Raw genomic sequence first — 70839 nt, forward strand, 5'->3', positions numbered from 1 at the left:
CTGGAGAGCCCCTTGATGTTTTTCAGCAACCAGGAGTCTGCCCCCGTGCGAACACGCCGCTCCAGACCCCGCGAGACCTGACTGCCGACCGCTGAAACCGCCAAGAGACGCCTCCCCTGCCCTCCTGCGCTCACCAACCACACCCCCCGCACCCCAGGAGCCCCAGATGCCACGAGATGACCCCCCTGTTCTCCTGCGATGGCCGGACACGCCTCCTGCACCCCAGCAACCCCCACTGCTGAGGGACAACCACCCTGACCCCCTACAGGACACCCACACCTCCCAGGAACCCCAGCCACCGGGAGGAACCCCAAGTACTCCCGAGACACAGCCACTGCTGAAGGACGCCCCCCCCACCACCAGCCGTGCGACGGAAGACGACCAGGAGGGCCCTAACGCTCCACAAAATGGCTGCTCCGCCCCGGACACCGTCTACCTCCAATACCCCCTCACCACAGACGCGCTCATCTGCCCCATCTGCCTGCCGCCTCGACGCTTCCATCTCCTCGGAGGGGTCACCAGACATCTGAGGAGATACCACAACCAGTCCACCGCCTTCAGCTGCGCCCTTTGCAGCCTGCCCTTCGAGTCCCAGAAGAAATGCAAGGCACATCAGGCCAGCTGCAAGAAAGCCCGCACAACAACAGCTCCAGTTCCGGTCCCCCGCCATCCTGTGTCCCAGCCCGCTGCTCCTGCGCTGCAAAGAGCCAGAGCGACCCTGCCAACCGCTGCCCAGAAACCCACTCCAGCCCCTGCGCTGGTGGACCAGGGCACTGCGGCCAAAACGACGACTACCACAGCGAGAAACGTCGACCGAGCCCCTACCAACTGGAGTCCCTTCACACCCACCCAAGTCTCCCGGAAGCTCTCTGAACTAAGGCGTCTCAGTGCCCCCTCCAACCAATGCGACCCCGCCCCGAGAAGGGTCAGCGCTCCGCCATGCATGGCCGCCCGAGACCCTGCTGCTGGAGGCACCAAGGCTGGCTCTCGGTCTACCCTGCGAGCACCAGCCACAAGGGGTGCCAACGCAACTCCTCAGCCCGCCTTGCGAACCCCACCCGTCAGGGGAACGAGGATCACCCCCCAGACCGCCCCGCACACTGCTACCATCAGCGGAGCCAACGCCACGAACAGACCACAGCACCCGACCCCCGCTGTCAGACGGGTCGACACAGACCCAAAAGACACCAGGCCGATTCCTGCCACCAGAAGGTCATGCGCTCCTACAGCAACCCCCGAGACGACAGCTGCACACGTAAGACCGGGCGTCACCTCCGCACCCACCGTCCCAAACCTGATCCCACCAACAACCAGTAACGATGCTACCCCACTGGTGGCTATGCCTCAGGAACCACCCGGAAGGTCCCCTGAGCTGCAAGCGAGACAACCCGTTGACCACGTGGCAAATTCGCTGCCCACGCCGACCGAGGAACCGGAGGTCCGACTGCCGATGGTTAGGCCAGCCACGCCCTGGCAGGCCGCCTGGATCGAGGAGCTCCAAGTGGCAGGCTCCTTTGAGGAATTCGACCCACTCATCGACAGACTCACCCACGAGCTGTCGGCAGAGATTACTTCCAAGAGGACACCAAACCAGATGGTCACCTGGCCTGCCTTCAGACGACCCGTCCCAAATCGCGACACCTCCACCAGAGGAACTGGGAGAAGGAATGCCAGCCACCGCTACGACCCGGCAGCAGCTTCAAGGATCCAGAAGCTGTACAGAACAAACCGCCCCAAGGCCGTAAGAGAGGTCCTCGACGGTCCCCCGTCATACTGCACGATCCCGCCCGAGCGCCTCTACAACTACTTCCTCGGAGTGTTCGGTGACGTGCCCAGGAACGACGCGCAGCGTCCGGAGTGTCTCCGCCCCCTGCCCCGCGTTACCGATGCAGACTACCTAGAGGCCAACTTCACGCCTAAAGAGGTGACGGTGAGACTCTCCAGAACCAAGAACACCGCACCCGGAAAAGACGGCATCCCCTACAGCCTCCTCAAGAAACGGGACCCCGGCTGCCTCGTGCTCTCCAACATCTCCAACTTGTGCAGGCGCTTCGGCCGGTCTCCCACCTCCTGGAAGAAGGCCATGACTGTCCTCATCCACAAGAAGGGCGAGCGAGACGACCCCAGCAACTGGAGACCCATCTCTCTCTGCTCCACGATGTACAAACTGTACGCCAGCTGCCTGGCAGCCAGGATCACGGAGTGGGCGACAACCGGGGGAGCCATCAGCCCAGCCCAGAAGGGCTTCATGACGTCGGAGGGGTGCTACAACCACAACTTCCTGCTCCAGACCGTCCTCCAGGCGACCAGGAGGGAGCGGAGCAGTGCACGGTAGCATGGCTCGACCTGGCCAACACCTTCAGGTCCATCCCCCACCACCACATCTTCAACACGCTACGGGAGTTCGGGATGCCGGAGACCTTCCTTCGCCTGATCCGGGAACTCTGAGGGCTGCAGCACCACCATCCGCTCGGTGGAAGGAGAGACCACCGAGATTCCTATCCGCAGCGGCGTGAAGCAGGGCTGCCCCCTCAGCCCCATCGTCTTCAACCTCGCCATGGAGCCGCTCCTGCGGGCGATCTCCGACGGCTTCGACCTGCACGGCGAGAGGGTGAGCATCCTGGCCTACGCGGATGACCTGTTCCTGACCGCGGACGACCCCGAGAGGCTCCAGGGCATCCTCGACACCATCGGGAGAGCCGCGGACTGGACAGGACTCTGCTTCAACGCCAAGAAGTGCGCGTCCCTCCACGTCGATGGGAGCAAGAGGGACTCGGTGCTGACTATGGAATTCCTAATCCAGGGCGAGTCCGTCGTTCCCCTGGCGGAGGGGCAGGCATACCAACACCTCGGCACGCCGACGGGCTTCCGCGTCCGGCAGACCCCCGAGGACACCATCCAGGAGATCCTGCAGGACGCTGCCAAGATCGACACATCCCTGCTGGCGCCATGGCAGAAAATCAACGCCCTCAACACCTTCCTGATCCCCTGCATCGCCTTCGTCCTGAGAGGATCCACCATGGCGAAGGTGCCCCTCAACAAGGCGGACAACACCATCCGGCAGCTGGTGAAGAAGTGGCAGTCCCTACCCCAGAGAGCCAGCAACGAGCTCGTATACATCGCCCACCGACACGGGGGCGCCAACGTCCCCCGCATGGGAGACCTCTGCGACATCGCGGTCGTCACGCATGCCTTCCGCCTCCTGACGTGCCCGGACGCCGTGGTAAAGAACATCGCGACGGCCGCCCTGCGCGCTGCCACCGCGAAGCGAATCGGCAGAGCTCCCTCTGACCAAGATGTGGCCACCTTCCTGAGCGGCTCCCTGGACGGTGAGTTCGCCTGGGACAGGAGCGACATCGCCTCGCTGTGGACCCGCGCCTGCAACGCCACACGCCGACTGGGAAAGCAACTGGGCTGCCGATGGATGTGGAGCGAGGAATGGCAGGAGCTAGGAGTCCTGGTGCCACATATCGGGACGGAGGGCAACACCGTCGTCAGCCCTGGAGCCAGAGGCATGCTGGAGAGGTCGCTGAAGGCCGCCACCTGCACGCTCTACGTGGACACCCTGAAGAAAAAGCCGGACCAGGGCAAGGCTTTTGAGGTCACCAGCAAGTGGGACTCCAGCAACCACTTCCTCCCCTCAGGCAGCTTCATCCGTTTCGCCGACTGGCGGTTCATACACCGCGCCCGGCTGAACTGTGTCCCCCTCAACGGAGCCATCCGCCACGGGAACCCGGACAAACGCTGCCGGAGGTGCGGGTACGCCATGGAGACCTTGCCCCACGTCCTGTGCAGCTGCAGACCCCATGGCAGAGCCTGGCAGCTGCGCCACAATGCCGTCCAGGACCGCCTGGTGAAGGCCATCGCCCTGCACCTGGGAGAGATCGCTGTCAATCGCGCCATCCCCGGCACCGACAGCCCGCTGTGCCCGGACATCGTCGTCATGGATGAGGACCGGAAAAAGATCATCCTCGTCGACGTGACGGTCTCATTCGAAAACAGAACCCCGGCCTTCCGCCAAGCCCGAGCCCGCAAACTCGAAAAGTACGCTCCCCTGGCTGACACCCTGTGAGCAAAGGGCTACGAGGTCTACACCGACGCTCTGATCGTTGGGGCCTTGGGTGCCTGGGACCCCCTTAATGAGTGCGTGCTGCGGACCTGTGGGGTGGGCCGTCGCTACGCGCGGCTCATGAGATGCCTAATGGTCTCGGACGCTATTCGGTGGTCCAGAGACATTTACACAGAGCACGTCACCGGCCACCGTCAATACCAAGAGTGAGCCGGCGTGACTCCACGCACCCACAAGGGGGAAGAGACCTGTAAACTTCCCCTGTTGGACTTTATCCCCTGAGCCCTGAACCAACCAAACTGAACTCTGCCCTGTGAGGGTCATCCTATCATCATTACCCAGTCTGCTCATTTATTCATGCCCACGACTATCCATTACCTGTTTGTATGAGTGATGTGCCCTCACTGCTTGCCGGCTGTACCTTGAACTCTCCCACCGTATACCCCGCACTGGGGACATGACAGACTGTGTATATGTAAATGCTAACCAAAATGCTAACATCCCCCCACAACCTGTATGTTACCCCCAATGACACAATAACTGATGCCTCAAACACGTTGTATCGTTTATTTTTAAATATTCTCTAATAAACTTTAAATCTGCTACCTCCATGGGGGCTGGCTCAGGCCCTGAGGTGCCCCCATGAATGTTCCTCTGTGTCCCCCTAGGAGTCATGCCCCACATTTTGGGGAGCACTGAACCCTACTGGCTAAGCAGGGGCTAGTGATGCCAAAGCCCAGGGAAAGGGAGAACAAGTGCAGGGGCCCCAGAACCGGATCCATGACCCCACCACTTTTGTCTGTGGCTCCGCCCCCTTCCACTCACGGCCCCATCCACTGTCACCTCTGTTCCACCCCTTCCCCCACTGGCCCCACCCTGTCACTCCTTTACCCAGCCCCGCTGCGGCCCAGAGACCAGAGAAGCTCTAATGCCCTGCTGCAGTACCCGGGCCGTAGCAGGGAGTGGGAGCTCCTCCAGCCCTGGGGCCACCGTGGGGGAGACTTTTGCAGGGGGGCCTAATTTGGCCAGGGCCCCTAGTCATGGGCCCACTGCCCCCTTGGTGACACAAGGTTTGGGGAGGCTGAGCCCCCCCGAGCCTCCATTACGAGCCGCCCAGGCTACCACTGCTCAGTGGGTGGCCAGTCTCCCTGTGTCTCTGCTGTTCGTGCTGGGGAGCCTGGCCGGCCTTAGGGGTGGGCCCCCCCGGCAGCCGCCCAGGGCTCCAGGGGGTCAAAGGGCACCGTGTGCCGGTGCAAAGGTGCTCACTGCTCTCCCCTGCCCCCAATGCTCGTCCATGGCCCCATAGAGGGTTGTGGGGAGCGAGGAGCAACACTATGTGCTCCATGCGTCCTGGTCACTGTCCCCACCTGGGCTGGGCTGTGAGGGGAGCATCAGAAGCTGCTGCTCTCTGCCCTCCCCGATACAGCCCAGCTGAGGAAAGTGACCTGGATGCAGGGAGCTCGGATGATGTCGCTTCTCGCCCTGCCCCTGCAGCCCCTTGGGGTGCCCGGAGGAGCAGCATCCCAGGGAGGAGCAGGCAGCAATGCCAGCTGTGTCATGCACACAGGTCAGTGTCCCCACGTGGGTGCAGGAGGGGGTGCAGGGGTTAGGGGTGAAGGGGATGCAGGAGAGGGGCAGTGGCTGGTGGCACAGGAGGGGAGTGCAGGAGTTAAGGGCAAAGGGGACACAGCGTAGCGGTTAGGGCACAGGAGGGGGCAGGAGTGAGGGGTGAAGGAGGCACAAGGGTTGGGAGTGCAGGAGCTAGCACTAAAGGGGAGGGGATTGCCCAGGGGTGATGGGGAAGTGCCAAAGTACAAGTTTTGCCCAGGCACCAGTTCTCTAACGCTGGTCCTGGTAACATTTCTTGCTGGGAGAGGGAGGAGAGAGAAGAGGCGTTTTCTCTGTTTCTTTCCTCTCCATTTTCTGCTCCTTCCTTCAATTCCAGAAACCTCCCTTGTGTTTCAGACTGTGCAGTGACGCCTCCACATGCCAGGACTCTGGTGCCTTTGGAGCAGAAAGATCCCAGGAGCTGAGGGTGAATCCAGGGGTGAGTAGCTGGCAGGAAGGAGCCCTAGCAGCTCTTCTGGGAGCGCAGGGGAGGAATGACTCCCCTTTCTCTAGATTCTCCCCGTGGGGCTCTGGGGAGCAGGGAGGGTTGTGTGATAAATTCCATCCAACTCCCTTTGATCCAAGCCGAGGGACGTCTCAGCTCTGCACGATCCCCTTGGCAGCACCAAACAAGGGATGTTTTCCACTGGCGAGGAGACCCCAGCCAGGGACTAAAGGCAGCCCCAGACTTTCCCTTTCTCCCTTCTGGGAAATCAAGTTCAAGTTTTTACAAGGAGCTAAGGAAGCCTCAACCCCGCATCTGAATTAATGTCACATTTCTCACTACCTGACAGAAACAAATGTCATTTCAATCCCACGTGAGTCCACTTCAGTCATTCCTCAGCTCTAGTCCTTCCCCCTCCTGCCTTAGCTTAGGACATTGCGCCATCCGGTGGGCATTTCATTTCCTCTCCTCAGTTTCACACAGAGACACAATTTCCTTTGCACAGATCCATGAACAGCAAACCTCCCTGTATCTCTTGTCTGAGCCAGGGCATCTGAATCCATTGAAACCTTCTCTCCTGCAGTGGCGATGGTCAGACAGAGAGGACGTGACCACCTTCAGCCCTGACAGTGAGATATTCACTCTTCTCTTTCTTCAAGCTGCTGCTGTTATTCCATAAAACATGAACCACAGAATAAAAAGCTGAGTTTACTCCAGGGTGAGGAAAGAAAGGAGCCACCAACTCCCTGAAAAATCTCAGTGCCCCAGAGAAAACCTGCCCGTTATTGGAATTACTGATGTGCTGGAGATATGTTGGGAAAAGGGACTGTCTGAATTGCCAAGGCAGGAAATGAACAATCTACAGCAACGTCATTAGCCACAGACACACTCTAGCCATGCTCCAGCCACTGGGGAAATGGGCAGGAATTCTTGCTGCTCAGCCATGGCCACACGTACAGAGCTGCACAGCAGTGAGTGTGCTGGGGAAGCTGGTCTGAGCAAACTATTGGAAATGACCCTTCAGTGAGAACAGAACCAGAGTGTAGAAAAGCCCCTGTGTTAAGTGGTTGTGGCTGAGGGCTTAGGGAGCTGGGCTAGGAAACCAGAGATGTCTTTCTGTGGCAGTTTGATTCTTGCCAGCTAGGCTGTGTGGTGTCTCCATGGCTGTACTTTCAGTGTCTGATCACCCAGGGTGCCACAGGGAGCCAAGTCTAGACGTGTTCAGAGGCTAAAGACAAGTCAACATTTCAAACTCCCCCGCAACATTGCTGCTGCAGCTCAGTAATGGAGATGCTCTATGCCAGGTTTTCTCAAACTTCTTTTCACTGCAACCACCTTCTGCCAAAAAAACTTACTGCATGGCCCTGGAAAGAGGGACCAAGCCCCTCCCACACAGGGCAGGGGGGAGCCAAAGCCTGAGCTCCGCCCAAGTGGGGGAAGGGCAAAACCAGAGCTTGAGGGATTCAGCCCTGGGTGGTGGGGCTCAGACTTTGACTTCAGCCTCAGGCCCCAACAAGTCTAACACCAGCCGGTTTCCCTACCCCATTGCTCAATGGGCATCCTACTAGATTGCCAGTTGCCTTTCAACTGCAGTGTGGAGACTGTGTGTGTGTGGGGGGGAGAGATAACGTGTATGTTGGGGAAGAGTGAGTGTGTTGAGGTAGGTAGGAGTGGATCATTATTATCCCTATTTGAAAGAGGGAGAAGCTAAGGCTGAGAAAGGAGAATTCACTTGTTTTAGGTCACACAGGCAGGCAGTGGCAGAGTTGGGAATAGGACCCAAGAGCCCTGATTTTCAAACTAACCATCGGATCTTGAATTTCCTACATTGAATGACCTGAGTAAAGTGCTCTCAGATGAGCTCCAGACCAGCAACAGTGCACAGTAATTATTCAGCAAGTATTTGAGAACTGCAATGTTAGAGAGAATCATGAACTGCTCAGAGACCATTAATTCAGAGAAGCAGCAAAATTCATCAAACATAGAACTGGTTCTGACTTATTTCCTTGGTCTTCAAAGAGAACAACAAGGACCTGAGTCTCCTCCCTGTCAATAACCCCCTGCTCAGCCAATCAGGGTAGAGACTGAGGACGAGAAGCTGAGGGTTCTCACCAGAGAGCCCAAAGGATGGCCCAGGTCACCGGTGAGAATCACTGCCCGAGCACTATTTTAGCCCCACATTTTTGGGTGGACCTCCCAGAGTGGGAGCTGCCGAGCACTCCCCTGCAACACACACACACACACACACCTCTCTCCTGGTGTTGGGAGGGGAACAGGAGGATGGACAAAAGAAGCAAGAGAGGAAGAGAAAGGAGGGAGGGATGGAGGAAAAAGTGAAACAAAAAGGACAAACTCAAATGTCCCCAGTGATTCTAAGGGACAAAATCCCAGGTGCAGAATAAAATTCTGCCTCCTTAAGCTCGTGTTTTCCTTGCCTAGAATTCAACTGTCACCAGATGGATCAGACTGAACAGGTTTCAAACCTCAAGGAGGCTCTTACCTTCTAAACAGGGACGGCTCGTCTCTAGTAAAATCACTAAAAGGGAAGGAGAAAACTCGAAAAAGGTTCCTCCTGGCGCTCACTTACGTGAACCCGAATACTCTCTCAGTCTTCAAAGAGAGACCTGGAGAAGGAGACTTGCTGAAGCAAAGCCACAGGGGTCTGTGAGGTTTCCCTGGCCCCTCGCCCCTGTCCTGCCATGCTGATGTCAGCATCTCTCTGTGAGGTAACCACCTCCCCACCATCTTTGACCAATAGTCTGAGGTCCTGCAAAAAGCCTTTGTGATGTCACTGCCACACCCCTCCCTTGCTGTGCTAATGTCCTGCCCCTGCCCAGGCACTTTGGAGGTTGAGCTACTCCCTGTGGATCACCCCACTCAAGGAGTTGCTGTTCTAGGAAGCAAGCAGGCTAGACAGTAAAACATCAGCCGCTGCTCCCAATACTACACTCAGTTTTTCAGAAATTTGTTGACTTTATGGCCAGAAGAGACCATTAGAGCATCTAATCTGACCCCCTGCATATCACAGGCCTCCTGTATGACACAATAGCTACTTTTTGGGTAAACACATTCCAGAAAGGCATTCATTAAATGACATCAGAAGATTGTGAATCCACCACTTTCCTTGGTAGCTTGTTCCTGTGGTGAATCATCTTTGCTGTTGAATATTTGTGCCTTAGTTGTAATATGAATTTGTCTCTTTTCACCATCCAGCCATTGGGGCTTGTTATGCTTTTCTCTGCTACATTAAAGAGCCCTTTAATAGCCAATCTTTTCTCTCCAGTAAGGCCCTTCAACACTTCAATGAAGTCACCTTTCAATCTTCTTTTGATAAGCTAAACAGGTTGAGCTTGTTCAATAGCTCCCTAGAAGGCATTTTTCTCCAGCCCTCACAACATTTGGTGGCTCTTTGCTGACCCAGCTCCAATTTCACAACATCCTTTTCAAATGAGGACACCAAAACTGGAGGCAGTATTCCAGTATCAGTCTCACTGATGCCGTGCCATCTCCTGTGACGTTATTGACATAATCTGTAACTGTATAGCTCACCGTTGCGACCACTGTTCTATATTTGCAGCCAATATTATAGAAAGGTTGTCGTGTAATGGGTCTATGGAGAGGTTATGATTGGCTGATTAGAATTATGCTATCTCTGGATGTGTATCATTTTTGTAGTTGACGTTATGAATATTGGCTCTATGCTGCCCGTATTTCAAACTTGTGCTCTGCTTCCGGGGAATACTCCAGCCAGACAAATTGGTGTCAATTCTGCCTAGCCTGCTTGATGGCTCATTAAGGACCATCAGCTATACAACTGACCCATTGAGAGAAGTCAGATATGCCTTGTGACTCAGCAAGGTATGCAGGGATCTGCCCTATGGACAGAACTTTAAAGTTTTTCTATGCCATGTGCTGGATAGAGTGTCCTTGGGACAAAGAAAGCAAAAACCACATGGCAAGAGACTATAAAAGGCTGATGCCTCATCTCCATCTTGTCTTCAATCCTGCTTAATACCCCTGGAGGGACTTTGCTACAAAGTGAAGCTCTGTACAAAGGACTGAATGACCCATCCCAGGTGTGGATGTACTCCAGAGACTTGATTTCAACCTGCAATTTATTCCATCACTGCTACAAGCCGGAACCAAGGACTTTGCCATTACTGGATGTGAAGGGTTCAAATCCATGTGCAGATTATATAACAACCTGATCTATTGATTGTGCCAGCTCTTTTCCAGAGCCAAAGTCCAGAGTATGGTCATGGACCAGAGGCCTAGCAACAGTGATCAGCTAAGAGAAAGCTAGGGTAAACAGAAAGCCTTGCTTGCTAAGATAGGCCTGGTCAGCAAATTGCCAGGTGTTGGAGCTAAGTAAATAATTGTGTCTTATTCAGAGTTGCAAATTGAGCAAAGAATCCCTTTTCCTTTTCTGTTAATCTCTTCTGTAGAGAGACGTTCTTCCCACAGATCCAATCTTGAGTTTGAGAAGTAGGCACATGTCAGTATAAGATATGGCATCTTTCCACTTCCCTCCCAAGAGACCAATGCCTTGCCTTTAGACACACAGAAAACAATCTTTATTGCCATATGCTTTCACTGGTTCTTTGCTTTAACCCCTAGGAATGTACCTGTTGGACAATCAAAAGAGTTGCTCCTTTCCTATGGACCTCAAATCAGAATTCAACATAGATATTTTATACTACTCACATTTTATCAAATTATTCATTAAATGTTAACTTGCTAACTTGAGACCATGGGTGGAGACATTATGTAACCTGTTAGCCATTGGCTACTGTGCTATCTTGTCTTGGTGCAGAACCTATCCTGGGGTGTTGAACTGCCTACCCCGTCACTTTACCCTGCCCATGGAAAATCTATATATTCTATTGTAATCAATTGACTGACAGTGTCTCTGAGCCTAATATGCAAGGTGACACTCCGCCAGCGCTGTGTGTAATAAACTCCTATTCTTGACCTCTACACTGTGTAGATTATGTCCTTCACAGACATCTGCTGAATAAAGAGGAGATTCAGCATGCAGCACCCAGTGGTGCCTGGCTGAATGCGTCTCCTCTCCCCGCAGCTTGGTGATCTTTTGAGGAAATGAAGAAGAATGCCTCTGCCTAGCTGTACATTGCTTGCAAAAGAAACAGGTCTTTTTGGTGACAAGTGTTGAAAGGAGCCATTAGACAAATGTGGAGACAAGAAAACATCCCCTAACTGAACTTGCATCTGTGGATGCTGAAGCCACAACACAGAGTGCTAAATGCTATATGACCATGGCTGGTGTCAGAAGAGTCTCTACCAAAGCCTTTTCCACCAGCAGGGGCCTCTGTGCACATAACTCCTGGTAGTGTGATGGCTGCAGGCAGTGGAGAACTCTATTTTGGCATCTCTTTGTCGATGAACATCTGCAGTGGCTGTTAAAAGGCCTCTGGATAGTGGTCTTTGGGAAGAGCTGGCTGAAGAGCCTTCCTAGTAACCAGGAAATCCTGGCTTGGCCTGCCAGTTCTTCCTGCTGAACCTAATGTCTCTGTTGGCTCCTTTTTGTATCTCTTTCATAAAAAGAAAAGACCTGTCAGCAGAATCCTTCTAAGTAGTAGTTCAAGACAGAGAAAGCCTTCCTTGCGGCTAAGTCTTGGTGCCATGGGGCATGCCTCACTGCAGTGCCTTCTGTTGGCCGTCCTGGCAATTAGCTCTGGTCCCCTGGTGCGCCTTCATCTAGTGGCGTCTGGCTGCCATCTGTTCTATCATTAGGACCCATGTCGCCTCAGGACTTCAAAGTCCTCTTATGGACACAGCCCTCTGGCTGTGCCCCACTCAGTTGTCTCCCTCCTTCCAGGGGGCAGCTGTCCTCTGCCCAGACACTTGCCTCAGTGGCCAGCTGCAGTCCAGGGTGTAGCCACCTGTGTCAGCAGCGACTGAGGCAAAAGGGGTGCACCTCCAACCCTGCCATCTGTTTCTGGACCACTTCCCCACAGACCTAGCACCTTCCTCCGCCTTTGTATCAGGGCCTCAGTCTGGCAGTAGTCGGCCAGGAGGTCACCATGCCCCCTTACCCACCCAGCACTACTCTGATCATGGTGCCCTTCCTTCAGGGCAGCCAATCCTCCTTCCTCAATTTCCAAGGAGTGACTGACTCTTCCTGTGCTGAGCAGCCCTTTATATATGGGCTGCTCCAGCAAGCCTTCTCCTGATTGGCTCTCCCAATAAGCCCTTTCCTGATAGGTTGGTTCTGCACAGCCTCTGCAAGGCTGCCTTAATCTTTCTTCTGCTTGTTTGGGGCAGCCACCCCACCACACTTGGAAAGCAGCAAATGAGAAATCTAGAGCTGAAGGAAAGGTTACCATGACTCAGAACTGAGCCGAGGTTGCTGCGACTGAAACACAGATCACTAATCCCTATATGATCACAGTGGCTGGTGGGAGAAGCACATGTTAGAAGCCCTCTGTCAACTCAGCTGTGGCTTGCTGTGCACGGAGAGCCAGACACCTCAAGGTCTGCAAGTCTTGAGGGAAATGGGGAACGTCTGTACTTTGGAATTTGCAGGTGTTATCCTGAACCATCAAATGGAACAGTTGTAAACCCTTTGCAAGGCAGGCACCATGGCTTAGCTGGCTAAAGCACCTGTCTAGTAAACAGGAGATCCTGGGTTCAACTCCCAGTGGTGCCTTGTTGCATGGCTTTTGTCTCCTCTACTCACATTAGTCTTTCTAGGAAACAGAAGAGACCTCCCTTGGTATCCAAGTAATTGCTTGTTAAGGAAAAGGCTTCTTTGGAGAGAAGCATTGGAAAGAATCAAATCACAAGCCTGGAGTTGATGAAAAGGCTGCTGTGACTGGCATTGGCATGGCGGTTGCTTGACTGCAATTGCTGCAACACAAGAGCCTGTGCCACACGTCATTGTGGATTTGCTGGGGATGTCCACACACAGAGGTCATGTCACCTTCCTTTTGATTGTCAGTGATGAGAAATGGAGCAGCTGGGAGAAAAGTCCCAGAGAGCAGCACTGTGGCTAAGCTGGGCCAGGCACCTGCCAGGTAAAGTGGAGGTTAGGGATGCAGCACCCAGTGGTGCCTTGCCAAATGTGTCTGCTCTTCCCACCTTTGGTCAATCTTTGAGGAAGCAGAGAAGATGCCTTGCCTTGCAGTGCAGATGCTTCCAAAAGAAACCAGTCATTTTTTCTGAAAGTGTTGGAAGGAGGCACCTAAGAAACATGGAGACAAGGAAAAGGTCATCGTAACTCAACTTGCATCCATGGCTCTTGAGGCCACAATGCAGAGCACTGAGCACTGTACGACCACAGCTGGTGACAGAAGGGGCTTTTCCAAAGGCATTTTCCACTAGCAGGGTCCTCTCTGTGTGCAGAATTCCTCATTGTTTGATGTCTGCAGGCCCTGGAGATCACCCAGGCTTCAGTGTGAACACAAATATCTGCACCACAGTTTTTAGCCCCTCAGCTTTAGCTCCATGAGCCCAAGTCAGATGACCCAGGCCAGCCTTGCTGCCACATTTATCCCAGGAGAGATGGACTCTAAGGGTACGTCTCCATTGCAATGGAAGCCCAGGTGTGGCACACTCTACTCAAAGCAGCGCCTTGGAAGCCCCATATTCACCACTCTCATATAATGATGACACGGTTTGTACAAAGTCTGCCTTGTGAGGTATCATTTCAAAAATCTTGATCTGTTGAACATTAATATCTTGTTGGATTGTGTGTGCTCGGATTGGTTGGGAAGTTATGAAGTTTTGCTTGGTGTGTGTTACTGAGATATGTTATGAGGTGGGAAATGCCCCACCAGACTTTCAGGTGCGACAAGGAGGAGCCGGACTTGCTGCTGGCCCATTGAAGGGATCCACACTCCCAAGGACCATCCCAGGAACCGTGTACAATGCAGACTTCTCTGAGATAGCACAGCGACAATGGACACTGCTTGACCTACATCACAGCAAAGGAGCTTCCTAGCAAGTTGGAAGACACTATGAAAGGGGGGTAGAGACATTATGAATTGGCCTCTCTCCCCCACAACTCAATATCTGTAAACACATCCGGAGGACAAACACTGAACTGAGATAAATCAGAAGAGAATAATAATAATAATATAATAATACATTCATATCAAAGTCCCCAACCAGACTAGTATTGGTGTTTCAGCAGAAAATTTTCAGTCTGGGGGATTTTGTTTTCTCAGTCAGACCTTGCCAAGGGAAGCAGGGAGAAAATGTTGGAGTTGCCTCCTTCAGAACAGCTTGGCCTAGACACTAGCTCTGGTTCACTGTTCTGGCCTTGCTCAGGATGGGGGTATTTTAATTATTTCAGCAGGTCCCAGGGTGTTTGGGGGAGATGATGAGGATGTTACCTTTTGAGATAAAAACTAAGAAATACAGGACTAGAGAATTCTTTTTTTTTTAAGAAATCTGGGATTTAGACATTTAATCTAAAGCAAGGGAGTTCTGAGTTCCTGAGAAGGTTTTTGTTTGCAAGAAGCAACGTTGTTGGGTTTGTTATTGTACCAATGGGGGAGATGGTTGTCTATAAACGAGGGATGAAGACTAAATGTGTCCGATGAGGATGGGATTTGAACCCATGCGTGCAGAGCACAATGGATTAGCAGTCCATCACCTTAACCACTCGGCCACCTCATCAGAACTGCTAAAAGATAGACAGGAGGAGAAATCTAAGGCCAGCAGAGATAGGGACAATAAGGAGTTTTGAAACACTAAGTGGACGCAGGGGTTGAATGAGCTCCCCCCTCACATCTAGTGAGGAGCTGGGGGAAAGACTTCAGGAACAGACCGTGTTTGCACAGACACACCTACTCTGCCTAGCTATGCAGCATGATGGAGCCACTTTCCCAAAATGACCAGTTTTGGCTGGTGGCGGCTACAAATCACTTTAGGATTGAGTGGAATGAAATGTTGTTATCCTTCCTGCATGAGTGAAGGGCAGCAGAACATACCTAGTCGGTCCTGATAGCGGTAGGTGGGTGAGGAATAGCTTTATTGGACTGCATAGAAGCAATTGAGGACCGACTTTTCACAAACTTTTCACACTGTGCCCTCTTAGCCATGGCCAAGGCCCCCGGAAGCTGCGGTCGAGAACCAGGGCTGGGAGTGGGGCTGTGGCTTGCTGGGGAGAGGGGTGCAGACACAGGGAAGGGGGTCGCGGCTGGGCCGGGGGCTCAGGCTCAGGCGGAGGGTCGGGTGGGCGAAGAGCTGGGACAGAGTGGGGCTGAGTGTTGCTCCCTCCGTGCCCTCCATGGGGGCTGGCTCAACCCTGAGGTGCCCCCATGAACATTCCTCTGTGCCCCCCTAGGAGGCATGTCCCACATTTTGGGAATCACTCCCCTAAACTGACCCCTAGTCACCAAGCAGGGGCTAGGGATGCCAAAGCCCAGGGACAGGGAGCTTTGCCAGAGTGGAGCCTGCAGGTCACATGCTGGGGGGCTGACCCAGGCTCAGTGCTCTGGAACAGCTCTGAACCAAACCCAGGCAGAGCCCTCATCAGTGTGACACCGCCCAGGGGACGCTGTCACTGGGGGAAACCTCCTTGCCTTCCGCACGTCCTGGGACTGACCTTGGACCTTTCAGCCCCCCTGTTCCATGCCAGGAGCTTCCTGTAGTGAGTCACCTTAGCAGGACACCTGGGAAAGCCTTACACCCCCCCCTCCCCCAACGGAGTCATGCACCCCCAACTTACACAATCACCAGTGACTCTCAGCCAGCGCTGTATTAGTGGTCTGGAATCCAGACTGGGAAAGTTCTGTGTTCGCACAGGAAGCAGGAAGATTCAGCAACGTCCATCTTGGGGGACCCTGAACTCAGAGCCTGGGCTCTCCTGTCGAGTCCCCAACCCAGCAGACTCCTTGCTTCCAACAGCCCAACTCAGCCAGGCCCTTTCCCTCTTCTGTCCTTTGTTCTGTTTCCCGGTAACCTGCTCACCTGGCCTCCATCTCGTTCTTTGTTCTCCAACTCATCCCAGCCAGCTGGTGTCTTGCAGCAGGTGCGCCTGGCCAGCAGTTGCTAGGAGACAGAATTTGTGGCCATTGTCTGGGCCCAGGCAGCTGGACAGCAGCCACACCTGCCCTTTGGGGGTCTCCGCAGAGTAAACACCCTTGTCCCAGCACCGAGATCAGTGGTCCCAAAACTTTGAGGGTCAGGCTCCCATGAGCCACACCTGGGAATGGGGCCACAGCTGTGGGGGAAGGGACGCAGACAGGGGTAAGGGGGCTGAGGCAGGGGCCAGAGCTGGGGGTGGGGTCAGAGACCGGCAGCAGAGCCACAGGTGTAGGGCTGGGAGTGGAGCCCTGGGAGCCAGGCCAGCAGCCAGGGCCAGCAGCTGGGCTACAGCCAGGAGCGGAGCTGGAGGGTGCCTCCCCACACACTCTGGGCTGGCCTGGGCCCCAGGTCCATTCCCCTGAGTGTTACTTCATTCCACCTGGCGGGATGCACCCTGCGTTTTGGACCTCTGACGTAGATAATCATGCAACAAATAGGGGAAACTGAGGCATGCACAATATGCAAAACATTCTGAAAATTCCCACTTCGTCACAGGGGTGTCAGTGGGGTCTGAGCTGGGCAGCAGCACAGGGAGAGTGGGGAGGTTTCCCTTTGGAAAAATTAAACTGCAAAACATCCCCCTGTGTTCCCGCAAAAGTGTCTAATTCATCCCTTAACCTCCTCCCATGAAAATCTCCACCCTGCCCTGGCCCACAGAGACCCTCACCCAATGCAGATGTTTAACTTTTCTTATTTTTCCTTGGCCTTGTGCAAACATTGTTCCCATCAAAATGATCCAGGGCTTTCACAATGAGAAAGAGAAAACAAACTAAATCAAACCCAAAGAAACCGCTATCGACCTCCCCGCCACAGACAGTTTGGGTCTGAATTTTTCTACTGAAACGTTGAGACAATAAGACTCTCACTGCTATTGTCCAGAAACAAACCTAAACCTCCCATGCAGTACCTGGGACATCTGTGTCTGACCCATCAAGGCTTCAGCTCCTTTGGGAGATTTCCAGCTGCCCAATCCTGCTGCTATTCCAGGGAGCAAATCCTGGCTCCTGTCAGCATTTATCTCAGCCCTGTTCTGGGCATCACAGGTTTCTCTGGGAAAAGGCAGTGAATGGTTCTAGGTCCAGTGATCCTCATTCAAATCACCCTAGAACCTGAGACTCCTTCCCTTCCCCAGGCTGTGGGCGGGAGGCATTTCACAGAGCTCTCGGCGCTATAGCACGTGGCTAAGGAGAGAGAAAAGCCTCATACCCTCTGCTCTGGGTGCTGGGTTTAGTCCTGAAGCCTCTGCCCCCACCTAGTGCCTATGGCTCATCCCTGACCCTTGCTGCTGCTCCTTGCTATAGACTGTGAGAGGAGCGGAGGCAGCGCAGGAGCCTTCTGGGGATGCAGATCCGAGGCTTTGGGGAGACACATTGTCTGAGACATCAGAGCGCTGCAAACCCTGCAGCCACCCTCAATCCGGGGCCTGTTCCAGCCCTGAGTCTGGGCAGCCACGATCTCTCCCCAGAGCAGGTGCCCACAGATAACAGCCTGGAAATAGGCATGTGAGACTAACTCCTGCTTTCTGACAGGGCCTCCCTAGACTAAGTGGTGTCCCAGGCAAGATGTGTCTTCGGTGCACCCCAGCCCCACCCCAGCTCCATATGTTAAACCATTGAATACCTTATTTTTGTTGCATTTGTAGCTCATCACATGATTTTGATGCACAATTTGATGCATGATTTTCTGTCATATAAAATACATTTTCATGCTAGGATGTAAACCTGTATTTATTCATGCCATATATAAGCAAATAAAAATCATTTCCTTTGCGTATAGAAACTTTTAAATTTTGACAGTAACTAAAATGTGCTAACACCTAGCAATGGAACTGTCACCAGCACTGGGTGGGCCGCTATTAAATAGTGTTACAGTAGGAGACAGCCTTAGGCTGTTAACCCCAGGCCTTTAGTTCAAAGGTCACTTTTCTCGCCTTCCTCTCCTGAACTAAAGCAGTGGAGAGATCCAAAGGCTAGTTGATGACATTTCCAAGTGCTAAAATAGCAAGTGATGTCTGTCTTGCATTGGCCATTGTTGACTGGGTGAGATGTTTATTGAGAATAAGCTTCAAGGTGAGAAGCAGCAGCCCAAAAGCCTCTGCAGGTGCTGAAGTAGCTCAGCTGGGAGAGCATTAGACTGAAGATCTAAAGTTTACTGGTTCAATCCTAGGCTTCAGCAGACTCTTTCTGCAGTGGTGGGCTGTTTCCTGAAACACAGCAGTGCCTTTACCCAGTGCAAGTCCTCATTTTGGGTTTCTCTGCAGGAAAAGGCAGCATTGGCTTCTGCACCTATTTGGCCCACCTGAGCTTTCTTTCTTCTCTTGCTCTTTCTCAGCAAAGGGAAGGAAAAGAAGCTCCCTTCAGGCTGGAGTCACAAGGGTGACGTAAGGACGACTTCCTGAGCCACGGCTCCAGTCCTCTGCTCTTCCAGCTGACCCACTGAAGAGCTGTTGCCATGTTCTCCAGGTTCACCCTCGGTATGTGCCAGGGTGAGCACCACCAAAGTGCATGGAATTTGAGGGGCGGGGCAGGGCAGTGCACGGTGATGGAGTTTCTGTAGTGTAGCAGTTCTCACGGTAACCTGACATGCAAAAGGGCCTCAGCCCAAAACCAGGCAGAAACATAGTGGCTTCCTTTTCCCAGCTCCACATGCTGCCCAGCAAGGCGCTCCTCCTTCTGCCACTGGCCTGTCCCTGGGATAACCCCAACCCCCGCACGATGGAGGGTGGTGACATCAGTGGACAAAGTACTTTGGCATCAGCCTGGGGAAGCTTGAGGAATTAGGCCAGTCGCCTTTTGAATGCTTGTGGCTTGGCCTCCTCTGCCCTGGGAGGTTGGCCTGCGTGCGGCTAAGTGGGGTTAGTAGTAGCCACCATTTGTTCTGCAAAGCCTGGGAGGTGCGGTTGGCTGCTGGGAGGTAGAATCCTGTGCCTGCGCCTTGGCTTCCCAGGGTGGCTACTTGCAGCCCAGGAGAAGAAGTGGGGTTCTGGGTGGAAGGAAAAGAAGCAGTGGTGAGTCCTCGTGGGCGGCTTTCTGGCAAGATGGTTTTCCGGTTTAGGCTTGGGAGGAGCCTGCGAGCTGTGGGTGGAATTGTTCCAGTGAGAACCGCTGCTCTTGTCTCCCAGACCTGGGGGCACCAGTGACAGCTTGAGGGGGCAGGTGCTGGCTTGAGCGACTGGGATATAGGGAACCCAGCCTGCCCCTCTGGGTCAAGTCCACTGCTTGTCTCCTGCGTTGTGACATCCAGATTTAAATCTTCCCAGCATGTGCTGTGGCTCGTGTATTAAGCCTTCCTGGTTGGCCTGGTCATTTCCAAAGTAGCTCAGCTGGGAGTGCATTAGAGTGAAGATCTAAATGTTTCTGGTTTGAAGCCATGCTTAAGCACACCCTTCAAGCTGGGCGTGTCGTGCTGGGCTTTCTCCTGGGTGTGCAGCTGTGCCTTCAACTCACCAGTTTTCCTAATTTCAGAGGCAACACTTGCAGAGTGCGTGTGGGGTCATGTGCCCCACCTGGGTTAGCTATCGCCTACTACATCATGTGGTGCTGCCAGGCTTTACACCCCCCTAGGGGCCTCCAGGATCCTGACATCCCAGCACTTTACACACCTTCCTGGAGCCTCCCAACCCCCCTGGGCTGTCGGGACTGTGACCCCAACCCCACTGATGAGAAACAGGCCTGGGGAGGGGAAGCTACTGGCTCAGGGTCACACCAAGTGTCAGAAGGATGGATGGGACCCAGCAGTCCTTCTCCAGGCCCTTCGCTAACCACTGCTGCACACCCTCCCACAGCCGGGAATTACAAGCAGCCCTCACGGCCGCCTCCCTGCCTTTGAGAGGGAGTGAGCTCCGCTGGAGTGACTGGCCAGGGATTGGGAGTCAGGACTCCTGAGTTCCATTGCTGGGGATTTCATACTTTCCCGCTATTGGAAAGTGCTGGGAGAATCCCCCAGCCAAAGCTGCTCTGACAGTGCTAAGCAGCATCTGACCATTCAAGGGCAGAGCGCACGGCCCAGGAGGAGGAGGGTTTGGCTCTGGGGTTTCACTTCAGCCCAGTCTAGAGAGAGGAGCCCAGCCACAGAGTTTGGCTCAAGAAGACCAAGTCTCCAATTTGTTAAGGGCGTTTTGAATTCCAATCCTGTGCTCCAAAGTGCTTGGTGTCAGTTGCCAATTTTAGCAGCATGCTCTCCACTCCATTTTCCAAATTAGTAATGAAAATATTGACTAGTACTGGACCTCGGACTGATCCCTACCGAACCCACTAGGTGCACCCTCTCCGTTGGACAGCCAGACATGGAGACAGGCTCTTGGAGTCTGGGCTTTCAACCAGCTCTGCCCCCACATGACACTGATTGCATCTAGACCGCATTTCCCTCCTTTGCTTGTGTGAATGTCCTACGGGACTGTGTCAAAAGCCTTAGTAACACCGAGATCGATCCCATCTACTGTTCACCCACTTCACTAGGCCCGAACCCCGCCAAGAAGGAACGAGGATTGGTTTGGGATGATTTGTTCTTGACAAATCCATGCTCACTTGTCCTAAGAACCAAAGTGTCCTGTAGGTGCTGCTGACACACTGATTGTTTAAGAATGTATTCCAGGATCTCTCCAGCTGTGGAAGTGAGGCTAGCTAGTCTGTAAGTCCCAGGGGTCTCTTGGTTCCCCTCTTAAAGATAGGTCCTGTCTTGTTCATGGATGGGAAGATGTTCTTTTTCAGGGATCTCAAATGAGAACTGGGGCACAATACCTGGTTTGTTAAGGCTACAAAAATGGAGGGAGGAACCTCTTCTCTCCTGCTGGCAAAGAACCCCAAGTACCTAATAGCCAGGGACTCGCATCCCTGAAGGGGCTTTAGAAAAGGCAGTGGTTAAAAAGTTTGGCCCCGACCACTTCCTGTTTCCACAGACTAGACATTTTAGCAAACTTTAGAATTCCTTGGTGATAAACACCGAGAAACTCCCCTTTCTCCTTCACAGAGGGCTTTAACGCCCCTTGTCTCACTCAGGCTCACGACCGCCCAGAGTTCAAGAATTGTCCGTGTTCCCATTGGACAGATGGGGGGGAGCCTGAGGTGCAGAGAAGGGAAGTGACCTACCCAAGGGCCTACACAGCAAGGCGGTGGCAGAGCCAGAAAGAGAAGCCACCAGTCCTGACTCCTGTTCTAACAAACAGCAAACCCCCCCCAGCGGCAGGGATAGAGCCCAGGAATCAAGATGGTGGGGAAATTTCATTGAAACCATTTCTGTCAGAAAATCCCATTCAGACTAAACGAGTTTGTTTCTCAAAATCATAACCAGTGGGATGAAAGTTCTTTGCAAAAATATTTTGTTGCAAAACAAAAGCATCTCCTGTTTGTCACAGTGTGTTAAATTGTCTTGTCGCACACAAAGAGGAGACACTTAGATCTCGAAAATTAGATAAGATGCTTCAGTCTGAGCTAAGTAGTTGCTTCTCTTAACAATTTCAAAATAAAAAAATACAAATAAAATGGACTATTTCAGCTATTCTATTATGTCATAATCTGCTCTGAGTAAACGTGATAGGACACCTCAAATTACGCACTACTCCTAGTGACACTCTCCAATGTATCCCCATCCTCCACCTACTGTGAGGTAGGTAGGAGCAGATCATTAATATCCCTACTTGAAAGAGGGAGAAGCTAAGGCTGAGAAAGGAGAATTCACTTGTCTTAGGTCACACAGCCAGCCAGGGGCAGAGTTGGGAATAGGACCCAAGAGCCCTGATTTTCAAACAAGCCATCATATCTTGAATTTCACACATTGAATAAAGTGCTCCGATGAGCTCCAGACCAACAACAGTTCACAGTAATTATTCAGCAAGTATTTGAGGAGAACTGCAATGTTAGAATCATGAACTGCTCAGAGACAATTAATGCAGAGAAGCAGCAAAATTCATCAAATATATAAGTGGTTCTGACTTATTTACTTGGGCTTAAAAGAGAACAACAAGGACCGGAATCTCCTCCTGTCAATAACCCCTGCTCAGCCAATCAGGGTAGAGACTGAGGACGGGAGGCTGAGGGTTCTCACCAGAGAGCCCAAAGGATGGCCCAGGTCACCGTGGGGATCACTGCCTGAGCACTATTTCAGCCCCACATTTTTGGGTGGACCTCCCACACACACACACAGACACACAGACACAGACACAGACACACACACACACACTCTCCTGCTGTTGGGAGGGGAACAGGTGAAAGGACAAAAGAAGCAAGAGACGAAGAGAAAGGAGGGGGGGAGGGATGGAGGAAAAGGTGAAATAAAAAGGACAAACCCTAATGTCTCCAGTGATTCTAAGAGACAAAATCCCAGGTGCAGAATAAAATTCTGCCTCCTTAAGCTTCTGTTTTCCATGCCTAAAATTCAACTGTCACCAGATGGCTCAGACTGAACAGGTTTCAAACCTCGAGGAGGCTCTACCTTCTAAACAGAGACGGCTGTTTTCTAGTAAAATCAGGAAAAGGGAAGGAGAAAACTCAAAAGAGGTTCCTCCTGGCGCTCACGTATCTGAACCCGAATACTCTCTCAGTCCTCAAAGAGAGACCTGAGAAGGAGACTTGCTGAAGCAAAGCCACAGGGGTCTCTGAGGCTTCCCTGGCCCTCACCCCTGTCCTGCCTGGCTGATGTCACCACCTCTCTGTGAGGTCACCACCTCCCCACCACCTTTGACCAATAGTCTGAGGTCCTGCAAAAGGCCTTTGTGATGTCACTGCCACACCCTCCTCGCTGTGCTAATGTCCTGCCCTGGCCAGGCACTGTGGAGGTTTGAGCTTCTCCTGTGGATCACCCCACCAAGGAGCGTTCGTTCTAGAAAGCAAGCTGGATAGACAGGAAAACATCAGACGCTGCTCCCAATGCTACACTCAGTTTTTCAGAAATTAGTCAACTTTATGGCCAGAAGAGACGATTAGAGCAGCTAATCTGACCCCTGCATATCACAGGCCTCCTGTATGACACAATAGCTACTTTTGGGGCAAACATATTCCAGAAAGGCATCTAGTCTTCATTAAATGACATCAGGAGATGGAGAATCCACCACTTTCCTTGGTAGCTTGTTCCTGCGGTGAATCATCTTGGCTGTTGAATATTTGTGTCTTATTTGTAATATGAATTTGTCTCTTTCACCTTACAGCCACTGGGTCTTGTTATGCCTTTCTCTGCTAGATTAAAGAGTCCTTTAATACACAACCTTTTCTCTCCTTTAAGGCCCTTCAACACTTCAATGAAGTCACCTTTCAATCTTCTTTGATAAGCTAAAAGGTTGAGCTTGTTCAATAGCTCACTAGAAGGCATTTTTTCCAGCCCTCAGAACATTTGTCATCAGACTCCTGAACTTCAACTGATGTGGTTCTTGTTCTTCTGCACAACATAGCTCCTGGAGAAGAGGGATCTGCAAATGTACATTTGTATGATACCTTTGTTTAATTGATGAAAACATACACTAGACACTTAGAGGACTGGAACTGATTTCACCTGATGGACAGCTTCGCTAGGTTTTTATGCATTTGAACAGCGAAATGTTGAGTGTTTACATTCATATCAAGCACTCCTGCACAGAGGAGCCCTGAACATAATGGAGAATGGAAATGAAAATGTTTTCCTTTTTTAAAAAAAGAAAGAAGGTTATAAGAGAACACTTGGGTTTGAATGGAGGACTACTTGAGTTGCAGTAAAGCACTCTACCACTGAGCTATACCCCATGACAACAGTAATATGGAATCGTGATCTCCAGGACTTTGAAGGACAAACCCTGATTCATCGAGCTCTTTGCCATTCCCAGACCACAGGTGGTTTTAAAATGGGGTTTGATTAAACTTCTTAAATGTGGCAAACAGCACAGCTTGCACACCCACCGATATAGCTTCTCCCACTGACATAGCTGCCACCTCTTGGGAAGTGGATTAACTACACCCACAGGAAAACTCTCTCCCATCCGCATAGAGCCGTGGTTCTCAAGCTGTGAGTCAGGACCCCAAAGTGGGATGTGACCCTGATTTAATGGGGTTGCCAGGGCTGGTATTAGACTTGTTGGTGCCTTGGGCTGAAGCCAAACGTCTGAGCCCCACCACCCAGGACTGAATCCCTCAAGCTCTGGTTTTGTCCTCCCTAACTGGGGCAGGGCTCAGGCTTTGTCTCCTCTACATAAGAAAGGCCGTACCGGGTCAGACCAAAGGTCAATCTAGCCCAGTATCTGTCTACAGACAGTGGCCAATGCTAGGTGCCCCTGAGGGAGTGAACCTAACATGCTATGATCAAGTGATTTCTCTCCTGCCATACTTCTCCATTCTCTGACGAACAGAGGCTAGGGACACCATTCTACCCATCCTGGCTAATAGCCATTTATGGACTTAGCCACCATGAATTTATCCAGTCCTCTCTCTGCCCAGTGGGGAGAGGCTTGGTCCTTCTTTCCAGGGCCATGTAGTAAGGTTTATTTTGGCAGAAGAGAGTTGCAGTGAAAGGAAGTTTGAGAAACCCTGGCATAGAGCCTCCGAATATGTCTAGACTTGGCTTCCTGTGGCAGAGCAGAGACGGAAAGTACAGCCATGGAGACACTGCACACCAGCCTTGCCTAGCAGGCAAGAATCAAATCTCCACAGAAACACACCTATTGCTGTCTAACCCATCTCCCTAAGCCCTCAGCCACCACCACTTAACAAAGGAGCTTTTCTACACTCTGGTTCTGGTCTCACTGAAGGGTCATTTCCAATTGTTTGCTCAGACCAGCATTAGGGAAATGGTGCCCTGGGCAAAGCTTGTACTTTGGCACTTCCTCATTGCCCTGGACGATCCCCACTCCCCTTTACCGCTAGCTCCTGCACTCCCAACCCTTGCGCCTCCTTCACCCCTAAGTCCTGCCCCCTCCTGTGCCCCCTTTGCCCTTAACTCCCTGGGCCACCAGCCATTGCCCCTCTCCTGCAGCCCCTTCACATGGTTCCAGTGCTGGGGGCCCCGCACTTGTTCTCCTTTCCCTGGGCTTTGGCATCACTAGCCCCTGCTTAGTGAGTAGGGTTCAGTGGTTCCCAAAATGTGGGCGTGACTCCTAGGGGACACAGAGGAACATTCATGGGGCACCTCAGGATGTGAGCCAGCCCCATGGAGGGAGCAGCACTCAGCCCCACTCTGCCCCAGCTCTTCCCCAACCCCACCTCAGCCTGGGGCTCTGACTCCCAGCTTGGCCTCGACCCCCTTACCCCTCTCTACACCCCTCTCCACAACCATGGATAAGAGGGTGTGGACAGACACTGTGTTTTAGCCAGCTACAGGCACCATGGCTTAGCTGGCTAAAACATCTGTTCTGTAAACAAGAGATCCTGGGTTCAACTCCCTGGTGCCTTGTTGATTAACTTTTGGGGCACCTGGTATTTGCTATTGTCAGAGGATAAACACAGAACTAGATGGGCCCTTGGTCCATCCCAGTATGGCTGTTTAAATTATACTCACAGGCACTGATAACAGAATTATTGGGAGTTAAATGCTGATAGGTCAGTGGTCCAGCCCATCACAGATGACCCTCCTCTGGGACAGGGGCAGGTCTGAGCTCTCACACCAATTGGCTCATTGTGGCTGCCAGAACCTGTGAGCAGCTCATTTAGTTTGCACTGAGGGTTGAGTCCTGCTTTGTGCACCGTAGAATCATAGAATCATAGAATAAAAGATCAGAAGGGACCAATATGATCATCTAGTCTGACCTCCAGCAAGATGCAGGCCACATTAGCCGATCTCCCCACTCCATTAGCAAGCGACCCTGCCCCATGCTTCGGAGGAAGGCGAAACCTCCAGGGCCACAGCCAATCTACCCTGGAGGAAAATTCCTTCCTGACCCCAAATATGGCGGTCAGCTGAACTCCGAGCATGCGGGCAAGACTCTCCAGCCATACCCTGGAAAAGGTTAAGAATAACATATCATTGACCCATTGTACTATTTACCAGTGTGGCAATTTAATTAACCTATTGACTAAGCCCGGTATCCTATCATACCATCTCCTCCATAAACTTATCTAGCTTAGTCTTAAAGTCATGGAGGTTCTTCGCCCCCACTGTTTCTCGGTAGGCTGTTCCAGTATTGCACTCTGATAGTTAGAAACCTTCGCCTAATTTCTAGCCTAAATTTCCTAACTGACAATTTATATCCGTTTGTCCTCGTGTCCACATTAGCACTGAGCTGAAATAATTCCTCTCCTTCCTGGTATTTATCCTCTGATATATTTAAAGAGTGTAATCATATCTCCTCTTATCCTTCTTTGGTTAAGGAAACAAACCGAGCTCCTCAAGTCTCCTTTCATATGACAGGCCTTCCATTCCTCAGACCATTCTAGTGGCCCTTCTTTGTACCTGTTCCAGTTTGAATTCATCCTTCTTAAACATGGGAGACCAAAACTGCACACAATACTCCAAATGAGGTCTCACCAACGCCTTATATAACGGGACTAGCACTTCCTTATCCCTACTAGAAATACCTCGCCTAATGCATCCCAATACCGCATTTGCTTTCTTAACGGCCACATCACATTGCCTGCTCATGGTCATCCTACGATCAACCAGGACTCCTAGGTCCTTCTCCTCCTCCGTTACTTGCAACTGGTGCGTCCCTAGCTTATAACTAAAATTCTTGTTAGTCATCCCTAAATGCATAACCTTACACTTCTCACTATTGAATTTCATCCTGTTACTAATACTCCAGCTTACAAGGTCATCCAAATCTCCCTGGAGGATATCCTGATCCGAATTGGCAATACCTCCCAACTTGGTGTCGTCCGCAAACTTTATCAGCCCACTCCTACTCTTGGTTCCCAGGTCAGCAATAAATAGATTGAATAAAATTGACCCAAAACTGAACCTTGAGGAACTCCACTAGTGACCCTCCAACCTGACAGTTCCCCTTCAATACTACCCTCTGCAGTCTCCCTTTAACCAGCTCCTTATCCACCTCTGGATTTTCATTTCAATCCCCATCCTTTCCAATTTAACCAGTAATTCCTCATGCACCGTATCAAACGCCTTACTGAAATCTAGATATATTAGATCCACTGCATTTCCCTTGTCTAAAAATCTGTTACTTTCTCAAAGAAGGAGATCAGGTTGGTTTGGCACGATCTACCTTCGTAAATCCATGCTGTAACCATCCCAGCTGCCATCGGCCTCCTGCTCCGTAACCACTCTCTCTTTTAAAAATTTTCCATGACTTTGCATACTACAGATGTTAAACTAACAGGCCTGTAGTTACCCGGTCACTTTTTTCCCTTCTTGAATATAGGAACTACATTAGCTAATCTCCAGTCCAACGGTACAATCCTGAATTTAGAGATTTATTAAAAATCATCGCTAACGGCAAGCAATATTACTCGCTAGTTCCCTTAATATTCTAGGATGAAGATTATCCGGCCCCCGATTTACTTCCGTTAAGCTGTTCAAGTTTGGCTTTCACCTCCGATACCATAATGTCTACCCCATATCCTCATTCCCATCGGTCCCTGTATCACTATTCCTTAGCCCTTCATTAGCATCATTGAAGACCGAGGCAAAATATTCGTTCAGATATTGTGCCATTCCAAGATTATCCCTAATCTCCACTCCGCTCAAAGTTTTAAGCGGTCCCACTTCTTCTTTCTTGGTTTTCTTCCTATTTATATGGCTAAAAACCTTTTGCTATTGGTTTTAATCCCCTTCGCTAAGTCCATCTCCACCTGTCGTTTTGCCTTTCTCACTGCTTCCCTACACCTCTGACCTCAATAAGGTAGGTTTCTTTGCTGATCCCTCCCATTTTCCAGTCCTTGTACGCTTTCTGTTTTTCTTAATGACCCTCTGAGACGCTTGCTCATCCAGCTCGGTCTAAAACTGCTACCTATGAGCTGTTTTCCTTTCTTGGGATACATGCCTCTGACATCTCCTGCAACTTCAACCTGAAGTAACCCCAGGCGTCATCTGCCCTTAGATCCCTAAATATGTTAGGGGCCAGTCTACTTCCCTAACTAGTCGCCTTAGTTTAGTAAAGTTAGCCCTTTTGAAATCATAAACCCTAGTCTCAGATGCACTATTGATTATCCTCTCATTTATTTTGAAACGAATTAGCTCATGATCACTGAGCCAAGGTTGTCCCCACAACTATTTCCTCAACAAGGTCCTCGTTGCTCACCAAAACCAGATCTAAAATGGCATCCCCTCGTCGGTTCAGCAATCACTTGATGAAGGAATTCATCAGCTATCACGTCTAGGAAAAGCTGAGCCCTATTATTGTTACTAGCATTTGTTTCCCAATCTATATCCGGGAAGTTAAAATCCTCCATGATCAAGCAGTTCCTATTAGTGTTTACCTCCTTAAAAACATTAAAGAGCTCTCTATCCGTCTCTAGGGTAGATCCCGCGGTCTATAGCACACCCCAATCACTATCCCGGTGAGGCTCTAGTAGTTTTCTTCCCCAATGTGACCATTGCCCAGACAGACTCATTATCCATTGCATTGCTAGTTATTTCATTACATTTCACCTCATTATTGATATACAATGCTACTTCCCCTTTACCTTTGCATCGGTCTTTCCTAAACAGCACATACCCTTCCATACCTGTACTCCAGTCATGGCTACTGTTCCACCATGTTTCAGTTATTCCTACGATATCCGGCTTCAATTCTCGGACCAAGAGCTCCAGTTCCTCCATTTTATTACCTAAGCTTCTTGCATTGGTGAACAAACATCCTAATTTTTGCTGTTGGGCTCCTCTCACTCTTTCACCCAACTCGGTAGGGACACAGTACTGCCAGCATGACCTGTAGATCTAGTATCCGTCCCCTCTTCCTTACACCTGCCTGCCCCCTCTGGCTATATCTGTTGTTATCTTGTTGTTCTCGCCTCCCAATGTATAAATTTGGCGTGGAGAGCACCAGGACCTCTCCCAACCGTCTCCCCTCAGTGTCTAGTTTAAAGCTCTTTAATCAGGTGAGCCAGCCTCCTCCTAGAAGTCTACTTCCTTCCCTACTTAGGTGGAGCCCATCCTGTGAGAACAGTTGTCTGTCCCCAAAAGCCTCCCAGTGCCCATACATCCCAAAGCCCTCCTTGTAACACCACCTCAGCCAACTGTTAATCGTCACTATCTTCTCACCCCTTTGGCGCCCTTCCTAGGAACAGGTAGGATCCCACTGAAGATCACCTGAGCCTCAATTTCCTTGAGCGTCTTACCCAACCTGGCATAGTCTCCTTGATCCTGTCTAGCGAGAATCTAGCAGTATCATTCGTTCCTACATGAAGGATGATCAAAGGGTTCTACCTGCTCCTCTTAGGATCCTTTCAACCTCAGGTCCACATCCCGTATTTTAGCGCCCGCAGACAGCACACCCTTCTGTTTTCCGGATCGGCCCTGGTCACAGGCCTATCCACCCTTCTCAGTATGGAATCCCCAATCACGTAGACCTGTTTGACTGGGGACAGTGCGGTCTGCTAACCTATCCCCTGTCCCCTCGTCGCACGCTCCTTCCATTTCTATCGTCCCTTATGGTTCCTCTTAAGCCATCCTGTAACCTCCTGGGCCCAAACTTGGTGCTGTCTCCATAGACTCCTCCTCTTTCTATGGGACTGGCCGTCTCTTTTTCCTTGGCCTCCCACCATCAGCTACCACCTGCTGTACCCTTCCTCATTCTCCAAACCTTCATACCTGTTCCTTAGCTCTATTTCCCTCACTGGCTCTCCTTTCCTCTGCCTGCTTCTCACGGTCACATGCTTCCACCGCCCATCTTCCTTGTCTGGTGGTCCCCTCGTTGGCCTTAGCCCCTGCTTCCCCTTTGCCCCTGGGCGTTCCCCTTCCGTTACTGCTTGCCATTGCTCCATCAGCTGCCTGAACCCCTTCTATTCTCTATCAGGTTTCTACCTGCAGCTCTAGGCCCTGGATCTTTTCCTCCAGCAGCTCTATTAGGCGGCACTTCATGCATACATAGTACTGTTCTGGGTCCCCGCTAGGACCAGGTACATACCACAGCTGCTGCATGCTCTCATCCTCGGTGTGTCCTCCAGGGCTTGGCTCATGCTGTCCCGGCCTCGCTGGTGCTTGTACCTGGGGGACACAGGGACACTGCACCGCCCCTTCCACCTCCCCTGCAAACTCCCACTCAAACCTCCTGTTAGCCGCCCTGTTGGCCGGCTCCTGGGCCGCTGCGATCAGCTGTGCCGCTGCCTGGCTGGGCGGCCACTTTATAGGCCCTCCTCCGCCTAGCTCCGCCCCTAATCAGGGCTCAGCAGTCTGCCCTGACAGAGAGAGACACAAGCACCCCAAAGACAGACGCAAACACAAAATACCTGGCTCCTCCAATGGGAACTCCCACCAAAACTCCCCTGTTTGCCGCCCTGTGGGCGGGCCCCTGGGCCGCGGCGATCTGCGGTGCCGCTGCCTGGCGGGGCGGCCGCTTTTATAGGCCCCCCCCTCCGCCTAGCTCCGCCCCCTAATCAGGGCTCAGCAGTCTGCCCCGACAGAGAGACACAAGCACCCCAAAGACAGACGCAAACACAAAATACCTGGCTCCTCCAATGGGAACTCCCACTCAAACTCCTGTTAGCCGCCCTGTTGGCCGGCTCCTGGGCCGCTGCGATCAGCTGTGCCGCTGCCTGGCTGGGCGGCCGCTTTTATAGGCCCCCTCCTCCGCCTAACTCCGCCCCCTAATCAGGGCTCAGCAGTCTGCCCCGACAGAGAGAGACACAAGCACCCCAAAGACAGACGCAAACACAAAATACCTGCCTCCTCCAATGGGAACTCCCACTCAAAACTCCCTGTTAGCCGCCCTGTTGGCCGGCCCTGGGCCGCTGCGATCAGCTGTGCCGCTGCCTGGCTGGGCGGCCGCTTTATAGGCCCCCTCCTCCGCCTAGCTCCGCCCCCTAATCAGGGCTCAGCAGTCTGCCCCGACAGAGAGAGACACAAGCACCCCAAAGACAGACGCAAACACAAAATACCTGGCTCCTCCAATGGGAACTCCCACTCAAAACTCCCCTGTTAGCCGCCCTGTTGGCCGGCTCCTGGGCGTGTGTGAGAATGAAAATCCTAAACCGCCCTTTGAAATAACGAATGCAGCAGGACGTGTTATTGTCTCTGCCCCAAAGCAGACAGACCAATGGAGAAATGCCATGAGTCCAGGGTAATACTCCCCTGCCATTTTACCTTGTTTGCTTGCTAACTCCCTCCCAACCTTGAGGGCTCCTAGATCCTGATATTGAGCTTGAGCTGAGATGTCTACGGTGCAAATTAACCACCCCATGGCCCTAGCCTGGGAGCCTGCACTGGCACGGGACAGCCGTGGGTGTTTCATTGCAGTGTGGACACAGCCTAGCATTATGTCTACACTGCCATTAACACACCCAAGTCACTATTCTCAAACCCTGGGTCAGTTGATTCAGGCTTGTGGGGCTTGTGCTGCAGGGTTATAAAATTACAGTGTAGACACTTGGGCTTGAGACCAACCTCTGAGACCCCACGAGGGGTGAGGGTCTCCGAGCCTGGGCTCCAGTCTGAGCCCCAGGACCCCAAATCTGATCATCCAGGCCAGCTGGGCCACAGGGATTTTGTCACAGAATAGATGCCCTCTCAGGGTATGTCTACACTGCAATGTAAGCCCAGGTTAGCAGAAGTCATGTCAGCAGCCCCAACACATAAACATAAACCATGAGGGAAAGACCCACCCCCAAATAAGCTGGGCAGTGTCCTTCTCCCTACGGTCTGTAAGTCCAGCAACCAAACGTCCTTTAACATGAGCCATTCCTGCTCTGCACCCCACTCACAGCTGTTGTCCTTAGTCAGAGCAAGCCCAGAGGTGCCTCTGTACAGTTCACCTGCCATCCTGGGTGGAAAAGGGGAAACTAAGAAGGCCCTGTACTCACTATGTTGTCTAGGGACTCACTCATCCCTCCCCAGCCCCCTGTCCTAAAGTTGGTCTAACACCTACATTTTAGTATTGGGACCCAGACCCTGGCCCACTTGGCTTTGGAACCCCTGTCCCTTGCCTAGCAAGTGCTCTTGAATTGAGGGTGAGTCCTCAATCGGGGTCTGCTAAGCACAGTTGTGCTGCCTCGATTCACACAAGGATAACAACCCTTTATTTCTCCTGCCCCTATAACATGGAGACTGGGAATCCAACACCAGCCACAAGTGATCATTTCGGCAAGCAACCCAACCTATTTCTAACATACTGTAAAATCCACATGCAGACTCATACACGAAACCTTGCAAGAAAATCTCCCTGAGGGGGTCTGAAGCACCTGCTGCTGGAGGGAAGGAGGGAGCTGTGGGTTGGGATTGAGGAGCAGCGTGAGGAGCAGGGGCCTGTGGGTGGGGATTGAGGGGCACTGGGAATAGGAGGGGCTGTGGGTAGGGATTGAGGGGCACTGGGAATAGGAGGGGCTGTGGGTTGGGATTGAGGGGCACTGGGAATAGGAGGGGCTGTGGGTTGGGACAGAGGAGAAGGGTGAAGCGGAGCAGGCTCTGGTTGGGAGTGAGGAGCAGTGAGCATAGGAGGGACTGAGGGTTGGGATTGAGGGGCACTGGGAAAAGAGGGGACATGGGTTTAGGCTGAAGAGCATCTTCATTTGGGGATCCATCAGGAAAGGGGAAGGCAGCAGGTGATTCTAATTCCTTAGGATATTCTGTGTGTTTGTACGTGTGTGTGTGCAGGGAAGGAACATGCTATATGTCCAGAGGCCTTTATTCCTCCAGGCTGCAAGGACAGAGGGGCTGTCAGGAAGTTGCCCCTTCAAACCCACACACAAAAAGGCCCTTCTGAGGATAGGGAAAATCCTGCAGAGAGAAAACAATATCAAAGAGGACTCCAGCAAGACAGCTGAAGATCTTGGTGAGTTGTTTATCACCTGACCAGGGACTTGAACCCTGGACCTCAGATTAAAAGTCTGATGCTCTGCCAACTGAGCTAGCCAGGCTCACAAAGCAAAAGAGCAAGTTGGTGCAGAGGAGAAACTAGTCAAGAAAACAAGAGCGGGAAACAATAGGGGAAACCTGCTGCCTCTCTGGCCTGGTCAACACTATGAGTTTATATCCAATTTAGCAGCGTTAAATCGCATTAACCCTGCACCCGTCCACACAACGAAGGCCTTTATATCGATATAAAGGGCTCTTAATACCAGTATCTGTACTACTCCCCGACGAGGGGAGTAGCTCTGAAATCAGTATTGCTATTTCGGATTAGGTTAGTGTGGCTGCAATTTGATGGTATTTACTGGGGCGCTATCCCACAGTGCACCATTGTGACCGCTCTGGACAGCAATCTGAACTCAGATGCACTGGCCAGGTAGACAGGAAAAGCCCCAAGAACTTTTGAATTTAATTTCCTGTTTGCCCAGCTTGGAGAGCTCATCAGCACAGGTGACCATGCAGTCCCAGAATCAAAAAAAAGCTCCAGCATGGACCGTACGGGAGATACTGAAGCTAATCTCTGTATGGGGAGATGACTCTGTTCTATCAGAACTCCGTTCCAAAAGACAAATGCCAAAAGTTGAAAAATCCTCAAGGCTATGATGGACAGAGGCCACAACAGGGACTCAACACAGTGCTGAAACTTAAGTAGCTGAGACAAGCGTACCAGAAAGCCAAAGAATGAAATGGACGATCACGGAGGGAGGGACGACTGACGACTGTAGCTATCCCACAGTTCCCGCACTCTCCAAACACCCTTTGAATTCTTGGCTGAGTTCCCAAGCCTGAAGGGTCACAAACATTCTTATGGGTGGTTCAGGTATATGTCGTTCACCCCACCCCCACCCCGTGAAAGCAAAGGGGAAAATCATTTCGCCTTTTTCAATGTCACCAGATGTCTACTGGATGCTCCTGGCAGACGCTGGTGCTGCAAAGCAGCATCCCCATCCCTTCCCTTCCCTTCCAGATGGCAGACGGTACAGTAGGGCTGGTATCCGTCATCGTTGTACCGTGAGTGCTCCTGGCTGGCCTCGTGAGGTCGGCCGGGGGTGCCTGGGCAAAATGGGAATGACTCCCAGGTCATTCTCTTCTTGCTTGTCTAATGGAGATTCAGTCCTGCCTGGAATATCATAGCAGCTGGAGGCTGCCCTCCCTCCCGCTTTGAGCTCTACTTGAAGAGGCAATAAAGTCAGTGTTGTTTCAAATTCCTGCGTTCTTTATTACTTCATCACACAAATGGGGGATAACTGCCACGGTAGCCCAGGAGGTGGAGGAGGAGGGAAGCAATGGGTGGGGTTGTTGCAGGGCACCCCTAGAATGGCATGCAGCTCATCATTTCTGCGGGATGTCTGGGGCTCTGACCCGGAGCGGCCGTTTGCCTCTCTGGTTCTTTAGCAGGCTTGCCCGATAGTCTAGACAGGACTGACTCTCCTTTAGACAAAATCTTATGGAAGGGAAATGACCTGGGGAGTCATTCCCATTTTGTCCATACGCCCCCGGCCGACCTTCACTGAGGCCAGCCAGGAGCACCCATGACAGCAGCAAACGATACAGTATAACTGGTCACTGTCATTGTCAACTTGCAAAGCAGCAGACGGGACGGTATGGCTGGTAACCATCTTCCTAACTTGCAAAAGGCAAGGGGATGCTGCTGTAGCGCTGCAGTACCACGCCTGTCAGCACCATCCAGTAGAGATACAGTGACAGTGAAAAAGGCTGAATGGGCTCCATGGTTGCTGTATATGGCGTCTGCCCAGGCAATCCAGGAAAAGGGAGCAAAATGATTGTCTGCCGTTGTTTACAGAGGGAGGATTGACTGACGACATTTACCCAGAATCACCCACGACACTGGTTTTGCCCCATCAGGCATTGGCACCTCAACCCAGAATTCCAATGGGCGGAGAGACTGCGGAACTATGGGAGAGCTACCCACAGTGCAACACTCCGGTAATGGACACTAGCCTTGGTACAAGGACGCACACCGCCGAATTAATGTGCTTAGTGGGGCCACGTCCACTGACTGTATACAATCTGTTTCCAAATACAGGCTTCTGTAAAATCAGAATAATCCTACATCTTAGACATACTCCTGTGATTAACAACTTTGGTGGCTAATTGAAAGGCTGATGGTTCAAACCTGCGAAGATGGCGTTGTTGTTTTTAAGTGATGAGAATCCAGTACATTTTAACAGGCAGAAAATCTCCTCAATGCTGCTGTAGCCTCATTGGGCAAGCATAAGGGGGACTTTTGCCAGATGCATTGGTGGTATAGTGGTGAGCATAGCTGCTTTCCAAGCAGTTGACCTGGGTTCAATTCCCAGCCAGTGCAGTGATGTGATGTTTTCATCTGGGTATTGGTTTAATTTCAGTCACATTGTATCAGTTTATCAATGGAATGAGAGAATCAATGTCCTGCAGGTCATTCAACACACAATGGAGGAAGAAAGAGGGCGGGACTATACAATGAGCTGTTGAAGTTATCCTGGTATTACAATGTTTGGTTTATTTTTTTTAAATTTCTTTACTTCCCTCCCTTTTAGACTCAGAGCCTTAAGGTCAGAAGGGACCAGTGTGATCATCTAGACTGACCTGCTGCACCTTGCAGGCCAAAAGACCCCACCCACCCACTCCTGTAATAGACCCGGGAGGAGGCAGCTCTGTGCTCTGCCCCTACCCCAGGCAGCACATGGAGGCCCTCTGCTCCTCCCCATGGGTGTGCAGAGATGTGCCAGCAGCACTGAGGTGGCTCCTGCCCACTCTGCCTCCATCCTCCGTGCCACTCCCAGAAATGGCCGGCATGTCCCAGCATCCCCTGGGGCATGGGGAGTGTCTCCATTCACTGCCCCTGCCCCGAGTACCAACTCCGCGGCCCCCATTGGCCAGGAACTGCAGCCAATGGGAGCTCTGGCAGCGCCTGCAGGGAGCAGCACACGGAGATCCCCTGACCCCGCCCACCTAGGAGCTGCTGCCAGAGGGTTGTGTGTACCAGTCACTTTGGGAGCTGCAGTGCCCGGGGTAAGCGCCACCCTCCTGCACCCCAACCCCTCCCCAGCGCAGAGCCCGCACCCTGCACCCAAATTTACTCCTTCCTTTCACCCAGAACCATCCTTCGTCTCCTGGGCTGCAAGTAGCCATCCCTGGAAGCCAAGAGGCAGGCACAGGATTCTACCTCCCAGCAGCCAACTACACCTCCCAGGCTTTGCAGAACGAAGGGTGACACTCTACTAACCCCACTTAGCCACACTGAGGCGCTTAGCTTCTGCCCTGCCTTCCTCAGCTCGACTTTCCTCTTTTGCCCCATTCCTGCCTCACTCCCTCCTTTGGCAAGTCACACAGAAGAGCCGGCCGCCATAGGCCAACCTCCCAGGGCAGAGGAGACCAAGCCACAAGACTTCAAAAGGTGATTGGCCCAGATCCTCTAGCTTTCCCCTGCTGATGCCAAGGCTTTTTCTCAGCTCATTTCACCACTCTCTGCCCTGCAGGGGTTGGGGTTATCACAGGTGTTACCCAAAATTGGGCCAGCTAGTAAGCGTAGGGAGGACTAATGACCCACCAGAGTTTGGCAGAAAGCAGCACGTTTGTTATACTGACAGCTAAGCTCAAAAGAAGAAGGGGGAGGGATACATTTGCATACTCTCGCTCCCAGGACAGGCACAGCACTGAAGATGTCAGGATTCTGCAAGGTAAGTGTCCCACAGCGCAGCTATGGACGATGCGATGAAGGTAAGTCTCGCTGAGGCACAATGAAATACAACACAGAGAACCACTGGCCAGGTGGTCCGGGCGAAGGGCAGTCACTGGAGGTACAAGCTTGTGAGTGCTCTCCTGAGCACAGGGCCCCGTCCCCTTTTAAGGGCCTGCACCTCATGGCCTGCGACTAGAGATGACTTGGCTGCATCTGGTTGGTCACACTCCACCTTGGGCAGTGTCCATGCTCTGGGTGTGTGAGTGCTGCCTAATTAGCGTCCCAGACACCTTGTCTACCTTAGAGCTCTTCTGCTCTTCAACCAGAACATTCATCCCAGGAGCATTCCAGGAGCGGGAGGGGGAAAACCACTTCACAGGCATTCAGAGAGGGAGAGGAGAGAAAAGTGGGAGCAGGGGAAGTATAACAGACCTTTTGAGCATAGAAATCACTGCTGCTCCTACAACAGCAGGGACAGGCCAGAAGAGCTGGGAAAATTGCCCACATGTTTCTGTCTGGTTTCAAACCAGGGCTCTTTGTGTGTTAGGCAAATGTGATAACCACTACACTACAGAAACTCTGTCCCAGTCTTTACCCTCCCTTCATAAGACCATAAGAATGGCCATACTGGGTCAGACCAAAGGTCCATCCAACCTCATCCTCTCTGCCAACAGTGGCCAATGCCAGGTGCCCCAGAGGGACTGAACCTAACAGGTAATGAGCAAGTGATCTCTCTCCTGCCATCCCTCTCCACCTTCTGACAAACAGAGGCTAGAGACACCATTCTTTACCCATCCTGGCTAATAGCCATTCATGGACTTAACCTCAATTCATTTATCTGCAAAAAGAAAGAGGAGTACTTGTGGCACCTTAGAGACTAACAAATTTATTTGAGCATAAGATTTTGTGGGCTAAAACCCACTTCATCAGATGCATGCAGTGGAAAATGCAGCAGGAATATATATATATATATATATATATATATATATATATATATATTAACACAGAGAACATGAAAATGGGTGTTGCCATACACACAATAACAAGCGTGAGCAGTTAAGGTGAGCTATTATGAGCAGGAGAAAAAAACCTTTTGTAGTGATTATCGGGATGGCCCATTTCCAACAGTTGACAGGAAGGTGTGAGTAACAGTAGGGGGACAAATAAACATGGGGAAATAGTTTGACTTTGTGTAATGACCCATCCATTCCCAGTCTTTATTCAAGCCTAATTTAATGGTGTCCACTTTGCAAATTAATTCCAATTCAGCAGTCTCTCATGGGAGTCTGTTTTTGAAGGTTATTTGTTGTAATATTGCGACTTTAGGTCTGTAAATGAGTGACCAGAGAAACTGAAGTGTTCTCCAACTGGTTTTTGAATGTTATAATTCTTGACATGTGATTTATGTCCATTTATTCATTTACGTAGAGACTGTCTGGTTTGGCCAATGTACATGGTAGAGGGGCATTGCTGGCACATAATAGCATATATCACATTGGTAGATGTGCAGGTGAACGAGCCTCTGATAGTGTGGCTGATGTGATTAGGTCCTATGATGGTGTCCCCTGAATAGATATGTGGACAGAGTTGGCAATGGGCTCTGTTGCAAGGATAGGTTCCTGGGTTAGTGTTTTTGTTGTGTGGTTGCTGGTAAGTATTTGCTTCAGGTTGTGGGGCTGTCTGTAAGCAAGGACTGGTCTGTCTCCCAAGATCTGTGAGAGTGAGGGATAGGTTGTAGATCCTGATGATACAGTGAGAGGTTTCAGTTGGGGCTGAAGGTGACGGCTAGTGGGGTTCTGTTACTTTCTTTGTTGGGCCTGTCCTGTAGTAGGTGACTCCTGGGTACTCTTCTGGCTCTGTCAATCTGTTTTTTCACTTCAGCAGGTGGGTATTGTAGTTGTAAGAACACTTGATCGAGATCTTGTAGGTGTTTGTCTCGGTCTGAGGGGTTGGAGCAAATGCGGTTGTATCTTAGAGCTTGCCTGTAGACAATGGATTGTGTGGTGTGCTCTGGTGAAAGCTGGAGGCATGTAGGTAAGTATAATGGTCAGTAGGTTTACGGTATAGATGGTGTTTATGTGACCATCGCTTATTAGCACTGTAGTGTACAGGAAGTGGATTTCTTGTGTGGACTGGGCCAGGCTGAGGTTGATGGTGGGATGGAAATTGTTGACATCATGGTGGAATTCCTCAAGGGTTTTCTTTTCCATGGGTCCAGATGATGAAGATGTCATCAGTGTAGCGCAAGTAGAGTAGGGGCATTAGGGACGAGCTGAGGAAGCGTTGTTCTAAGTCAGCCATAAAATGTTGGCATACTGTGGGGCCATGTGGGTACCCATAGCAGTGCCACTGACTTGAAGATATAAATTGTCCCCAAATCTGAAATAGTTATGGGTGAGGACAAAGTCACAAAGTTCAGCCAGCAGGTTAGCCGTGACATTATTGGGGATACTGTTCCTGACGGCTTGTAGTCCATCTTTGTGTGGAACGTTGGTGTAGAGGGCTTTTTAGCCTGCTGCTTCTCTGTCTGGGAGGTTTTTGTCAGCCCTGGCACACAAAAAGGGCATCATTGCGAGCGCCCATGAAGGCGAGATGAATTTTTGCCTGCCTTGCTCAGCTTGACTTGCTTCCTCACCCCATTCCTGCCTTAGATCCTGGGTCACCTGGTGGCTGAAGATGGTCCATTGTCTCAAGCGGTGCCAGAGCCTGACACAGTGCCCTGGGCAGCCTTTGCCTGCACATGCCGGCCGTGCACATTTGCAAATACTTTAAAGCTCTTGTCAGTAAGTTCTGGGGACAGTTGCTCACCATCAGAGGAAGCTCCTAAAATTGGCCTGTCTCACCCAATTGTACATTGACCTCTGTTCAGACTGAGCCAAAGGTGGGGCCTCGCTGCTGTGGCCGCTGCTGTGAGGGTGGCCACTGTTGTGGATGAAGCCATCCTGCAAGCACCTTCCACTAGAGAGGGGGGCCTCCCCCTTCCCTCCTTCCCATACCCGGTGCTGCACCCAGTGGGGTAAAAAGAAAATACAGCCATATTGGAAGAGTCAGTTGCGTTCTTTGCGGTTGCCCCACCATTCTCGGGCCTGACCTGACCGCCAGCTCAGCCACCACTGAAAATTGAAACACAAAACAGTAGAGTCGTACAAGGCTTCAAAGCCCACCAGGCCCAACCCCTCTTCTAATATGGCAGAAAAGCTGCACTTCTCCTGACTAGGTAGGGACGTCCTATGGCCCCACAAGAAGTGGAAGGCCATCGTGTTCGGTCTCAGCAGCACTCGTGGAGCAGGGGAAATACCTGGCTGAGGAAATTCCCACAGATGGGTCTTGAGCATCACAACCTTGTAGGTAATGACAAGGTCCACTTACGCCACCGGCTGAGCCACTCCTCACAGGCCAGCAGCCATTTCTCCTGGTTCTGCTCCCACCTCAACCCCAACCGAACGCTAGAAGGCCCAGCCATCAACCTGCCCACTCTGCAGCCCTCCTCTCTGCCCTGACTGATAGAGGAGTATTGAGCCTCCTCCCAGGCCCTTCAGCATCCCTGGGAAGACCAACACTGCCCAAGTGACTTTGGGCCAGTAGGTCAACCAATAGGGCTGCCTCCCAGGCCAGGCTGCAGCCCAGCTTCAGGACTCAGAGGAAATGTAGCCCGCATCCCTACCAACAGGACTCCAGGCATGGCCAGGCTTCTGGATCAAACGTCCCCTCTTGTGCTCAATTCACAACAGCTAGCGGGCAAAAGAAAGGCTTTCATGGCATTGGAGAAAGCAAGATAGAGCCTTGAAGAGCCCTTCTATCTGCAGCAGGATTAGCCTGTGTCAGTGATTAATGAGGTGGATCTAGTTGTAGATTGTTATTCATTCCGCACCTTGACAATTCACACAGTCCCTTTCCTACTCAAATCCCCAGCACCTCAGTGATCCTGGTAGCAGGGTTGGGGCCTGAGATTTTCAGGGTCCTTTTTACCCTCCACCTGGAGTGAACTCAGCTTTTCCCCCATCCCAGACTATCCATGAAATAACAACAGGAGCATAAAGAAAGAGGGGAGGGAACATCTCATGGCCAGGGCTGGATGTGCCCAGGGCCCCCTGCTTGTCCATTGTTTCCATGGAATTTGGCCCCCTGCTTTGCACAAGGGACAGAGAAAGATCTTGCTGTTCCTGTGTCTGTGCAAAGAAAATTGTGCTTCTGTATGAAAGACAGGAGGGAAATGGCCCCATGGTGGGACAATATTCTCAGGATTAAGACCTAAGAACTCAGGCTGAGAACTGATTTAACTCCACTCATCTGGGATTTAACAAATTGTCTTCCATGGAGCAGGGCCAGTTCCAGTGTTTTTGCCACCCCAAGTCGAAAAAAAAATAAAAAAGCTGCAATCAATGGCAGCTCTACCTCTGCTGCTTTTGGCCAAAAGTCCTTCCCTCTGAGAGGGACGAATTGCTGCTGAAGCCTCCCCTTTCCATTGGCTGCCCCAGGCACCTGCTTGCTGGGCTGGTGCCTGGAGCCAGCCCTGCCATGGAGACACTGGGAAGATGGGGGAATCAGGAAAATACCATGGATTCGTTTATGTTGTAAGTGAAGAATAACAAAAACAGTGCTGGTTTAAAGTCACTTTTCCCTGACTGGGAATTGAACCCAGGCCTTGGCAGTGAAAGTGCCAAATCCTAACCACCAGGGAGGGGCAGATGCTGTTTTTCTTCTCACTTATGTTACACTTTCTTAGGCTACTTTCTATCCAATTTCTGAAGCTGCTCCATTGTCCATTCCCTGAGGGGCTAAGAGCAGAGAGTGCAGGAATCCCTGTACTCAGGGTCACAACCTGAGACCAACTCAAGCTACTGAAACAAGCACAAATGATGCTTCCTCCAGCAGGATCACAGAGCCACACAAAGAAAACCCATGAGGAACAATCCTCCTCTGCCTTCATTTACCCCATCGCAACCCTCTCAGCAGCCAACTCTTGTGGGAAGGACGCTGAGCTGATAGGAGCTCTGGGCATAGAGAGCAAGGGAGGTGTTGCACCCTTCAGTGAGAGCTGGTCACATTCTTACTCTGGAGGAGGAGGGAAAGGCGATGGCCACGTGATGGGGGCCAGTATGTACCACAACATGGTTCTTTATGTGGGATGACTCTGAACATTGACTGATCTCCACTCCCTTGGATTTGAAGAGATGTTTAGTTGGGCACTTAGGAGGCTGAAGCAATTTATGGATGGTGACACTATGATTAAAGGGTTATTTAATGTTGTAGAAATTGTTAAAAACACTGAGCTTAAACTGAACTGCCTGTTATCTCGCCTGCCTCGGTGGGAACTGCAGGGAATCGTCCCCTGCTGCCCTTGGCTCCAGGCTGGTTTTTCTGGGGAGGACGTGGAATTGATTTGTTTGCTGCTGAGAAGGGAGCCGAGCCAGTTCTCAGGGAACGAGAACTCCCAGCATCTTCCCAGCCCAGCCCAGGCTGCTGCCCTGTCCCAGCCTCTGTTCCCCTGGGGCCCTGCGTGTTTGACTCTAGAGCAGGCCGAGCAGCAACAGAGGCAGAGGACAGCCTGGGCCGGGCAGATAAGAAGGAATTTAGCCAGCAAAAGTAAAATGGCAGGGGAGTATTACCTTGACTCGACGGCATTTCTCCATTGGTCTGTCTGCTTTGGGGCAGCGACAATAACACGTCCTGCTGCTTTCGTTATTTCAAAGGGAGGTTTAGGATTTCATTCTCACACACGGTGCACAAAGCAGGACTCAACCTTTGCTGTAACCAAACAAGCTGCCCACAGATTCTGGCAGCCACAATGAGCATTTGGGTGAGAGCTCAGACCTGCCCCTGTCCCAGAGAGGAGGGGGTCATCTGTGTGGGACTGGACCACTGACCTACCCGCCCTAACTCCCAAACGTTCAGTAACTCTGTTATCAGTGCCAGTGAGTGTTATTTAAACCATAAGAAAACCACACTGGGCTAGACCAAAGGCCCATCTAGCTCTGAAACTTCTCTGACAGTAGCCACAACAGGTACCCCAACATCCAGCCAACAAGGCACCACTGGGAGTTGAACCCAGAATCTCCTGTTTACAAAACAGAAGCTTTAGCCAGCTGCCATGGCCCCTGTGGGTGACTAAAGCACTCTGTGTGCCCACACCTGACTCCCTGCCATTGCCACCAGGGCCTGACAAGCTTTGCTTGTGTCTGGATTCTGCAAAGCAGAGGAGCAGGTGATGTTTTCCTGCAAGCTGTGTGCGAGTGAATCTTGGCCAGGTCTGCACTACAAAGTTGTTTCAGCAGAATGATATTGCTCTGGTGTGTGAAAAACACACAATGCTACTCTCGGTCGGCAGCTTGTGGCTGGTGCACACTGCAATGCCATGTCTGGCGACAAACTGCCCTGTTTTGGTGACAAAATAAAACGACTTCGATGAGAGGTCTAGAGCTTTTGCAGCAAACTTAAAGTGACAGAGTGTCAGTGTAGACGCTGCTGTTCATTATATCAGCATAACTGGCCTCTGCCAGTATCCCACAATGCCCGTCGTGAACTCGCCTGCCCTGCATTCCTGCTACAGAGGCTGGGCCCTCCCTTCATAGCTCTGGGAAGTTCTGACAGCTGAGCCTGCTGCTCTGCTCCGGCAGCCAGGAGCAAATCACTGCCATGGATGCTGCTCTCCGCACTGCGAACACAGAGCAGGTGGTGGGAGTTTCCTACAGTGTAGGGGGCCACTGGAATCCGAACTGTGACACGCCCAGGACATCCCTTCCCTGAGGAGGCTCTTACCTTCTAAACAGGGATATCTGTTTTCTAGTAAAATCACGAAAAGGGAAGGAGAAAACTCGAAAGAGGTTCCCCCTGGCACTCACGTGCGTGAACCCGAATACTCTCTCAGTCCTCAAAGAGAGACGTGGAGAAGGAGACTTGCTGAAGCAAAGCCACAGGGGCCTCTGAGGTTTCCCTGGCCCCTCGCCCCTGTCTTGCCTGCCTGATGTCAGCATCTTTCTGTGAGGTCACCACCTCCCCACCACCTTTGACCAATAGTCTGAGGTCCTGCAAAAGGCCTTTGTGATGTCACTGCCACACCCCTCCCTTGCTGTGCTAATGTCCTGCCCCTGGCCAGGCACTTTGGAGGTTTGAGCTACTCCCTGTGGATCACCCCACTCAAGGAGCGTTCGTTCTAGGAAGCAAGCTGGCTAGACAGGAAAACATCAGACACTGTTTGGATGGACAGGGTGGGTCTCAGGGGAGGGGCAGGGGGGGGAACTGAACGCAATGCCCCAGATGTGGCCTCACCAGTGCGGAATAGAGGGGAATAATCACTTCCTTGATCTGCTTGCAATGCTCCTACTAATCCAGCCCAATATGACCATTTACCAATATTGAATGCAGACACAGCAATATCTGATACATTGGTTCCTGTCCATTCAGGAGGTTATTTCCCACCTATTCATAAATAATGAAGATGCTCTAAGCGGAGGGAAGAGAACTGTCCTGTCCATGCAGTTAACCCATCTCCCGAGAGGTGGTAGCTATGTCAGTGGGGGAAGCTATGTTGGTGGGTGTGCAAGCTGTGGTATCTACATGTGTATATAAAATTTACTCAAACCCCATTTTTAAAACCCTGTGGCCTGGGAATAGAAAAGGAGCTCTCTGAGGCAGAGCCTGTCCTTCAAAATCCTTAAGATCACTGACTTGCCAGTGTAAATGTCATGGGGTATAGCTCAGTGGTAGAGTGTTTGATTACAAATCAAGTGGTCCTTAGTTCAAATCCAAGTGTCCCAATTTCTGAAATTAAAAATAATTCTGTTTCAGTATGCTCAGGAGCTCCACTAAATAGGGATCCCTGAAATAAATGGACATACTCAATGTTTGCCTGTGCAAATGCACAAAACCTATCAAACAAGTCCCCAGCTGAAATCAGTTCCAATCTGCTAAGTGTATAGGCTTGTTTTCATCAACTAAACAAAGGCCCATGAAGACACATGTGCAGAAGAACAAGAACCACATCCACATGGGAGGCATGGACTAGTCTGTATTACATTTGCAAGTAAGTTGTCATTGGGACTGAAAACTCTACTGGAGGTGGACAAGAGCCTGTTACAAAACTAAAATAACCAAGATTTACAAACTCCCTGTTACAAATTCAATCCTCTCTTTGTGCACACGGCATCAACTGGGGCTCTAGTAAATGGCAGCCTTCCTTTAACACAGATCGTTGTTTCTTGTAACTTTCAGATATATTCAAATGGCAGCTGTTCAGAGGTCATGTGCTGCTAGTTCAGAGCAGCAGCAGAGTCTCTGCACGTTTCCCAACTGTAGAGCTGGGTGTGTCTGCATCCAAGTAACTGCAGAGTCAGTGTAGTCCCAGACAGTTAATTGCACAGTCTCCTTTCTGGTCTCATTGATCATTTGGGTAGAAACAGCAATGGTTTGGTGGGTTTTTTTCTCCTTCCTTTCTCCTAAGGAATGTGTGATCTTGAGCATGTTAGGCCTGGTTACACTAGGCGCTTAAATCGGTTTTACGAGTGTAAAACCGATTTAACGCCACAACCGCCCACACTAGAGGCACCTTATATCGATTTTAATGGCTCTTTAAATCGGTTTCTGTACTCCTGCCCGACGAGAGGAGTAGCGCTAATATCGGTATTAACATATCGGAATAGGGTTAGTGTGGCCGCAATCGACGGTATTGGCCTCCGGAGCTATCCCACAGTGCACCACTGACCGCTCTGGACAGCATTCTCAACTCGGATGCACTGGCCAGGTAGACAGGAAAAGCCCCGGGAACTTTTGAAATTCATTTCCTGCTTCGACAGCGTGGAGAGCTCATCATCACAGGTGACCACGCACAGCTCATCAGCACAGTTAACAATGCAGTCTCCTGAGAATCGAAAAAGAGCCCCAGCATGGACCGCCGGGAGGTAATGGATCTGATCGCTATATGGGGAGATGATTCAGTGCTAACAGAACTGCGTTCCAAAAGACGAAATGAAAAAGTATTTGAAAGAATTTCTAAGGCTATGACTGCTAAAGGCCACAGCAGGGACTCCGTGCAGTGCAGAGTGAAAGTTAAGGAGCTCAGACAAGCCTACCAGAAAACCAAAGAAGCAAACGGAAGGTCCGGGCAGGTCGAAAAACATGCCGCTTCTATGCTGAGCTGCATGCAATTTTAGGGGCTGCGCTGACAAGTACCCCACCCTGACTGTGGATTCCGAGGTGGGGTTGTAATCTCTGCCATGTCTGAGGATTATGCAGACGGGAAGATGAAGAGGAAGAAGAAGAGGAAGACTCGCAGAGAGCACACAGCACCCGTGACCCCCAGCAGCCAGGAGCTTTTATCACCCTGACGGAATTACCCTGCTCCCAGCCCTGCAAGCAACTATTGCAGAGAATGACGCCCTGGAAGGGAGCTCTGGTGAGTGTACCTTTGCAAATAGCAAACAGTGTTTTTTAAGCAAGCCTTTTTTAATGATTGATTTGCCCTGAGGACTTGGGATGCATTCGCAGACAGTATAGTTACTTAGAAAAGTTTGTTAACATGTCCGGGATTGAGAGGAAATCCTCCAGGGACATCTCGATGAAGCGCTCCTGTAGGTACCCAGAAGCCTTTGCAGAAGGTTTCTGGGCAAGGCATCCTTGTTCTGCCCACTGTAGGACACTTTACCATGCCATGCATGTAGCAAGTAATCAGGTATCATTGCGTGGCAAAGCATCGCAGCGTATGGTCCCGGGACTGCTGGCATTCAAGAATCATCCGCTCTTTATCTTGTTCTGTTATCCTCAGCAAAGTGATATCGTTCTGGATAACCTGTTTAAAAATCAGGAATTTAAGTAAGGGGGGTTGCCATTTTTCTACTGGGTTCGTGGAATGCAGCAGCTTAAAAACACTTTCCTGCACGTAGCGGCGGGGAGGGAGGGGTGAAATGCCGATGATCTTTCTGTTTGGTCACCGGCGAGGCGAGCTTCCCAAGCCACCGACAAGCAGTGGGTGGGGAGGGGAAGGTTGTTGATTAGCAGGAGCTAGCGTGGTATTAGCCATGCGTTGGGGGGGGAGGGGTAAATCACTGAGACAGTGGCTTACCATGGCCGCATGCAAGCTGAATCCTGATGCCTGACCTGTGTCTGTGAGATCTGTAACCCCAGAGATGCAAGCAGTCACTATTAAGATGAAAATGCGACCTTGTAGGGAAATCACATGTGCTATGTAAGGTGAATAGTGCTTTTCACTGTGAAAGAGTATAACCATTGTTCTGTAAAATGTATCTTTCTAAATATTTATCTCCCTCATGCAGCTGCAAATTTTTCAAGCCCTCCTCCATCCCAAAGGCTAGCACAGATAAGGCGGAGGAAAAAGAAGACGCGAGATGAGATGTTCTCAGATATTATGGAAGTTACACGCAATGAAAGAGCTCATCTGAATGAGTGGAAGGACGTGGTTTCAAATTACAGGAAAGAGGCCAGTGAACGTGAGGACAGGAGGGATGAACGTGAGGACAGGAGGGACAACTGAGATGAGAGGTGGCGGCAGGAAGACCGGCAGGAAAATCAGCGGTGGCAGCAGGAAGATCAGCGGTGGCGGGATGCAACTCTGGGGCTGCTGCGTGATCAAACTGACATGCTCCGGCGTCTTGTGGAGCTTCAGGAACGGCAGCAGGATCACAGAGTGCCGCTGCAGCCCCTGTATAACCACCTCCCTCACCATGTTCCTTAGCCTCCTCACCCAGACGTAAGAACGCGTGGGGAGGCCTGCACCCGCCCACTCCACCCCGTGACAGCCCAACCAGAAGGATGCCGTTACTCTGAATTTTTTTAATGGCCTTCTCCATCCCTCCTTTCCTCCTCCCAAAGCACACCCTTACTTCTCTCCCTCTTTTTATAATGAAAAATAAAGAATTAATGCTTTTAAAATGAGAGTGACTTTATTTGCATAAGTAAGCTGTACTCGAAGGGGAGGGGAGTTGCTTACAGGGACTGAGTCAATCAAGGGGTTGGGTGTTCATCAACAAACACAGCAGTCACACTGTACCCTGGCCATTGATGAAGCTCGTTTTCAAAGCTTCTCTGATGCGCACCGCCTCCTGGTGTGCTCTTCTAATCTCCTGGTGTCTGGCTGCGCGTAATCAGCGGCCAGGTGATTTGCCTCAGCCTCCCACCCCGCCATAAAGGTCTCCTTACTCTCACAGAGATTGTGGAGAATACAGCAAGCAGCAATAACATAGGGGACATTGGTTTGGCTGAGGTCTGAGCGAGTCAGTAATGTGCGCCAGCGAGCCTTTAAACGGCCAAATGCACATTCCACCACCATTCTGCACTTGCTCAGCCTGTAATTGAACAGATCCTGACCACTGTCCAGGCTGCCTGTGTATGGCTTCATGAGCCATGGCATCAAGGGGTAGGCTGGGTCCCCAGGATAACGACAGGCATTTCAACATCCCCAACTGTTATTTTCTGGTCTGGGAAGTAAGTCCCTTGCTGCAGCCGTTTAAACAGAGTAGTGCTTCTGAATACGCGAGCATCATGAACCTCCTGGCCATCCCACGTGGATGTTTGTGAAACGTCCTCAGATCCACCAGTGCTTGCAGCACCATTGAAAAGTACCCTTCCGGTTTACGCACTGGGTGCCCTGGTGCTGCGGTGCCAAGATAGGGATATGGGTTCCATCTATCGCCCCACAGTTAGGGAATCCCATTGCAGCAAAGCCATCCACTATGGCCTGCACGTTTCCCAGAGTCACAACCTTCGTAGCAGCAGCTTAGTGATTGCTTTGGCTACTTGCATCACAGCAGCCCCCACAGTAGATTTTCCAACTCCAAATTGATTCCCGACTGACCGGTAGCTGTCTGGTGTTGCAAGCTTCCACAGGGCTATCGCCACTCGCTTCTCTACTGTGAGGGCTGCTCTCATCTTGGTATTATGGCGTTTCAGGGCAGGGGCAAGTCACAAAGTTCCATGAAAGTGCCCTTACGCATGCGAAAGTTTCGCAGCCACTGGGAATCGTCCCACACCTGCAACACAATGCGTCCCACCAGTCAGTGCTTGTTTCCGGGCCCAAAATCGGCGCTCAATGGATAGAATCTGCCCCATTACCATCAGGATCTCCAAAGCGCTGGGCCCGCGGTTTGAGATAATTCTGTGTCCACGCCCTCATCACTGTCATCGCCGCGCTGCCGTGATCCGCCTCTTACTCGCCTCGGTTCAAGGTCCTGGTTCAGCATATACTGCACGAGAGTGCGCGAGGTGTTTAAAACATCCACGATTGCGGTATGGAGCTGAGCAGGGTCCATGCTTGCTGTGCTATGGCGCCGGCACGGTCCACCAACCAAAACGGGCGCGAACCGGTTGGGTGCCGCTGTCCGGGTGGGTGGGCGGGGTGAGGCTGTACCCAGAACCACCCGCGAAAATGATTTTTGCCCCATCAGGCACTGGGATCTCAACCCGAAATGCCAAGGGGCGGGGAGGCTGTGGAACTATGGGATAGCCACGGAGTAGCTACCCACAGTGCAATGCTCCAGAAATCGACGCTAGCCTCGGACCGTGGACGACACCACCGATTTAATGTGTTTAGTGTGGCCACGCACACTGATTTTATAAAATCTGTTTTACAAAACCGGTTTATGCAAATTCGAATAGTCCTGCAGTGTAGACGTAGTTTAAGTTCCCTGTGGGTCAGGAAAATTCCATCTCCTTGAAATAGCTGGGAAGTGACCTGTTTGTATCACCTAGAATAAAGGAGCTTTTGTAAAGCAGTTTCATCTTTAAATATGCTGGGATAAAAATAGTAAATAGTAAATTCCACAGCCAGACACCAGGTCAGGATCAATGGATGGGGCCAGGATCAATTAATTACAGAAGAAACAAACTCTTGGGAAGTAGCCATAATTTGTCCCCAAACCTTCCTTGTTCTCATATGCTATCAGGATTCTCTTCTAGAGGGCAGAGTTAAGGTTATCTGGGCATGTACCTCACTCTGTATTCCCTGTTTCTCCAGAGTTTGAGTTTTACTGAACTCCATGTTCTGGAAGGTAAGAGATAGTCACAGTCAAAGTTAACTCTCTGTTAACAAAGGTTTTGTTAGTGGCAAATAATGAGACTAATCCCTCATTATGGTAATTCCACTGACTTCAATGTGCTCTTTCCCATTTCTAGTTCCAAAAAATAAGCAAATTAAAACAACCTTGAGAACTAAAATGCTGTGAGAAAGTGGAAATTTTAGTAGCTCAAATAATTCAGTTTCTGCTGTGTCTTGTGCATGTGTAAATGGCACAACACGTTAATTTATAAGCACATCTTTCTTAATATCTTTAAATATTCTGTAGTACATTGACTAGATCATGGGTTGTTCAATGCAGTGAGGTTTTCATGCATTGCCTAATACATATTTTTCATATTATGTAAATTAACACAACTCATTGAACACAAAATTGTGTATTTCATGCTGTGAACTGTGTCGGTAGCTCAAATTAATAGGTTTATTTTCTCTCTCTTTCTCTCTGTGAGGCACAATGAAATAATTTAGTGATGCTGAAAACATTCCCTTCTCCTCCAGAACTGCCTTGGAATCACCTTCCTTTGTAGATTAATCTGCCCCTGTGTCGCTACAAGGAAAATATAGTTTCTATGAAAAAAACACAATTTTTTTAATTAAAGGGACTGAAAGAGAATAGGTTACTCAGACATAGGTTAGGGGTTTGTTATAGAAGTGGGTGGGTGAGATTCTGTGGCCTGCGTTGTGCAGGAGGTCAGACTAGATGATCATAATGGTCCCTTCTGCCCTTAAAGTCTCTGAGAATAGCCACATGAGGGTGACACATCAGGAATGCAAAGCAACAGGTTCCTGGTTTGCACATTGATGGTGACAAGGGATTGAACTCGACTCCTCTTTTCACAGACACATTTGTTTTATTCTCTGAGGTCAAACATCAGTTTAAATGTTGTACTTAGTCCTCTGCCTTGTAGCTTCAACAGCTGCAGATGCAAGATGAGTTACTGCAGCCTAGACCTTGTGTCCGTGTTTAGGTGGTTTTCACCTAAACGTTCAAGCAGCTCCCAGTAATGTCCCGAGCTCCCCAAGTCCCACCGACAGCTGAGCTCTTCCTGCCCACTGAGCCCAGTCCAGACAGTGGGTGGGGGTGAGTTTGTACTCAAATAACTGGCAGAGCCAAGCAAGGGCAAAGAAATGTTTGCTTCGGTCACTAGGTCTCTGTTTCTATTGCTCGTTTGCTCTCTCCCCTTCCCAGATAAGGAGCAACAGTAAGAGAAGAAGGGGTTAAAACATGTGCTAGGTGGTGGCTGGGTTTGGATGACAAATTTAAAACCATCTCAGCGCCCTCTAGTGTGACACTGACACCATCAGATTCTCACCTTCACTCACACTTCATGAATAACAGTTTCTGAACTACTTTGCTGTGATTATTTCAATGGTTCCTACACCGATACCTGCTGTCCCTTCTGGCTGGTTAATTGCACTATTTGGAACCTGCTCCTAAAATTACACCCTTCCTGGGAGCAAGATTCAGAACTGCCCGAGGAAACCCCATTGGGTTTCAAGTGCAGCCCAGGCAGGGTGGCAGGGACAGCCCAGGGGTCTCAGAGCTTCTTCTTCTTCCTCACCGAGAGAAGGTTAAGGGGGGCACTACTTATGACGCCGGGGTTTTAGTCCTGGCTGTGGGAGGAAAGGGGTGTTTAGTGGATTAGAGTTGGGGGCTTAGGACTCAAAGAGGAAACATCTCCCTTTTCAGCTTCAATGCACATTGAACAAGAACATGGCTTCTCATCTCTTTGGTTTCAGATGAGCAGCCGTGTTAGTCTGGATCCTCAAAAAGAACAGGAGTACGTGTGGCACCTTAGACACTAACACGTTTCTTAGGTTCTTTTGCCATCATGTGGCCATTTCATTTTACTTCTTATTGTTAAAAGGTTTGGGTACTTCAATAAGGCTAATCATCTAGTGGAACGAGCTCCACAAGGGACGTGGTTAATTCCCCATCACTGCCGTGTGTATATGAAGACCGCAGCTCTTGCTGCAAGACACCTGGTGTGTGGGTGTCCCTGTTTCCCCTTCAGAACCTCTGGTACATGGTGCTTCCCTCCTCCCAGTTCAAGATCCCCATCATGTGGGTGCTCCCATCCAGGATCTCTGGTGGGTGTCTCTGTCCCCCACCCCATGAACTAGCTCCAGTGTGTGGTTTCTGCCTGCCCCCATCCGGGATCTGTGGGTGTCTCTGTTCCCCTTTTCAAGATCTGTGTTGCAGGGGGACGTCCCTCCCCCCAAGTCAGAATCCCCAGCGTGTGGGTGCTCCCATCCCCCCTTCCAGGCTCTGCGCGGGGTGTCTGTATAAAAAGAGACTGTGTCTCACTGTCTTGCCCAGGCTACGCTGCAGGGGCTATTCACAGGCGCAACCCCACTACTGATCGGCATGGGAGTTTTGACCTGCTCCATTTCTAACCTGAGCCGGTTCACCTCGCCTTAGGCAACCTGGGGACCCCAAGCTTCAATGGGATCACCATATTGATGCTGAACTTAGTGTGAACACCTGATTGGCACAGACTGCAGCCCAGAAGCCCAGAACTCCTAGCCACTGCAGCCCAGAACTCCTGAGCTCAAGCGATCCACCGGCCTCAGCCTCCCCAAGTGCTGGGATCACAGGCACCAGCCACAGGGCCCAGCTGCTAACAGGGTCTCCGGCTTCCAATTTCAGGCTCAGCCTGGGAGCTCTGTGCTCAGAGCGGGTGGAAGTGGAGCCTGGAACTGAGCTGATGCGCTGAAGGTTATTTGCACTGCGCGCTTCACATGGAGGTGAAAACACGGGGCACAGATCTTTGAGCACAACCCTCGTCCTGAGGAATGGGGCTGCATAAGAGAGACCGCCTCTCTGGCGGGGCTGCAGCGGCTCTTCACAGGGGCAGTCCCACTGCCAACTGGTACCAGAGTTTTGAAACCTCCTTTTCTGGCCTGGCCTCTCTCTAGGGAGACTGGTGGCCCCAAACTTCTAAAGTAAGAGCCAGAGCGCTGTGTGCGGGATCTTCTATCGGGCCCCTCACCATGGTGTCTGTCAGGCACAAGGGGAAACCAGGGAAATGTTTTCATGGCCTTTAAGGGCAGAAGGGGCCATTAGCTCAGCTAGTCTGACCCCCGAATAACACAGAATTACACCATGACACACATTGATCCCACAGACCTTAGAGAGATCAAAGCGTTTCAGCTCTCAGGATGGAGGCTAAACTGGGTACCAGAGGCAGCGAACAAGGCCCCCAAGGCAATGGCAGGGAGCTGACGAGGTGAAATATGCCCAGATGATCCCAGCAGGTGACCCACCCCCATGCTGCAGAGGTGGGAGTCCCTGTTCCTCCTGCCCTTAAGAATCTCTGGTGGTAAGTGGGTCCCCCCAGTTCCCCAGATAAGAATCCTCCATGTGATTTCCCTGGCTTCACCTCCAGATAAGAACATTGTGTGGAGGGAGTGGGAGGAAGGTTGTCTGGCAGATATGTAAAGGGGGACTGTGTCTCCCTGTCTGGCTCAGGCTCCTGGGAGGAAGTGATCTCGGTGTGTCTGGCTGTCTCCATTCTTCCCGCCCATAAGAATCCCTGGTGTGTTGGTGCACCCTAGACCAGTAAGGATCTCTGGTGGGTGGGTGTCTCTCTCCCCCTAGTCAGGATCTCTGGGGCGGGCCTGTATAAAAAGAGACTTTGACTCACCCAGGCTGGGCTGCCATCATGGAACAGACCAGGTCCTTCTGTGGAGGGTTTATGCTCCTCCAATGATGTGATCTCAGTGTGTGTGGGTGTCCCTGTCCCTTCAACCCTCAACAATCCCTGGTGCATGGGTGCGCTTGGGCCCCATTATAATCCCTCTGTCTTACCCCCATGAGGGATCCGGTGGATGTGGGTGTTCTCCACGCTACTGGGGGTGTCTGGTGCCCTGTCCTCCTGGTTAATAGTGGAGTGTGTGGGTGTCCCCGCCCATTAAGGATCCGTGTTGTGGATGCCCCGTTCTTCTCATTAAGAATTGTGCAACGGAGCATATGGGTGTGTCCCCACCCCATGAACTAGCTCCCATGTATGGTTCCCTGCCCCCATCCAGGCTCTGTGGGTGTCACTGTTCCGCTTTTCAAGACCCGTGTTGCAGGGGCGTCCCTCCCCAAGTCAGAATCCCCAGCATGTGGTGCTCCCATCCCCTCCAGGCTCTGCGGGGTCTAAAAGAGACCATGTCTCACTGTCTTGCCCAGGCTATGCTGCAGGGGCTATTCACAGGTGCGATCCCACTACTGATCGGCACAGGAGTCTTGACCTGCTCTGTTTCTGACCTAGGCCGGTTCACCCCTCCTTAGGCAACCTGGAGACCCTGAGCTTCCCCAGGATCACCATATTGATGCCGAGCTTAGTGCGGACACTCAATCGGCACAGCCCCCTGCAGCCCAGAACTCCTGAGCGCAAGCGATCCGCCAGCCTCAGCCTCCCAGGCGCTGGGATCACAGGCACCAGCCAGGAGCCCGGCTTATTTTGCTGCCTGGCAGCTGGAGCTTTAAACTCTCCTTGTGAGCTCTGTGCCTTGGTCAGATGGGGACAGCCTGGAACTGGGAAATGCTCCTGGTTCCCCTGCCCCCGTCTCATGTCAGGGTGCAGACGCCGCTGTCCTCCCAGGTAAGATCCCGGATGTTTCGGTGCCCCCCATCCCCCATCCAGGAGCCCAGGTGTCCGGGTACCTCTGCCCCCCATACAGAATCCTGGGTGTGTGGGTGTCCGTCCCTCTTCAGAGGATCCCGGAGTGTGGATGCCCTTGTCCCTCTCTAGAAGATCCTGGGTGTGTGGGTGCCAATCTCCCCCCCCCCAGTAGATCTCTGGTGGGTAGGTCCCCAGGGTGTGAGTGCTCCCATCCCCCGATACAGGCTGGGGGGGGTATAACTGGCTCTCCCTGTCCTGCCCAGGTGGTGCTACAGCAGCTGTTCACAGGGGCAGCAACCCCACTGTCACCCTGCAGCTTTAACCTGCTCCAGGGGTGACCTGCTTCACCCTCCTGTGGGAGCCTGGGGACCCCGAACTTCCCAGAGTCACCTGATTGATGCCGAGCTTAGCACAGACACCGGCTCAGCATGGCAGGGTGCAGCCCTGACCATAGGCGGCAGGTTTGTATAATTTTTGGTGGGGCCCAAAATGGTGGTGCCCCCCCCACTCCCGCCCTGTAAGCCGATATAAAATGAAGCTATAACACGTCAGTACCACACGATTACAAGGTTGGAGAAGGGGTAGGGGAGTACACGGGCCAGTCAAGGGACAAGGAGCAGGGGGTTGGATGGGGCAGAGGTTTGGAGGGCAGTCAGGGGACAGGCAGCAATTGGATAGGCATGGAGTCCAGGGGTTTATCAGGGACAGGTAGGGGTGGGGTCCTGGGGAAAGTTGGTTGGGGTCTCAGGAGGGGCAGTTGGACAAGGAGAAGGGAGGCTTAGATAGGGGCTGGGGTCCCAAGTGGCAGTTAGGGGCAGTTGTCTCAGGAGGTAACGGGGACAAGGACCAGTGGTGCTTAGATAGGGGTGGGGTCCTGGGGGCAGTTGGGGCAGGGGTCTGGGGAGGGGGCAATCAGCGGCCAGGGGCTGGGATTCAAAGGGCTCTGAGCTGCTGGCAGCCGCGGGGAGCCCTGAGCCCTTTAAATCCCAGCCGCCTCCCCGGCTGGGATTCAAAGGGCTCTGGGCTCCCTGCCCCTGTGGGCAGCCCAGAGCCCTCCGATTCCCAGCCCGGCTGAGATTTAAAGGGCTCTGGCCTCCCGCAGTTGCAGGCAGCCCAGAGCCTCTGATTCCAGGCTGCGGCTGGGATTTAAAGGGCTCTGGGCTCCCCGTGCTTGTAGGCAGCCCAGAGCCCTCTGATTCCCAGCCGCGGCTGAGATTTAAAGGGCTCGGGGCTCCCCGCGGTTGCAGGCAGCCCAGAGCCCTCTGATTCCCGGCCGCGGCTGGGATTTAAAGGGCTCTGGGCTTCCCGCGGTTGCAGGCAGCCCAGAGCCCTCTGATTCCCTGCCGCGGCTGGGATTTAAAGGGGCAAAACCTAGCTCCAAATATGGGTGGAGCAGAGCCCCTGATTTTGAATATTCCTGGGGCTTTAGCTCCACGAGCCCATATGTTGGCGCCCATGGCCCTGACCCTGACAACCAGCTTCCCTCCGCCTCCTGCTGCACAGCGAGGATCCCACGTGAGAGCCTTTGTGCCCCACGTGTCCAGCCAGGTCCGTTCCAGCTCCAGCTTTCAACTCTGCTTGTGAGCTCCCCTCTCCGGCCACATGGGGGCAGCACTAACGGCCTCATCTAAATTTGACCTTCAGACCGCAGATTATAACTCCAGCGGGCAGATTATAGCCCAGGAAGCCAAATCCTTCCCAAACTGACAGCTGAAGCAGAAGATCCTTGGAAAGATCAGGAATTTTGCCTTTAAAAACAAGGAAAATGTGCATTGGTCTCTTCTGTCTACAGCGAGAGATTGAAGAAACTCAATTGATTTCATTGACTGGAGGTTAAGATTGGATTTAGTCACTGATTTTAAACAAACAGTTTTAAAAAATCCCAGAGGGGGGAATATCTGATTTGAAAGGGTTCTTTAATTCACCAGACAAAGGTTGAACACGACCCTTGGTTTGCAGTCAATGTCACAAAACGCCAACTGAAATTACCATTTTTAACCGTGAGGCTAATTATCTAGTGGAACAAGTTCTGCAGGAATTGGTTAAATCCCCATCACTGCCCTGTGTAAATGAAGACCGCAGCTCTTGCTGCAAGACACCTGGTGTGTGGGTGTCCCTGTTCCCCTTCAGAACCTCTGGTACATGGTGCTTCCCTCCTCCCAGTTCAAGATCCCCATCATGTGGGTGCTCCATCCAGGATCTCCGGTGGGTGTCTCTGTCCCCACCCCATGAACTAGCTCCCATGTGTGGTTTCCTGCCTGCCCCCATCCAGGATCTGTGGGTGTCTCTGTTCCCTTTTCAAGATATGTGTTGCCTGGGTGCGTCCCTTCCCCAAGTCAGAATCCCCAGCGTGTGGTGCTCCCATCCCCTGCAGGCTCTGCGGGGTGTCTGTATACAAAGAGACCGTGTCTCACTGTCTTGCCCAGGCTATGCTGCAGGACTATTCACAGGTGTGATCCCACTACTGATCAGCATGGGAGTTTTGACCTGCTCCATTTCCGACCTGGGCCGGTTCACCCTCCTTAGGCAACCTGGGGACCCCAAGCTCCCTGCGATCACCATATTGATGCCGAACTTAGTGCGGACACCTGATCGGCACAGCCCCTGCAGCCCAGAACTCCTGAGCTCAAGCGATCCACCGGCCTCAGCCTCCCAGGAGCTGGGATCACAGGCACCAGCCACGGAGCCTGGCTTGTTTTGTGGTCTGGCAGCTGGAGCTTTAAACTCTGCTTGTGAGCTCTGTGCCTTGGCCAGACGGGGACAGCTTGGAACTGGGAAATGCTCCTGCTCCCCCCTCCCCCGTCTCATGTCGAGCTGCAGGCGCCGCTGTCCTGCCAGGTAAGATCCCGGATGTTTCGGTGCCCCCTTCCCCCGCCCAGGAGCCCAGGTGTCCGGGTACCTCTGCCCCCCAGACAGAATCCTGGATGTGTGGGTGTCCATCCCTCTGCAGAGGATCCCGGAGTGTGGATGCCCTTGTCCCCTACAACATCCTGGGTGTGTGGGGCTACTCTCCCCTAGAAGATCTCGGGTGGTGGGTGGGTGCCCTGTTCGCCCTTACAGCATCCCTGGTGCACGGGGCCTCCTCCGTCCCAACTCAGGGCCCCAGGGTGTGAGCGCTCCCATCCCCCGATACAGGCTGGGGCGGGGGAGGGGTATAACTGGGTCTCCTGTCCTGCCCAGGCGGTGCTACAGCAGCTGTTCACAGGGGCAGCAACCCCACTGTCACCCTGCAGCGTTAACCTGCTCCAGGGGTGACCCATGCGGGTCGGGAGTGAGGGGCACCAGCAGAGCTGAGAGTCTGGAGGTCAGGACTGGGATAGCAGGGGCTGCGAGTCGGGAGTGAGGGGCACCGTCAGAGCTGGTTGACACCTAATGGGCTGCGGGTCGGGAGTGAGGGGCACCAGCAGCGCAGTAACTGGGAGCCCAGCGAGGAATCGAGGGGCTGCGGGTCGGGAGTGAGGGGCACCGTCAGAGCTGGAGGAGCGCAGGGGCTGCGGGTCAGGAGTGCGGGGCACCAGCAGAGCTGAGAGTCTGGAGGTCAGGACTGGGATAGCAGGGGCTGCGGGTCGGGAGTGAGGGGCACCGTCAGAGCTGGGTGTAGGGAAATGGGCTCCGGGTCGGGAGTGAGGGGCACCAGCAGCGCAGTAACTGGGGAGCTCAGTGAGGAATCGAGTTGGCTGCGGGTCGGGAGTGAGGGGCACCAGCAGAGCTGTGAGGCTGGAGGTCAGGACTGGGATAGTAGGGGCTGCGGGTCGGGAGTGAGGGGCACTGGCAGCGCAGTAACTGGGGAGGTCAGCGGGAAATCCAGGGGCTGCGGGTCGGGAGTGAAGGACACCAGCAGAACTGTGAGTCTGGAGGTCAGGACTGGGATAGCAGGGCTGCGGGTCAGGAGTGAGGGCACCACTAGAGCTGGGGAACCCAGGGGCTGCGGGTCAGGAGTGAGGGGCACCGGTAGAGCTCAAGGAAGTCCAGGGTCTGTGGGTCAGGAGTGAGGGGCACCGCAGCACAGTGACTGGGGAGCTCTGCGGGAAGCCCAGTCGCTGCAAGTCAGGAGTGAGGGGCACCAGCAGAGCTGTGGATCTGGAGATCAGGATTGGGATAGGAGGGGCTGCGGGTCGGGGAGTGAGGGGCAGCAGCAGAGCAGGAGGGAGACCAGGGGCTGTGGGTCGGGAGTGAGGGCACCGTCAGAGCTGGTGGACGCCTAAGGGGCTCCGGGTCGGGAGTAGGGGCAGCAGCAGAACTGTGAGTCTGGAGTCAGGACTGGGATAGCAGGGGCTGCGGGTCGGGAATGAGGGCACCGCAGAGCTGGAGGGAGACTAGGGGCTGCGGGTCGGGAGTGAGGGGCACCAGCAGAGCTGTGAGGCTGGAGGTCAGGTCTGGGATAGTAGGGGCTGCGGGTCGGGAGTGAGGGGCAGCAGCAGAACTGTGAGTCTGGAGGTCAGGACTGGGATAGTAGGGGCTGCGGGTCGGGTGCGAGGGGCACCGCAGCGCAGTAACTGGGTAGCTCAGCGGGAATCCAGGGGATGCAGGTCGGGAGTGAGGGGCACCAGCAGAGCTGTGGGTGTGGAGATCAGGACTGGGATAGCAGGGGCTGCGGGTCAGGAGTGAGGGGCACCACTAGAGCTGGGAACCTAGGGGACTGCGGGATGGGAGTGAGGGGCACCGGTAGAGCTGAAGGGAACCCAGGGTCTGTGGGTCAGGAGTGAGGGGCACCAGCAGAGCTGTGAGTCTGGAGGTCAGGACTGGGAAAGCAGGGGCTGCGGGTCGGGAGTGAGGGGCACCGTCAGAGCTGGTGTACGCCTAAGGCGCTGCGGGTCGGGAGTGAGGGCACCGGCAGCGCAGTAACTGGATTCCAGTTCAGCGAGGAATCCAGGGCTGCGGTCAGGTGTGAGGGGCACCAGCAGAGCTGTGAGTCTGGAGGTCAGGACTGGGATAGTAGGGCTGCGGGTCGGGTGTGAGGGGCACCAGCAGAGCTGTGGGTGTGGCGATCAGGATTGGGATAGGAGGGGCTGCGGGTCAGGTGTGAGGGGCACCAGCAGAGCTGTGAGTCTGGAGGTCAGGAATGGGATAGTAGGGGCTGCGGGTCGGGTGTGAGGGGCACCAGCAGAGCTGTGGGTGTGGAGATCAGGATTGGGATAGGAGGGCTGCATGTCGGGAGTGAGGGGCACCGTCAGAACTGGTGGACGCCTAAGGGCCTGCGGGTCGGGAGTGAGGGGCACCAGCAGAACTGTGGGTCTGGAGATCAGGATTGGGATAGCAGGGGCTGCGGGTCGGGAGTGAGGGGCACCAGCAGAACTGTGGGTCTGGAGATCAGGAGTGGGATAGCAGGGGCTGCGGGTCGGGAGTGAGGGGCACCGGCAGAGCTGTGGGTCTGGAGGTCAGGACTGGGATAGCAGGGTCTGAGGGTGGGGGGGTAGGGGAACCGGCCGAGCTGGGGGGCGGGCGGTCAGGACTGGGATAGCAGGGGCGGCGGGTCGGGCGTGAGGGGCACCGGCAGAGCTGTGCGTCTGCAGGTCAGGACTGGGATAGCAGGGCTGCGGGTCGGGAGTGAGGGGCACCGGCAGAGCTGTGGGTCTGGAGGTCAGGACTGGATAGCAGGGGCTGCGGGTCGGGAGTGAGGGGCACCAGCAGAGCTGTGGGTCTGGAGGTCAGGACTAGGAAAGCAGGGGCTGCGGGTCGGGAGTGAGGGGCACCGTCAGAGCTGGTGTACGCCTAAGGGGCTGCGGGTCGGGAGTGAGGGGCACCAGCAGAGCTGTGGGGCTGGAGGTCAGCACTGGGATACCATCCAGCCTGATGGTAAGCGATGCCCAGCTGAGCCCATGGCCAGTACATCCTGCTCCACCCACGACCAGGCTGGGAGCCAGGACTCCTGGTTCTTCTCCCCAGCTGTGGCAGGGCAGTGCAGGCTAGTGGTTAGAGTGGGGGGTTGGGAGCCAGGGTATCCGGGTCCCACCGCTGGCTCTGGGAAGGGAGTGGGGGCCAGTCGTGGTGCCCCCCCCCCGGCTTGAAGTGGTTTCCATCCTGTGCAGGGTTTACAGGTTTGTTCACTGGCTCTCAGCACCTCCCACTATACAAATTGTCCCAGTGCGGCGGGGTCTAGTGGTTAGAGCCGGGGAGGCCGGGAGCCAGGCAGGGGCGGTGGGTATAAGGGGCCCGGGAGGCACCTGGCCTGTGCTCCACCCAGAGGCCCTGCTCCCGCGCTCCTCTCCCGCAAGGCCCCATCCTCACTCCGCCTCTTTCCCAGCTCCATCCGCCACATGGGGCCGTGGGAGAGGCCGGGTGCAAACGGCAGAGAGGCAGGTGGGGGCCTTGGGGTGGGGCAAAGAGGCACCAGTGGCAGGGCCTCGGGGAAGAGACGTGAGAGGTGGGCGGGGTCAGGGAGTGGAACAAAGGGGTCCTGAGGGGCGTGTGGGCGGGGCTGAAGGGCGTGTGGGCGGGCTGAAGGGGGAGTGTGGGCGGGGTGGAGGGCGTGTGGGCGGGGCTGAAGGGGAGTGTGGGCGGGGCTTTGGCAGGAGGAGGCTGAGTGGCACCAGGCCTTGGGGCAGGGCCACAGTCCGCCCGCCCAGCCTCCCAAGTGGAGGAGTCCCAAGCTGCCCATGGAGCCAGGACTCCTGGGTTCTATTCCTGGCTCTCTCACAGACTCCCAATCTGAGCTGGTGCAGCCCATCTCGCCCTCCCTGGTGCCTCAGTTTCCCCCGTGTGAGACGGGTCCCAGTGTGAACGGCTGCAGCGCCGTGGAGAATCTCGTCCCTTCTCCTGGCGGCTCCTTGGTAGCCCTGGGGAAGCAGCCAACTGCTGCAGCCCTGGCTCCCGTCTGGGCAGCCCGGGGTGGGGTGGGATCTGGGCAATGGGAAGAAAGAATCCCCTTCCCCACCCCACCCGGGGACATGGGGAGGCTGGTGCTGCGGGGGCAGGAGTCCTGCAGCCCTCGCAGGAGAAGGCAGGTTCCCGGCTTGGCTGCTGGTGGGGCACTGCTGGACTGGGGGCTCCCCTGCGGGTGGAGATGGAGCACGGCCTGCTGGGAGCGGACGTCTCTCTGGATGGGGAGGTGACACTGGCCAAATTGCGTGGAGCCCTGTCCCCCCAGACAAGGGAGGGCCTCTCCAGCCTTGCCGGCTCGTCTCTCTTTCACCAGGATCGCCCAGCACCTGGCCTGGCCCAGACCCCCTTCCTCAGCGCCAGCAGCTGCCCATTGTGGGAGTGGAGCGGCCGGGGTGGGGGCCTCAAGCCCCGGGGAGCAGGGATGGGGCACTGGGGCAGAGGCTGCAATGGGGGAGGTGGGTTGGAGAGATGTCGGGGTGAAGCTGGGACTCAGGGGAATGGGGCAGGCTTCAGGGAGGAAGTGTGGGGCCCACGGAGGAGCTGGGGCTGGGAAGCTGTGGGGACACAGCCGGGGGTAGTGGTGACACCGCAGGGGCTGCTCAAGAGGCAGTGGGCTGGGGCAGGCGGGAGCTCGGACAGGTGGGGGTCAGGCTGTGCGGGTCTCCTGTGAATGGCACCAGACTGCAGGGAACCCCACGGCCGGCAGCCCTGCTGGGGGTCTGGTCAGTGCAGCCCCCGATGCACCCTGCTGGGGCTCTGGTCACTGCAGCCCCGATGCACCTGCTGGGGTCTAGTCACTGCAGCCCCGCTGCACCCTGCTGGGGCTCTGGTCACTGCAGCCCCCGCTGCACCCTGCTGGGGCTCTGGTCACTGCAGTCCCCGCTGCACCCTGCTGGGGGCTCTGGTCACTGCAGCCCACTCCCGATGCACCCTGCTGGGGGTCTAGTCACTGCAGCCCCGATGCACCCTGCTGGGGCTCTGGTCACTGCAGCCCCCGATGCACACTGCTGGGGTCTGGTCAGTGCAGCCCCGATGCACCCTGCTGGGGCTCTGGTCTGCAGCCCCGGTGCACCCTGCTGGGGGCTCTGGTCACTGCAGCCCTCCCGATGCACACTGCTGGGTCTGGTCAGTGCAGCCCCATGCACCCTGCTGGGGCTCTGGTCACTGCAGCCCCGCTGCACCCTGCTGGGGCTCTGGTCACTGCAGCCCCTCCCGATGCACCCTGCTGGGGTCTAGTCACTGCAGCCCCGATGCACCCTGCTGGGGCTCTGGTCACTGCAGCCCACTCGATGCACCCTGCTGGGGGTCTGGTCAGTACAGCCCCCGATGCACCCTGCTGGGGGCTCTGGTCACTGCAGCCCCGATGCACCCTGCTGGGGTCTAGTCACTGCAGCCCCCGCTGCACCCTGCTGGGGCTCTGGTCACTGCAGCCCCCGCTGCACCTGCTGGGGGCTCTGGTCACTGCAGCCCCCCCCGCGGCACCCTGCAGGGGGCTCTGGTCCCTGCAGCCCCCCCCGCAGCACCCGGCTGGGGGCTCTGGTCACTGCAGCCCCCGCTGCACCCTGCTGGGGGCTCTGGTCACTGCAGCCCCGATGCACACTGCTGGGGGTCTGGTCAGCAGCCCCCGATGCACCCTGCTGGGCTCTGGTCACTGCAGCCCCCGATGCACCCTGCTGGGGTCTGGTCACTGCAGACCACCACCGATGCACACTGCTGGGGTCTGGTCAGTGCAGCCCCGCTGCACCCTGCTGGGGGCTCTGGTCACTGCAGCCCCGATGCACCCTGCTGGGGGGTCTGGTCACTGCAGCCCCCCCCCCCGAGGCACACTGCTGGGGGCTCTGGACAGTGCAGCCCCCAAACTCACACTGGAACTGGGCGGGGGGGGGAAGGTTTCTTCTCGCGCTCCCATTGGTCAAGGCTCTGCCTCCTCTTCCTATTGGCTGTCTCGGGAGGCGGAGTTTCCAGAGGGCGTCACGTGGCCTGAGGCGTTCGCGAGGCGGCTCCTGAGCAGCCCAACCCACCGGAGCTCCCCCTCCCCACTGCCGCCCCTCCCCTCTGTGCCCCGCCCCCAACCCCTGAGCGCCCTCCCACTGCCGCCTCCTCCTCCCCGCCCCCAACCCCTGAGCTCCCCTCCCCACTGCCGCCCATCCCCTCTCTGCCCCGCCCCAAACCCCTGAGCTCCCCTCCCCACTGCCGCCCATCCCCTCTCTGACCCCTGCCCCCACCCCTGGCTCCCCCTCCCCAGTGCTGCCCATCCTCCTCCCCGCCCCCAACCCCGAGCTCCCCTCCCCAGTGCCGCCCATCCCCCTCTCTGCCCCGCCCCAAACACCCCCGAGCTCCTCCCCACTGCCGCCCCTCCCTCTCTGTCCTGCCCCAACACCCCCAGGCTCCCCTCCCCACTGCCGCCCATCCCCTCTGCCCCCGCCCCCAACCCCCTCGAGCTCCCCTCCCCTCTGCCCCGCCCCCAACACCCCCTGAGCTCCCCTCCCCACTGCTGCCCATCCCCTCTTCTGCCCCCTTTAACACCCCACGACTCTGAGCTCCCCTCCCCAGTGCCGCCCATCCCCTCTCTGACCCCGCCCCAACCCCTGAGCTCCCTCACCCCAAGTGCCGCCCATCCCCTCTCTGCCCCGCCCCAACCCCTGAGCTCCCCTCCCCACTGCTGCCCATCCCCTCTCTGCCCTGCCCCAACCCTCCTGAGCTCCCCCTCCCAAGTGCCGCCCATCCCCTCTCTGCCCCTGCCCCCAACACCCCAGAGCTCCCCGATGTCGCCCATCCCCTCTTCTGCTCCCTGCACTTCAGACCCCAAAACCCCTGAGCTCCCTCTCCCCAGTGCCGCCCATCCCCTCTCTGCCCCCACCCCAAACACCCCGAGCCTCCTCCCCCCAGTGCCGCCCATCCCCTCTCTGCCTCGCCCCCAACACCCCCTGAGCACCCCCTCCCCACTGCCGCCCATCCCCTCACTGCCCTGCCCCAACCCCTCCTGAGCTCCCTCCCCAGTGCCGCCCATCCCCTCTTCTGCCCCCGCCCAACACCCCAGAGCTCCTCCCCAGTGCCGCCCATCCCCTCTCTGCCCCGCCCCAACACCCCCGACCTCCTCCCCGGTGCCGCCCATCCCCTCTCTGCCTCGCCCCAACACCCCTGAGCTCCTCCCCGATGCCGCCCATCCCCTCTCTGCCCCTGTCCCCAACACCCCCGAGCTCCCCGATGCCGCCCATCCCCTCTTCTGCTCCCGCACTCAAACACCCCGAGCTCCCTCCCCAGTGCCGCCCATCCCCTCTCTGCCCCCACCCCAAACACCGCCCCGAGCTCCCCTCCCCAGTGCCACCCATCCTCTCTGCCCTGCCCCCAACCCCCGAGCTGCCCTCTCCCGGTGCCGCCCATCCCCTCTCTCTCTTGCCCCGCCCCAACACCCCCCCAAGCTCCACCTCCTCCAATGCCGCCTCTCCTCTCTGACCCCGCCCCAACACCCCTGAGCTCCCTCCCCGATGCCGCCCATCCCCTCTCTGCCCCTGCCTCAACACCCCCGAGCTCCCTTTCCCAAGTGCCTCCCATCCCCTCTTCTGCCCCTGCCCCAACACCCCCTGACCTCCCTTTCCCCTCTCTGCCCCGTCCCCAAACACCCCCGAGCTCCTCCCCAGTGCCGCCCATCCCCTCTTCTGCCCCTGCCCCCATCATCCCCAAGGACCCCTCCCCAGTGCCGCCCATCCCCTCTGCCCCGCCCCCAAACACCCCTGAGCTCCCCAATGCTGCCCATCCCCTTCTGCCCCTGCCCAACACCCCCGAGCTCCCTCCCCAGTGCCGCCCATCCCCTCTCTACCCCGCCCCAACACCCCCAATCTCCCTCCCCAGTGCCGCCCATCCACCCCTCTCTGCCCCCGCCCCAAACACACCCTCGACACTGCTCCTGGTTTTGGGAGGGGAACAGGAGAAAGGACAAAGAAGCAAGAGACTAAGAGAAAGGAGGGAGGGATGGATGGATGGAGGAAAAGGTGAAACAAAAAGAACAAACCCTAATGTCCCCAGTGATTTTGGGACAAATCCCAGGTGCAGAATAAAATTCTGCCTCCTTAAGCTCGTGTTTTCCATGCCTAGGAATTCAACTGTCACCAGATGGATCAGACTGAACAGGTTTCAAACCTCGAGGAGGCTCTACCTTCTAAACAGGGACGGCTGGTCTCTAGTAAAATCACTAAAAGGAAGGAGAAAACTGAAAGAGGTTCCTCCTGGCGCCACGTCCGTGAACTCCAAATACTCTCTCAGTCCTCAAAGAGAGACCTGGAGAAGGAGACTTGCTGAAGCAAAGCCACAGGGAGTCTCTGAGGTTTCCCCTGGCCCTCGCCCCTGTCCTGCCTGGCTGATGTCAGCATCTCTCTGTGAGGTCACCACCTCCCCAATCGCTCTTGGACCAATAGTCTGAGGTCCTGCAAAAGGCAGCTTTTGTGATGTCACTGCCACACCCCTCCCTTGCTGTGCTAATGTCCTGCCTCTGGCCAGGCACTTTGGAGGTTTGAGCTACTCCTGGGGATCACCCCACTCAAGGAGCGTTCGTTTCTGGGCAGCAAGCCCGGCCTAGAGCAGGAAACATCCAGGCGCGCTGCTCCCAATGCTACACTCAGTTTTTCAGAAATTGTCGACTTTATGACCAGAAGAGACCATTAGAGCATCTAATCTGACCCCTGCATATCACCAGGCCTCCCACTTCAATAAGCTACTTTTGGGGCAAACACATTCCAGAAAGGCATCTAGTTCTATTAAATGACATCAGGAGATGGCAAATCCACCACTTTCCTTGGTAGCTTGTTCCTGTGAGTGAATCATCCTCGCTGTTGAATATTTGTGTGTCTTATTTGCTCAATATGAATTTGTCTCTTTTCACCTTCCAGCGATTGGGTCTTGTTATGCCTTTCTCTGCCTCGATTAAAGAGCCCTTTTATACCCAACACTCTTCTCTCCATTAAGGCCCTTCAACACTTCAATGCAGAGTTCACCTTTCAATCTTCTTTGATATGCTAAACAGGTTGAGCTCCTTCAATAGCTCACTAGAAGGCATTTTTCTCCAGCCCTCAGAACATTTTATTGGCTCTTTGGTCAAATCAGATTCCTGGAACTGCAGCTGGATGTGGCTCTTGTTCTTCTGCACACAGCACAGCTCCTGAGAAAGGAAGGATCTGCTAAATGTACATCTGTATGATACCTTTGTTTAATTGATGAAAACATAAAACTAGACACTTAGAGGATTGGAGCGGATTTCAGCTGGATGAGACAGCTTTGCTAGGTTTTTTATGCATTTGGACAGCGAAATGTTGAGTGTTTACATTCATTTCAAGCTTTTCCCGTATAGTGGAGCCCTATTGAACAGAATGGAGAATGGAAATGAAAATGTTCTTCCTTTTTTTTTAAAAAAGGAAAGAAGGTTATAAGAGAACACAGGAGTTTGAACGAAGGACCACTTGAGGCTGCAGTTAAGCACTCTAACACTGAGCTATACCCCCATGACAACAGGAGTATAGAATTGTGATCTCCAGGACTTTAAGGACAGACCACTGCTTCATTGAGCTCCGTTGCCATTCCCAGACCACACAGGTGGTTTTCAAAATGGGGGTTTGATTAAACTACTTAAATGTGGCAATCACCACAGCTATGCACTACCGATATAGCTTCTCCCACTGACATAGCTGCCACCTCTTGGGAAGTGGATTAACTGCACCCACAGGAAAACTCTCTCCTCAGCATAGAGGCAGTGGTTCTCAAGCTGTGGGTCCAGGACCCCAAAGTGGGTCATAACCCTGTTTTAATGGGGGTTGCCAGGGCTGGCATTAGACTTGTTGGTGCTCGAGGCTGAAGCCAAAAGTCTGAGCCCAGCACTGAATCCCTCAAGCTTTGGTTTTGCACTCCCTTAACTGGGGCAGGTCAGGCTTTGGCATCCCCTGCCCCTGCCTGGTGTGGAGGGGCTTGGTCCCTCTTTCCAGGGCCATATGGTAAGGTTTTTTTTTTTTTAGCTGAAGGGGGCTGCAGTGAAAGGAAGTTTGAGAAACCCTGCATGGAGCCTCTATGAATATGTCTAGACTTGGCTCTCTGTGACACCGTGGTGATCAGACACCTGAAAGTGCAGCCATGGAGACACCACACACCAGCCTTGCCCAGCAGGCAAGAATCAAACCTTCACAGAGAGATGCCTGTTGTTTTTTAACCCATCTCCCTAAGCCCTCAGCCACCACCACTTAACAAAGGGGCTTTTCTACATGATGGTTCTGGTCTCACTGAAGGGTCATTTCCAATTGTTTGCTCAGACCAGCATTAGGGAAAATGGTGCCCTGAGTAAAGCTTGTACTTTGGCACTTCCCATCTACTGCCCCTGGACGATCCCCACTGCCCTTTACCACTAGCTCCTGCACTCCCCAACCCTTGCACCTCCTTCACCCTAACTCCACTGCCCCCTCCTGTGCCCCCTTTGCTACCTTAACTCCCTGTGCCACCAGCCATTGCCCTCTCCTGCAGCCCCCTTCACATGGTTCCAGTGCTGGGGGCCCTGCACTGTTCTCCCTTTCCCTGAGCTTTGGCATCACTAGCCTCTGCTTAGCGAGGAGGGTTCAGTGGTTCCCAAAATGTGCATGACTCCTAGGGGGACACAGAGGAACATCTCGCCCAGGGCACCTCGAGGTCTGGAGCCAGCCCCATGGAGGGAGCAGCACTCAGCACCCACTCTGCCCCAGCTCTTCTCCCAACCCACACTCTCAGCCTGGGGCTCTGGCTCCCAGCTCAGCCTGACCCCCCACCCCTGTCTGCACCCCTCTCCCATGCAAGCAACAGCCCCACTCCCAGCCTACCGGTTTCCGATTGGGGTTTTCAGGGTCCAATAATACATGGATAAGAGAGGGCACAGAGGAAATGTTTGGGGACCCCTGGTTTAGGAGTGATGTTCTCAATGGCTTCTATGCACGTCCAATAAAAGCTATTCCTCACCCACCCAGCCTCCATCTCATCAGGACGGACTAGGTATGTTCTGCTGCCTCTCTTACTCATGCAGGAAGGATAATAACATTTCATTCCACTCAATGCTACAAAGTGATTTGTAACCCACCAGCAGCCAAAACTGGTCATTTTGGGAAAAGTGAAGCTCCCATCATGCTGCATAGCTAGGCAGAGTAGGTGTGTCTGTGCAAACATCACGCTCTGTTCCTGGGAAGTCTTTCCCCAGCTCCTCACTAGATGTGAGGGGGAGCTCATTCAGCCCTCTGCAAATTCTCCCGCTAGTGTTTAAAAACTCCTTATTGTCCTCTATCTCTGCTGGCCTTAGATTTCTCCTCCTGTCTTCTTCTTGCCAGCTCAGATGAGGCTGTCCGAGTGGTTAAGTGTGGATGGACTGCTAATCCATTTGTGCTCTGCACGCATGGGTTCAAATCCCATCCTCATCGGATGCTTTTAGTCAGTCGCCCCTCGTATGAACAAACATGTACCCTTGGTACAATGACAGATCAAACAATGTTCCTTCTGCAAACAAAACCTTCTCAGAAACTCAGAACTCCCTTGCTTTAAATAAAATGTCTAAATCCCAGATTTCTTAAAAAAGAAATTCTCTAGTGCTGTATTTCTTAGTTTTATCTCAAAAGGGAACATCCTCATCATCTCACCCCAAACAATCTCTAAGGACCTGCCCAAATTGTTAAAATACCATCAACCTGAGGCAAAGGCCAGAGCAGTGAACCAGAGCTAGTTATCACAGGCCAAGCTGCTCTGAAGGAGGCAACTCAAACATTTTCTCCCTGCTTCCCTTGGCGAAGGTCTGAAGCTCAGAAAATAAAATTCCCCAAACTGGAAATTTTCTGCTGAGAAAAACCAGTACCCCTAGTCTGGTTGGGGACTTTGGTTTGAAAGTATTATTGTTATTATACTCTTTCTGATTTCTGAATCAGTTCAGTTTTTTCCTCCAGGTGTGTTTCCAGCTGCTTTGAGCTGTGTGGGGAGAGAGGCCAGGTCATGATGTCTCTCTCCCGTCTTTCATTAGCTTCTTCCAACTTGCTAGAGCTCCTTTGCTACCATGTGAGGTCAATACAGTGTCCATTGTCGCTGTGCTATCTCGGAGAAGCCTGCATTGTACACTTCTGGTTCCTGGGATAGTCCTTTGGGAGTGTGGATCCTCTAATGGGCCAGCAGCGAGTCTGGCTCCTCCCTTGTCGCACCTGAAAGGCTGGTGGGGGCATTTCCCAACCTCATAACATATCCCCAGTAACTTGCACACAGAGCAAAAACTTCATAACTTCCTCAACCAATGCGAGCACACACAATCCAACACAATATTAATGTTCAACAGATCAAGACTTTTGGAAATGACACCTCACAAGGCAGACTTTGTACAAACCATCTCATCATTATATGAGAGTGGTGAATAGGGGAGGCTTCCAGGTGCTGCTTTGAGCACAGCGACGTGCCACACCTGGAGCTTACACTGCAATGGAGAGACGTAGCCTTAGAGTCCATCTCTCCAGGGATAAAGGTGGCAGCAGGGCTGGCCTGGGTCATCGTGACTTTGGGCTCATGGAGCTAAAGCTGAGGGGCTAAAAACTGTGGTGCAGATATGTTGTGTTCGACGCATGAAGCCTGGGTTCAGAAACCCTCACCCCCTCGTGGGGCCTCAGAGGTTGGGCTCAAGCCCATATGTGCTGCACTGTAATTTTATAGTCTTTGCAGCCCAAGCCCCATTACCCTGAGTCAGGCTGAACTGGGCTTTTGAGACAGGTTATGCCCCTGGGTGTGTTAACTGCAAGTACCAACTTAATGTTAGGATACGTCTCCAGTGCAATGGAAACACCCATACCAGGTGCCCCAAAAGCAGCAATGGGAGTTGAACCCAGGATCTCCTGTTTACAAAACTGAGGTTTTTAACCAGCTAAGCCATGGCACCTGCTGTGGATTTGAAAGCTTCATGTCTGCCCATTACCTGACTCTCTGTCAATCCTCACTGGGCCCTGACAAAAGTGTTGCTCATGTTTGATTCTGTAAAGCAGAGGAGCAGAGGGAAGGTTTACGCCATGAGTGCTATGGAGTGATTCTTTGCCCAGGTCTACGCTTACAAAATTAGGTCGGTTGTAATTACATTACTTAGGGTTTAAAAATTTACATCCCCAAGCAATGCAGTTATATCAACCCAGCCTCATGGGAGCAGACAGCAGCTCAGCTGTCAGAACTTTCTGGAGCTATGAAAGGGGAGGGGCCCAGCCTCTCTGTAGGCAGGAATGCAGGGCAGGCGGGAGTTCATGCTGTGGGATACTGGGTGGAGGCCAGTTATGGTGATATAATGACCAGCAGCATTTCATATCTGACAATTTCATCGCTTTAAGTTTGCTGCACAAAGCCTCTAGGCCTCTCGTCAAGGTGGTTTTATTTTTGTCCTGCCAAAACAGAGGCAGTTTTGTCGCCAGATCGTGGCATTTGCAGTGTGTGCACCAGCCAATACAGAAAGCTGCTGGACAGAGGGAAGCGTTGTGTGTTCTTTCACACACCTGAGCTAAATATAATGATGCTGAAAGAATAACTTTGTATGGTGCCAGACCTGGCCAAAGATTCCATACACACACACACACACACACACAGCTTTGCAAGGAAAAC

At 53.2% G+C, this 70839-nt stretch overlaps 5 non-coding genes across 5 annotated transcripts; 3 read left to right on the forward strand and 2 right to left on the reverse strand.

Annotated features, from left to right (window-relative positions):
- Positions 1-12718: 12718 nt before the first annotated feature.
- Positions 12719-12792, forward strand: TRNAT-AGU. Its single transcript has one exon. It is a non-coding gene; the product is annotated as a tRNA-Thr (tRNA).
- Positions 12793-14683: 1891 nt separating this feature from the next.
- On the reverse strand, positions 14684-14765 carry TRNAS-GCU. Its single transcript has one exon. It is a non-coding gene; the product is annotated as a tRNA-Ser (tRNA).
- Positions 14766-33022: 18257 nt separating this feature from the next.
- Positions 33023-33094, reverse strand: TRNAK-UUU. Its single transcript has one exon. It is a non-coding gene; the product is annotated as a tRNA-Lys (tRNA).
- A 2249-nt stretch (positions 33095-35343) lies between these two features.
- On the forward strand, positions 35344-35415 carry TRNAG-UCC. The gene has a single exon. It is a non-coding gene; the product is annotated as a tRNA-Gly (tRNA).
- Positions 35416-44457: 9042 nt separating this feature from the next.
- TRNAC-ACA lies at positions 44458-44529 on the forward strand. The gene has a single exon. It is a non-coding gene; the product is annotated as a tRNA-Cys (tRNA).
- Positions 44530-70839: the final 26310 nt, after the last annotated feature.

Source organism: Mauremys reevesii, linkage group 12, assembly GCF_016161935.1.
Source record: "Mauremys reevesii isolate NIE-2019 linkage group 12, ASM1616193v1, whole genome shotgun sequence".
In the NCBI taxonomy this organism is placed as follows: Eukaryota; Metazoa; Chordata; order Testudines; family Geoemydidae; genus Mauremys; species Mauremys reevesii.